Genomic DNA, 72,089 nt, shown 5'->3' on the forward strand with positions numbered 1-72,089 from the left:
AATACAGATGGTAAAGAAGTTTCTCATCTCTTCAAATTCAAGTTCTGCCTTATACCAACTGATTACCTTGGCAATCTCCTATATTTCTCTTTTCCTTAATTGGCCTATATTTAAACAAAAAATGATAATAGTATTTAGATTATAGGGTTATATGAGGTTAAATAGTTATTATGCTTTAAGTAGGTAAGGGCTTAAACAATATTCTAAATTACAATAAGTGCTATAGTATTTTACAATATGTTATAAACCACATTATAAACATTATAGAGGTAGAAATACATAATGTAATTCTTCAAGAAATCAAAACAGGATTAGTAATATCAAAAACAACTTTTATAATGGTGAGAAAAGTGAAAATATTTCAAGGATGTTTTCTTTTTGTTAAGGAGTATATATAAGCACGTCTATAGTTGAATCTTTATATATTGATATTGAAATGTAAATATTTATTACTATAACCAGTAATGGATTAAAAATAAAATAAAATTTCCAGTTCACTAGACCAAGAAAAATGAGAAGTATGATATGAATACAGATATTTACCCTATAAAGATGAGTATTTCTCTCAAATATAAAATATCAAAATTGATAATATAACTTTCCTGCACATATAAACATCTTTAATTCTCTAAGTATAAATCAAATTGATTGGGCTCATCTAACATCAGTGTGATAAAACTTGATATTAGGAAAAAATAACATTCTTCTAAAGAATCAAATGAGCTTTAAAACAAAGAAGACATAGAAGTTTAAATTACTGGTTATTTACAGATGTTTACCAAAAAGTAAGGCATACAGAGTAAGCAGTATTCTGAGAAGCTTTCATAGACTTAAAATATACTAAATACAAATACATTAAATCTTCAAGTATTTTGAAAAAAAAAACAGAAGAAAATCATGATCTTAGCAGGGAAATTAGCTTAGAAAAATACTAATAGATTTATCAGATACTATATTCATATATTTTATCTGAAAATATAAGGGAAAATCTCACAATCCTGTTTTGACAAATGAAAAACTTTAAAAAACAAGCACCAGGATTTCCTGGGAAGATAGCAGAGTATGAGTATCCTAAACTCACCTTGCCCCAGGGATACAACTAGGTAACATTCACAGAAGTGTAAATAGCCCAGAAAATTACCTGAAGCCTGGCAAAACAAATTCCACAAATAAATGTAGAGAAGTGCCACATAGAAGAGAATGGGAAGGACAGAGATGCAGTCAAGGACTAAATGGATCCCTTGGAACTATCAACAGGATGGAGGGAACTGTGGGCATGGAGAAAGAAAGGAAATAGACCCTCACACCATGAAACCTGCATGAAGATGAATCCCATAACATTTGGCTTTGAAAAACAGAAGGGCTGAATTTCCTGAGTTCTTATAACCAGCAGGACTTAAAACCTGGATTTTAAAAATCAGAGGTTTGGCTTTGGGAGAGCCAGGAGGGCAGAGGAAACTGAAATCCCACTTTTTGAGATATAGCACAACAAACAGCCTGCAGAGATATAGCATAGAAGCAGCAGTTTAAAAAATATCTGGAGCACATGGGAGGGAGAGTTGTTTACTAATCTCAGAGTCTGTCCTGAAGGAGCAGAAATCCTTGGGAGACTTCTTCAGGATAAAAGAATATGTAGGTGCCATGTCTCTTCCTCACACCCTAGCATTAACACATGGCCACCTGTGGGAACACGTGCCCTACCTAACTTCCTAACAGGGAGCCCTACTCTACCAGTAATTTTATATATAGACCACATCTTCTTCATATATATATGTATATATATGTATATATATATATACACAATAAGAGATGAACACAATAAATGAAATTAAAAATATACTGGATGGAATAAACAGTAGACTCTCTAGCAGAAAAAAAAAAAAATCAGTGACTTGAATGACAGAGTAATAGAGAGTAATCAAACCGAGCAGCTGAGAAGAAAAAAGATTATGCAAAATGAGAATAGACTTAGGGAACTCACTGAGATCAAGTATAACAGCATTCACATTATAGGGATCCCAGAGAAGAGAGAGAAAAGGGAAAGAAAATTAATTTAAAGAACTAAAGCTGAAACTTCCTAAATCCAAAAAAAGATATAAATCTAGATCCAGGAGGCACAAATATCTCCCAACAAAATTTAAGACACATAGTTATAAAATGGTAAAGAAAATTTTAAAAGCAGCAAGAGAAATGAAAGTAGTTACAGACAAGGGAAAACTCACAAGACTATCAGCTGATTTTTCAGCAGACACTTTGCAGGCCACAAGGAAGTGGCATGTTGTATGCAAAGTGCTGAAAGGAAAAACATGCTGCAGCCAAAAATATTTATCCACCAAAACTATCATTCAGAATAGAGAGATAAGAGTTTCCTGGACAAACAAAAGAAGTCATGAGCAGTAAACCAGCTCTACAAGAGTAAGAAAAGAAGGAAGCACAAAAGCACTAAAAATAAATATATCTGTAAAAATCACAAAGGACTCACAAAATAAAAACATGTAAAATATGACAACATATATTAAAATGTGGGGAGGAGAGAGGCGTAAAGAATGAGTTCAAAATTAAGCAACCATCAACTTAATATAGATTGCTATATGCAGGAGATTTTTTTTTTCTCGTAAAGAAACATTTAGCTTTATTTTCTGGACTTCAGGTAATCACGATGGGCTATTTCCCGAGCCCTTCCGGACAGTATTCTATTTTTTTTTAATTTTTTTTGTATATTTTTTACTGGAGTTTGATTTGCCAACTTATAGCATAACACCCAGAGCTCATCCCGTCCAGTGCCCCCTTCAGTGCCCATCACCCAGTTACCCCATCCCCTGCCCACATCCCCTTCCACTACCCCTTATTCATTTCCCAGAGTTAGGAGTCTCTCATGTTCTGTCACCCTCTCTGATATTTCCCACTCATTTTCTCTCCTTTCCCCTATACTCCCTTTCACTATTTTTTATATTCCCCAAATGAGTGAGACCATATAATGTTTGTCCTTTTCCAATTGACTTACTTCACTCAGCATAATACCCTTCAGTTCCATCCACGTTGATGCAAATGGTAGTATTTCTGGTTTCTAATGGCTGAGTAATATTCCATTGTATATATAGACCACATCTTCTTTATCCATTCATTTTTCAATGGCCACTGAAGCTGCAGGAGATGTTATATACAAACCAAATGGTAACCACAAATCCAACACCAGTAATATGTATGTGAAAATAAAGGAATCCAAGTATATCACTAAAGAAAGCCAAATAATCATAAGAGAAGAGAGCAAAAGAAAGCAACAGAGAAGAAAATAACCATAAAATGAGTAACAAAATAGCAATAAATAACATACTTTTCAATAATTACTTTGAATGTAAATGGACTAAATGTTCCAATCAAAAGACATAGGATAAGGAAATGGAAAAACAAACAAACAAATACATCTATATGCTGCCTAAAAGAGACTAATTTCAGGCCTAAAGCAGATTGAAAGTCAAGGAATGAAAAAGCATTTATCATGCAAATGGATGTGAAAAGAAAGCTGGAGTAGCAATCCTTATATCAGAGAATATAGACTGTGCAGAAATCTGTTGCACTTTCTATACACTAATAATGAAGCAGCAGAGAGAAATTAAGAAAGCAATCCCATTTATAATTGCACCAGAAATAATAAAATGCCTAGGAATAAACTTAACCAAAGAGGGGAAAAACCTCTACTCTGAGAACTATGAAATATTGATTAAAGAAATTGAAGACACAGACACATCTTTCCATTTGACACAAACAAATGGAAAGATATCCTATTCTCATGGTTTGGAAGAAATGTCTATTTTTAAAATGTCTATATTTATCCAAAACATTCTACAGATTTAATGCAATCCCTATCAAAATACCATTAGCATTTTTCACAGAGCTAGAACAATTAATCCTAAAATTTGTGCAGAACCACAATAGACCCTGATCAGCCAAAGCAGTTTTGATTAAAAAAAAAAAAAAAGCTGGAGGTATTATAGTTTTAGATTTCAAGTATACTACAAATCCATAGTAATCAAAACAGTATGGTATTGGCACAAAAATAAACATATAGATTAAGGAAACAGAATAGAAATCCCAGAAACAAATCCACAATATATGGTCAATTAATCTTTGATAAAGTAGGAAAGAATACTTAATGGGAAAAAAAATAGACTTTTCAACAAGTAGTGTGGGGAAAATAGGACAACTACATCCAAAAGAATGAAACTGAGGCACTTCCTTACACCATAAACAAAAATAAACTAAAAAGGTTTAAGGATTTAAATGTGAGACCTGAAACCATAAAAATACTTGAACACAAGTAGTGATTTCTCTGATATTGGCCATAGGAATGTTTTTCTAGGTGTGTTTCTGAGGCAAGGGAAACAAAAGCAAAAATAAAATATTGGGACTGGGATTCCTGGGTGGTTTAGCAGTTGAGCATCTGCCTTTGGCTCAGGACATGATCCCAGGATCAGGGTTTAAGTCCCACTTCAGGCCCCTGCTTCTCCCTCTGCCTAGGTCTCTGTCTCTGTTTCTGTCTGTCTCTCTCTCTTTCTGTGTCTCTCATGAATAAAAAAATAAATAAAATCTTTAAAAAATATATTGGGACATCATAATAAAAAGCTTCTGTATAGCCAAAGTGATAACCAACAAAACAAAAATACAACTGCTTAATGGGAGAAGATAGTTGACATATCCAATAAAGAATATCCAAAATATGTAAGGAACCTGTATAACTCAACAGATCTAAAACAAAATAATTCAATTAAAATGGGTAGAAGATATGAACAGACATTTCTCCAAAGAAGACATACAGATGGCCAACAGACATATGAAAAGATCCTCAGCATCATTCAAAATCAGGGAAATAAATGCAAATCAAAACTACCTGTCAGAATGGCTAAAGTCGAAACCACCAGAAACAATAAGAATTGATGAGGCTATCAAGAAAGGGGAATGGTCTTGCCCTGTTGGTAGAAATGCAACTGGTGCAGCCATGGTGGAAGACAGTATAGAGCATACTCTAAAAAATCACAAATAGAACTACCCCATGATCCAGTAATCACACTACTGTGTATTTTCCCAAAGATTGCAAAAATATTAACTCAAAGGAATATATGCACCTTTATGTTTATTGCAGTATTACACACGACAATTAAATTACTGAAGCAGCCCAAGGGTCCACGGAGAGATGAATGGATAATGAAGATGTGGTATACATAGACAATGAAATATTATTCAGCCACAAAAAAGATTTCACTCATATGTGGAATTTAAGAAACAAAACAAAAAAAGCAAAGGGAAGGAGAGAGAGAGAAACAAATGAAGAAACAGACTCTTAACAAACAGATAATTATCAGAGTAGGGAGGTGGGAGAATGGATGAAATATGTGAAGAGGATTAAGAGTGCACTTATCTTGAACTCTGAGTAATGTTAATCACTTTACTGTACACCTTAAAGTAATATAACATGCATGTTAACTATACTGGAATTAAAATAGAAATAAACAAATAACAATTAACATTAAAATTTTAAACTTTTTTTTTAAAAAAACCACCTATAGGGCTTTGCTAGTAATAATAAAAGTGTAAAAAACAGTTTCAAAAAGAATACAAAATATTATGCAGATTATTATAACTTTGGACAAAGGCTTTGAGGATAGTTATGAGATGGCATTTTTTTACATTAGAAACAACTAGAAATTGCTCAAGTTTTCTCAGCAGGAAGTAGAAATGCAGACTAACCTGAAGGAATTAAAAGTTTTATCTGTGATATATAACAAAACAAAACAAAACAAAACAAATACCTAGTGGTCTAACAGATGAATTCTAGCAAAATGCAAGATGGTGTTTAAGTATTTTATAAGGTATAAAAAATAATTATAAATTCATTTAATCAGGTCAGCAATTAATTGGTTTAGGGATTGGCTTAAACTAGACTTAAATGAATTAAATTGACAAATAATACCTCCTAAGAAGAAAAAAAAAGACCCATACTACAAGTATAAATAACAAAATAACACAAAATATCGTAGTGTGATGAAAATATACCATGGAAAGTTAGATTTTATTTTAGAAATAGAAGAATGATTCAATATTAAGAGTTTTATTTATATAGTTTGATGCATTCATGCATTAGGTTAAAAAGTATAATATCAGTAAATACTAGAATACATTAAATAATGCATAAATTCTACTATAGTTTTTTTCAACTTTGAAAAAAGACAAACTTGTTAAATGATGCCTGGAATGAATTAACTACATCAAAATTAAGATACGATTTCTATATAAACTACAAACCGCCATATTAATCAACTCCACACAATTCTCAGTGAAATTAAAACAAATTTCTCCTACTATGTAAATTGTTTTGAAGACTTTATCCAAGAAAAGGGAAATGCTGAATAGCACTTCTGGAGAAAAAAAGTCATATAGACATTTGGATTAGTGCTAGCAAAATGCACATTATATTCACATCCAGCTTGGTCTTCAATTCATCTTGGATATCTTTCCACATAACCTAATAATCTTTTGTCACATTTGCTCAAGACATGCTGCATACTTTTAGTGTTCTCCTTAACTTCCCCTTCTCATTATTTTCAAGCATAAACTTCACTGCATTCTATCAAAGAAATAAAGGTAATAACATAGTAACTGCCTAACTCACTTCCCTTTCACACAATTTCATTTTATCCAAAGTCATCCCTTTCTTTGACACTTCCCATCACAGCAGAAGAGATCTTATTTTTATATCCAAAGTTAATACATTTCCGGAGTAGGTCTTTGGATCAATCAATGTTCTGAGAATGAAAGAAATTGAAAATGTTTATGTACCGGATGGAGAAAATCTGGGTGATAGAGCAAGATACAAGTAGCGGATAAAATATAATCAAGAGACAGTTCTTCTGTTTTAAAGCTGTTCCCAGAGGCCACCAAAATAGAGTTCTAAACTTTACCACTATTCTCTCTTAGCAACATATGTTTATTTTTTATCACATATTTACTATACTTATGTTAACTATATTTATATTAGTGTTTTATCTTCTATGTTATAATCTGCCTAAGAAGCAATGTTTATAGTAATAAACGTATTTTTAAAATAAATTTCATATATTTACTGAGCACTTATTATGTATTATGAATTCCACTAAATGACGAGGGGAATTAAAAGAAATCACCTTTTCATTCAATAGGACAGAGATGTAGACTAATGTTAGTTAAGTAAATGTAAAATTATGAAAGCTCTAGGTGGTGTAACAAAAATGACCAAAGGCAGATGTTTACAAATTATAATGAAAAAGTCTGATTCAGTCTTGGAAGTCCATTTCTTGGAGAAATATTTCACTAAGTGATATTTGAACTGAGATCTTAAGAATGGTAAGATTTAATTGGACATACTGAATAAGAAGTACTCATGGCTTACAACTGCATAGTTTTTAAGCTTCCACTGAAATTGTAAAATCACATAGAAGTCTGTGTTTCTTTGTTCTTAGTTGCAACACTAAATATATGATATAAGTAATTAGATGATGGAAAAACAATTACTAAGCACCTAATTCTCAGTGTGCCACATAAATTAATGAATACTGAGTTTTCCATTGAGCCCCCATGTAATGGGATTCAAATAGTTACAAAAAAAATTATTGTTTAAATCCACAATAAACAATTTAATCAACACTAAATGAATGTGTGCATAAGACAGTAGTATATTTCTAAAGAAATACAATTTCCTCAACTAAAAGGGAGCAAAATAAAATTGAGGCCTCCTAATTCTGATTCATACTTGCTTCTTCCTGGATCATCTCTGAGCTATAGGCTAGGCCCAGAAAGTGATTCTTCACAATGATAGAGAATCCTTGTCTTTTCTCACTTGTCTCCATGGCTTACACAGTTCTTAGAGTGGGGAGACCACTCTCCTCACTGACTCTGATGGCAGCAAACTTCTCTCCTTGGATTAAAGGCTTCATAAAAAAAAATCAAATCTCAACCAAAGAAACTTTGTAATTTGTTCAAAATATGTATATATTTCATTTCTTAAAAAAACTTAAACATCATATGTAAAATAGAGTTTGCTGTTTGCAATAATATATTAACTTTCTGCTTAAATTCAGTATATACTGTGGTATGATAAGAGATTGTTACAACAGATCCAATTTAGAAGATATAAAATTCTATTAAATAGTCATAGCTGTAGCCCTTCGCACTTTCCCTACAAACAATTATTCAAATATTCTTCAGAGAATAGAAGCATGCTCTAATAAGGTGGAAGTCCATATTGAGCAAATAAACTTATTTAGACTTACTATGCCAGTAGGTCTTTAAACCCAACTTATGAGGTATTTGGTGATTTCCATATACAGTGATTGCTACTGAAAGAAGCAGCAGTAAAGTTGCAACTGTAATCTTGCTAGCAACAGTATTCTCAGAACATAGTCGCTGAAAAAGCATCGTGGTAACTTCACATTCATATTTTGGAGGTTAAAATTCATGCCTCTAATCCCTTCGCTGGATCGCTGCTTTGTTGAAAAGTAGCATCATTTACAATCCTGACAGCAGGGGATTGGGGTGCCAGGAACTGCAAATGTGTTGTCATCTGACTTCGGCAATGGTTTAGAAAGCCAAAGAATAGTGCAACATATTTTCAACAAGGAAAATTCCCTTAAGAAGATAAAAGACAAACAAGCATTTAAATAGGATAGAAGTAAAGTATGTTATAAGGCCTCTGCTAAATAGCTTTTCATGTATTCTTTCATATTCTTTTCTTTCTGATTATTTAGCCAATTAAGATTGTGTTTTCTCTTTCTCCATTCCAGTAGCTATTTTTTTTCCAAATCTGTAGTCATAATAACAGCCTTCAAATAAAAAATTATTCTACATTTTTCTGTGGGTTTAGTTCAAGTGTTTATTACTTTAAATTTTTTTAACAAAAGATGATAACCTAAGAAATCATAGTAGGGGACTCAGAAACTCAAATCTGTTATATTCTGCAAAACTACACACAGATAAAGTCAATGCGTAAATTTATAGATTCTTAAAAAGTATAGGTGGAAACATGAATTCTTGACTTTATTCATTATGTGTATTAATAAGAGAAAAGATATTCAACTCTTCTCCCTTGTCTTCAGGATCACTCTTCTCTGTTTATACCAGTTACACAAAAATAAGCAATAATTAATTGATTGTTCATCTCCCTGGATCTCCTTGGATACCGATAAGCCAATGTTCCCAAGTAAGTCCAATCATTGTAGCCCAGACATTCTCTGTATATTACTGTCCTTGTACATGCTAAGGTGTGCCATGATAAGAATTCAGGATTTGTCTTAGGAGAAATAGGACACAATGTTCCAGCCTACCAAAGATTTCTACATTGGAAGATTTGGCTTTGCTTTCATTTGGCATTATCTTTTAAGTTTATAATTCTGTGGGAAACAGTGGCAATGATATGAAGCAGAATCCAGCTATATCTGTTTCACGGAGGAGGTGTGGGACCCAACTGGCCACTGAGAATAACATTGAGATATTCATATTCTTATTCATCCACCCAGATTACCACTGGGCATGCCTTAAGCAAATGTTCTTTGTCTAATCATCCAGGTATTTCTCTGCTATACATAAAAAGTTATTCCATGACATATTAGGGCTTAAGAATCTCTAAGCCTCTGTAAAGCTCTGTCTGCCTTGAATTGCCTACACGGATGTTTCATTTCTGGGAATTTACTATCTGCCCAGGAAGAAGGCAGAGTCTCTTTCTCAAATTGGGTTCTGATCTCATATTGTTTTATCTCACCACCTGTTCCAAGACTGGGGGATTATTTTTTTTTTAATCTGGAATGAGATAGTCTTCCACAGTTAAGATGCAATTTCTCCATATATTTTGATTATATCTTGAGTTGCCTTTGATTCCCTAAATTCTTGATTTGTAAGCCTCTTATAAACTTTTTCAGGAAACAAGTCATAGGGAAATTATTACTTGAATTAAGAGTGGGATGCTAGAAAGAAAAAAAAGTGGGGGAGGACTAAGAGAGGTAAAATAGTTACTGTTTAAAAAAATGTTTTCTTATGTTCTATATATCCATATTTCTACTATGGACATATATAGACATTTCAAGCTATAGACACAGACCCACTGAATGTTGAAAAAGTTATTAAGGTAGAGGGGATGTCAGTATGATGTCTACTTAATTAGTATAAAACAGAAACTTTTGCTTACTTATTACACTTCCTAACATACTTATTTAATTATGGTGACATGGCAAGTTGTCATTGAACCCAGAATATTATTTCTTTAATATTCTCAGCTAACCAACTTTTTCTCAGGACATTTGACCTGGAATCTATGGACAAAAGTCAGACAGAGCAGGAATTAGGATGCAGAAATATTAGCTACATCTATATTTTAACCAACTTTAACCAGAAAAGTAATATTCTCTCACATTATGAATATGGATAACAGACTGCAGGCATACTTCACTTTACTGCATTTTGCCTTATTACATTTCATAGATGCTGTGCTTTTGTGGCAACCGTGCATCAAGCAAGTCTATCAGCATCAGATTTCCAACAGCATTTGCTCATTTTGTACCCTGTGTCACATTTTAATAATTCTCACAGTGTTTTAAACTTTTATATTATTATATTTGTTATGGGGATCTGTAGTTAGTGATATTTGATGTTACAATTGTATTGTTTTGAGGAACCATGAGCCACACCCATATACAATGATGAACTTAGGAAATGTGTGTTCGGATGCTCCACAGGTCAGCCATTCCCCTATCTCTTTTCTTCTCTTCAGGCCTCCCTATTCCTGGAGCAACAATAATATTAAAATTAGGCCAATTGATAAACATATAATGGCTTCCAAGTGTTCAAGTGAAAGGAAGAATTGCACATTTCTTACTTCAAGCCAAAAACTAGAAATGATTAAGTTTAGTGAGGAAGGCTTGTTGAAGGCTAAAACAGGCCTAAAGCTAATCCTCTCACACGAAACAGGCAAGTTGTGAATGCAGGGGAATTTCTTGAAAATTAAAAATGTGAAAATCCTACTCCAGTGAAGGTGAAAATGATAAGAAAGTGAAACAGCCTTATTGCTAATATGGAAAAAGTTTCAGTAGAATGGAAAGAAGGTCAAACCAGCTATGACACTCTCTTAAGCCAGAGCTTAATCAAGAGCAAGGCCCTCAAGCTCTTCAATTCTATGAAGGCTGAGAGAGGTGAGGAAGCTGCAGAAGTAAAATTAGAAGGTAGCAGAAGTTGGCTTATGCAGTTTAAGGAAAGAAGCCACCTCCATAACATAAAAATGCAAGGTAAAACAGCAAGTGCCAATGTAGAAGCTGCAGCAAGTCATCCAGAAGATCCAACTGAGATAATTAATGAAAGTGGCTAACAACTTTTTAATATAGACAAAAGTCTATATTAAAAGAAGAAAAAGGAGAAGTTATGCCTGGCTTTAAAACTTGCAAAGACAGGCTAATTATTATGTTCGGAGCTAATGCAGCTGGTAACTTTAAGTTAAAAGCCATTCTCATTTACCATTATTGAACCTATACATATATAGAGAGCAATTCTCCTGAAGAAAAAGTGAGTATTTATTGGGCAGTTTCTGTGCGATACAGGATAGAGGGACCACATATAAAATAGCAGGAAATACAAAGACACAGTAATGATGGGAACCCCACCCTTGATGCAGCAACCTGAGTAGGGGGGATAAGACTGAGAAATATGAAAATGTGACCAGCCCAAGGCACAGGAAAAAAAAAAAATCAGTGGCTTGAAAGGAAAATAGAGTATAAGACAGGAAACCTACTAATCCTGAAAAGTCTAGTAAACAGTAGGGAACTTTTGGAACACTCACAGGGATAGAGATACTGGATAGCCCCATTGTTTACATGCCCTTCCACATTGATACCACAAACAGGATCAACATCGAGGCACTTTAGGCAGTCTGCCACCTCAGCTAGCCATAGGCCCCAGCCCATACCAACTTCAGCTGTCCTCAATAATGTGGCTCTGAGCCTGTGCTTGTCCCAGCTCTAGCCATCCTACAAAGGATGCCTTGGCATGATGCACACTGAGACACCCCTGCCTTGTGTAACTATAGTTCCAGCTATCTCATCAAGCAGTCTGGGCATGAAACACCCCAGGACACCTGTGGCTCTGCCTGCTTTAGTTTCAGCCATCCTATCAGAGCAACCCTGGTGCAAAGTGCTCTAGGATAACCCATCTATGTCTGATCCAGCTCCAACCATCCTCCAGGGTGGACCTGGTACAGAATACCCTGGAACCCACAGTATGAAGCCTGCTACAGCTCTAGCCAGCCAGCCTAAGGAACTAGGCACATGCAGTAGACATAGGAAATATTATTACATAAGGCCACTCCTTTAAGAAGTGAAGAGGTAGTTGTTTTGCCTACCTTATGGGAATAAACACAAATTCAAACATAATGAGGAAACAGAGGAATATGCTCCAAATAAAAGAACAAGAGAATACATCAGCCAAAGAATTAAATGAAATGATAAAGTTTAAAGTAATGGTCATGAAGTAGTCACTGGACTTGATAGGTCAGTGGATGAATTCAGAAAAAAAATAATAAAAACATATTAAAGGAACAGAGTTAAATGATACATTAATGAAATGAAAAAATAACTAGAAGGACTCAACAGCAGATTAGAACATATGGAAGAAAATAGTTCAACAATCCTGACACAGAGTAGTGGAAAGAAACTAAAAACTAAAATTAAAAAAAAATTCAATGAGTATAGCTTAAAATATACCTGATTAACATCAGGTATACAAATATATGCAGTATAGAGAACCCAGAAGAAGAAAGACAGAAAAATGCATAAAACTTATTGGAAGAAATAATAAGTGAAACTTCCCTTACCTGGGGAAAGAAACACAAACCCAGGTCCAGGAAAGCACAGAAAGCCCCAAGCAAAATGAACTCAAGGAGGTCCACACCAAGACATATGATAATTAAAATGTCAAAAATTAAAGTTAAAACAGAATTTTAAAAGCACCAAGAACAAAGCAACTAGTTATATACAAAGGAACCCCTAGAAGAATATCAGCTGTTTTTTTTTTTTTTCAACAGAAACTTTGCAGGCCAGAAGAGAGTGGCATAATATATTGAAAGGGAAGGAAGGAAGGAAGGCAGACAGGAGGACAGAAAGACAAGATAGTATTACACCAAGAATAATCTACCTGGCAAGATTAACATTCAGAAGTAAAGGAAAAATAGTTTTCCAGACAAACAAAAATTAAAGGCATTCATCACCACAAAACCAACATTAGAAGAAACGTTAAAGGGACTCTTTTAGTAATTGGGGGCGTGGGGGTGAGGGGTGGAGAAAGGCATAAGTAGAAGAAAATCATGAAAGCAAAAATATCCAAATAAAAGTAAATATAGTAGAGGTAGCAGATCAATTACGTATAAAGCTAGTCTGAAGATTAAAATAAAAGAAATTGTAAATCTATTATACTTTTAAAATTACCTAAGGAAATTAGGTAAAATCATAAAATAAAAAGATCATAAATAAAAATCATAAAATAAAAAGATCTAAAATATTAAATACATAAAGTGTGGAGACAGGAAAGTAAAAGTTTAATGCTTTTAGAATATGTTCCAACTTAAGTAACCATCAATTTAATATAGACTGTTATATACTTAGGGTATTATATATGAACCTCATTGTAACTGCAAACCAAAAACCTATAATAAATAGACATACACACAAAAAAGAGAAAGAAATGCAAGCATAACATTAAAGTCATTAAATCATGAGGGAAAAGAGCAAGAGATAAACAAGGAGCCTGAGAAGTTCTTAAAAAAAAAAAAAAACAAACAAAATGGCAATAAGTATGTCCTATCAATAAATACTTTAAATGTAAATTTTCTAAATTCTTCAATCAAAAAACATAGGATGACTGAATAGATTTAAAAAAAAAAAAGACCCCTCGATATGCTGCTTACAAGAGACTCACCTCAGACCTAAAGACACATACAGCCTGAAGGTGAAGGGATGGAAAATGAGAGTCTAAGCAAATAGAACAAAGAAGAAAGAGAAGCAGCAAAAGCAGCAGGAGCAGCAGCAGGAGCATATTATATAAAATATTCATTTAAAATAACCCTAGGGTTGTTGGAAGGGAGGTGAATGAGAGGATGGAGTAATTTGGTGATGGGCATTAAGGACACGTGAGGTGATGAGTACTGGGTATTACATGCAACTGATGAATTATTGAACACTACATCTGAAACTAAGTATGTACTATAAGTTGGCTAATAAATTTAAATTTAAAAAAAATAGTATGAAACTAGAAATTAATTCCAAAAAGAAAACTGGAAAAGATACAAATGTGGAGACTAAAATACTTGCTATTAAACAATGGGTCAAAAAAAAAGAGAAAATATAAACATACTTGAAGGCAAAAGAAAATGAAAACACAGTTCAAAATCTTTGGGATGCAGCAAAGGCAGTTTTAAGAGGGAAGTTTTTAGTGATACAGCCCTATCTCAAGAAACTAGAAAAATCTAAAATAAACAATCTAACCTTACACCAAAAGGAACTAGAAAAGGAAAGCAAAACCCAAAGTTAGTAGAAAGAAGAAAATTAAAAAAAAAAAAATAGAGTGGAAATACCACAGAAATATACAAGACCAGAAGAAATTAGAAAAATTATATGTCAACAAATTGGACAATCTAGAAGAAATGAATAAATTTCTAGAAACATACAGTCTTCTAATACTGAATCAAGAAATACAGAAAATCTGAATATACCAACTACTGGGAGCAAAATTGAATCAGTAATCAAAAGACTCCCAACAAACTCTAGGACCAGATGGTTTCACAGGTGAATTATACCAATCTATAAGAAGAGTTCATGCCTATCCTTTTGAAACTACTTCAAAATATAAAAGAAGAAGGTATTTTTCCAAATTATTTCTTTAGTTTTTAAGAAAGATTTATTTGAGAGAAAGAGAGTGAGAGACAACAGAGCAGGAGGGAGGGTCAGAGAGAGAAGCAGGCTACCCTCTGAGCAGTGAGCCTGACTCAAGGCTCAATCCCAGGATCCCAGGGTAGTGACCTGAGCCAAAGGCAGATGCTTAACCAACAGAGCCACTCAGGCAGCCCATTTCCAAATTATTTCTATGAGACAAGAAGTACTCTGATACCAATACCAAACAAAGACACTATAGAACAAGAAGACTGCAGGCTAATACCCCTGAAGAACATAGGTGAAAAATCTTAAGTAAAATATTAGCTAATTGAATTCAACAAAAATTAAAACTATCATTCACTGTGAATAAGTGAGATTTATTCCAGCAATTCAAGGATGGTTCCAAATTCACAAATCAATTAATCTGTGTACTACACTAACAAAATGAAGGATAAAAATCATAGGATCATTTTAAAGAGAAAGCATTTGACAAAATCCAACATCCATTTATGATAAAAGCTCTCAACAAAGTGAACTTAGAAGGAACTTACCTCAACACAATAAAAGCCATATATGACAAACCCACACCCAACAGCATACTAAAAGCATACTGAAAGCTTTTCCTCTAAGATCAGGAAAAAGACAAGGATGTCCACAAAACAAAGACATGCACTGTCATCACTGTTATTCAGCATATTATTTGATTTCCTAGACTGCAGCAATCAATGAAGAAAAAGAAATAAAGACATCCAAATTGGTAAGATAGAGATGAAATTGTTACTATTTGCAGATGATATAGTTATAAACATAGAAAATCCTAGGTACTCTACCAAAAAAAACTATTAAAACTTACAAGTTTAGTATAGTTGCAAGATAAAAAATAATACACAGAAATATTTTGTATTTCTATTCACTAATAAGGTATCAGGAGATAAATTAAGAAAACAATCCCATTTATAAATACATCAAAAAGGAATAAATTTAATAAAAGAGGTGAAAGATCTATACTCAGAAAATAAGACTTTGATGAAAGAAATTAAAGATGACATGAATAAATAGAATGATATACCATGATCATGGGTTGGGAGAATTAGTATTATCAAACTGTTTATACTACCCAAAGCAATCTACAGATTCAGTACAATCCCTTTCAAACTACCAAGAGAATTTTTTTAAAGAAATAGAATAAATAACCCTAAAATTTATATGGAAACATAAAGACTCTGAAAGGCTAAAATAATTGTGAGAAAGAACAAAGTTGGAAGTATCAGAATCCTGGATTTAAAATTATACCACAAATCTGTAGTAATCAAAATAGTATGGTACTGACATAGATACATAGATCAATGGAATGGAATAGAGATTCCAGAAATCAACCCACACTTATATGATCAATTAATCTACAACAAAGGTGGCAAGAATATAAAATAGAGGAAAACACAGCGTCTTCAATATGGTGTTGGAAGAACTGGACTGCCACATGCAAAAGAATGAAATGGACCACTTTCTTACACTATACACAAAGTAAACTCAAGATGGATTACAGATCCAGATGTCAGACCTAAAATCTTAAAACTGGTAGAAAACATAGGCAGTCATCTTTTGGATATCAGCTTTAGAAATATTTTTCTGTATCTCTCTCCTTGGGCAAGGCTAGCAAAAACTTAAATAATTGGAACTACACCAAAATAGAAAGCTTTTGCACAGCAAAGGAAACCATCAACAAAATGGAAAAGCAGCCACTGCATGAGAGAATATTTGCAAATAATATATATTCAGCAAAGGGTTAATATCCAAACTATACAAAGAACTCATACAACTCAATATCAAGAAAACAAATAATCTTATTTTTAAAATGGGCAGAGCACCTAAACAGATATTTCTTCAAAGAAGGCAGACAGATGGCCAACAGACCCATGAAAAGATGCTTAACATCACTAACCGTCAGGGAAAGAGAAATCAAAACAACGATGAGGTATCACCTCACTCTTGTCAAAATGGCTAATATCAAAAGACAAGAAATAACAAATGTTGGGAAGAATATGGAGAAAAGGAATCCCTGGTGAACTGCTAATGAAAATCTTTTTTTTTAAAGATTTGTTTTAATTTATTTATTCATGAGAGACAGATAGAGAGGCAGAGACATAGGCAGAGGGATGAGTAGGATCCATGCAGGGAGCTTGATGTGGGACTCAATCCTCCGGGGTCTCCAGGACCATGCCCTGGGCTGAAGGTGGTGCTAAACTGCTGAGCCACCCGGGCTGCCCATGCTAATGAAAATCTAAATTGGCTCATAGCCCAGTGTGTGTAACCATAACAAATAATATAATATTGCCCTTTACAACAACATGGATAGACCCAGAGTATATTTTGCTGAGTGTATACTGAGTGAAATAAATCAGAAAAAGACAAATACCACATTATTTTATGTGGAATTTAAAAAATAAAATGAATGACCAAACAAAGAAACATAGAAATAGACTCATAAATGTGAGAGAAAACTGGTGATAGCCAGAGGAGAGGTGGGTGTGGGCATGGGTGAAATAAGTGAAGAGGATTAAGAGGTACAACTTTCAGTTATAAAATAACCATCACAAGGATGAAAATCACACCATAGGGGATACAGTCAATAATGTAATAATTTTGTGTGAGTATAGATGGTAACTACACTTTTCATGGTGATCATTTTGTAATGTATATAATTGTCAAATCACTATATTGTACACCTGAAACTAATATAACATTATGTTAACTATTCTTCAAAAAAAAGTCTACCTATAATCTATCAATGGAATAACAAAAACTAGATAACAGTACATCTCTTACAACATAGTTTACTGGATATTTTCAATCCACTGTTGATATCTACTGCTTAGGGGAAAAAAAAAAGAAAGAAAAAAAAATTCCTTTTAAAATGTTACTACTCATTGACAAGGCAACTGGTCACCCAAGAACTCTTTTAAAGACATACAATGACTCCTAACTCGGGGAAACGAACTAGGGGTGGTGGAAGGGGAGGAGGGCGGGTGTTGGAGGGGAATGGGTGACGGGCACTGAGGTGGACACTTGACGGGATGAGCACTGGGTGTTTTTCTGTATGTTGGTAAATTAAACACCAATAAAAGTTAATTAAAAAAAAAAATAAAGACATACAATGAGAAAATGTTTTCATGCCTGCTAATACAACATCCCCTCTTTAGTCCATGGACCAAGGAGTCATTTTGACTTTCAAGTCTTATTGTGTAAGAAACACAGTTCATAAGGCTTCATAGATAGGGTCATTTGACAAATTTGGGCAATGTAAATTGAAGACCTCTGGAAAGGATTCACCATTCTACATGTCATTAAGAACATTCATGATTCATTGGAAGAGATCAAAATATCAACATGAACAAGAGTTTGGAAGAAATGTATTCCAAACTTTCTACATGACATTGACGGTTTCAAGACCTGCAGATGTGGTGGAAATAGCAAGAGAACTAGCAATAGAAGTGAAGTCTGAAGATGTGACTGAATTGCTGCCTCTCATGGTAATACTTTAACTGATGAGGAGTTGTTTCTTATGAGTGAGCAAAGAAAGTGGTTTGTTGAAATGGAGTCCACTCCTGGTGAAAATGCTGTGATGATTGTAGAAGTGACAATGAAGGATTTAGAATTTAAACAATGCAGCATGTGAGAGGATTGACTCTAAACGCAGTTCTTCTGCGGTTACACTGTTGCCAAACAGCATCACATGTTACAGACAAATTGTTTGTGAAAGGAAAGTCAATCCATGCAACGAACTTCCTTGTCATCTTAAGAAATTGCCGTATCTACCTCAACCTCAGGAAGCACCACCTTGATCAATCAGGTGCCATTAACAATTGAGGAAAGACCCTGTATGAGCAAAAACATCATGACTCACTGAAAACTCAAATAATGTTTAGCAATTTTAGTGATAAATTATTTTTAAAGTATGCACTTTGCTTGTTGTTAGGCATAATGTTTTGCACACTTAACAGATTATGGTATAGAGTAAACATAACTTTTATACGAACTAGAAATCAAAACTTCAATTTGACTAATTTTATTGCTATATTTATTGTATTGTAACATTTACTTTATTGCAGTGATCGGGAACTGAATCCACATTATTATTTCTGAGGTATGCCTGTTAACTAGTAATATAGATTACAGATGTATTCATATAATATTATAGTTTATGCAAGATTTTAATATATATTTGCATTTATTATAAAATTTCAGTCTCTACTGAAATCACTCTTATATCTTATTGTCTTATACACTAATAAAGAAGCAGATATATTACTCTCTTGATTTTGATTTAAATATTTTGAAAACAAAATTTCAATCTACCAATCTCCTTTATAATTTAAAAAAAATTTTTTGAACGATTTTATTTATTTATTCATGATAGACATAGAGAGAGGGGCGCAGAGACACAGGTAGAGGGAGAAGCAGGCTCCATGTAGGCACCCCAACCCGGGACTTGATTCTGGGACTCCAGGATTAAACCTTGGACCAAAGGCAGGTGCTAAACAGCTGAGCCACCCAGAGATCCCCCTCCTTATAATTTGTTAGATTTTATTGTTTTAATTTGAAAACAATATTTGAAGAAGCGATACATAATCCTCACCAGATAACCAAAGGGATACAAAACACACACACACACACACACACACACACACACACACACAACTTTACAAACCCATGCATCATAGTAGCTTCTGTTGGAGCTAAATAATGTTTCTGTACCACCCATGACACTAGCAGAACACAGATAATCAAGTTTCTGACTCGATGCTTTCTGAACATTGATTTGACATCTCCTTGTATAGGAATATGATTAAAGAAGAAAAATAAATAATGTAATACTACTTATATTGATTTGACCAAAACCCAGAAAGAAATTATGCTTTACTAATAGTCATTGGATGGAGTGCCACTATGGCCCTCCTAGTTCCATGTATCTGACAGTCATTGATCGATCACTTACCATGTGGAAGGATTTCTAAAGACCATGTAATTATAAAGGCTTGATAATGATGGACTCATTATTTTTTCACTAGCAGAGCGTTACAATATATTACAGTTTTTATGCTATACTGTGTCCATAAAATGATTAATTTTTTTTGGAAACTATATCTTAAGTAGTAAATTCTACAATAATTTGTAATGTAATGGGGTTCAGTTTAAAGAGGAGTCACTCATTTTTTTCATTTTTCCACTCACTTTACAAAAAGATAAGTTTAAAATTTGCTGACCTTTTCTATAATAAGCCAGTAGTTTGCTGCCAAGCAGATATATTAAAAAAGAATAATGGCAGTTAATCTGCCTTTTCAATATAAAAGTGGAATTTTAATACTAAGAGAGAAAGTCACTGTTGTTCAAAGAAAAGTTTCTGATGGAAAGAATAGTTTTAAAAGAGATGCTTGCAAACTCTTCCATGTTTATAATTTTGTTTTTAAAAACGGCACATGCCACATATTTCTGAAAGTTTCAAAACACTGAACCTACATTTAGAAAATAAAAAGCTAAACTAAAATTTTTATTGGGTTTAACTTATTTGTAAAAATATAAAAATTAAACATTTTAGTTTAGCATTACTCTCTAGGATGGGGGAAATGGAAATTTCCTATCTATATTCTAAAAAATTTTTATGTAATTGGAAAGTGAGATTGAACATTATCATATGGATTAATTGGTGCAGCCAATGATACTTCTATTACATTCTTATATGTGTACTTTATGAGGTTTTTTCTTTCTTAACCTGTAATTGTCATTAAAAATACTTTTAAAAATAAACCTAATTTTACAAAAGATCCCTAAGTTGGTAAACTCAAATTTTCAGAGATCATGAAGTAATCAGTAATTTACTCTCAACAGAAATATTACCCTTCATTTTAATGTTTTAATTGAAAAAATGTAATTAAATATTTTATATGACATATACCTCACCTTATTAACTTTCTATTTATTTTATGATATAAATATTCTGTTAGTTTTGTGGTATATACATATAATTTATTGAGTTAACATAAATATGTTGGTATACAAATTTTTTAAAAAATTATACTCTTGGGATGCACAATCCAAAATGTTGGCACATCAATGGGATAAGCATGTATCTATGAATGAATAATATTGATCTAATCTTTTGTCAACAGATATTTTTTAAAAGTTAATTTACTGTTATATTGACTGCTTTGCTTTTAATATCGCGAGTGGTCATTTGAAAACCACTTCCTCTTGAAGGTCATGTGAAATAGCTTTTACTAGCAAGGCAATTTGTTTCATCTTTCAATCATTTCCATGAGTTCTTGTAATTATGGACATATTTTGCATGCTTCATGTTCCATAACATGCAAGTTTTGCTTGCTGGGTATGATTTCCTAAGTGACTATTTCAGCTACGGAGTTTTTATTAACTTTTGTTACTCTCTCTCATCCTCTCTACACTATAAATGCCTTAGGTCTGACTATTCACATCTCCTGCCCAGATTACTTTCAGATTCTTCTAAGCAATCTTCCTATCCCCTGTTGGAGCCTTTTCAAGGTTGCTGCCAAAATAATAGTTCCAAAAATTAACCCCATACTTGAAACTCCAGTGGCTTGCCTGCAGCCTCAAAATAAAATTCCAGTTCCTGAAAGTTGTGACAAAGTTCTCCCTTGAAGGAATTCTTATCACCTCAAAATCTTACACCACCAGAAGTGTGCCAACTTGTTACCACACTATTGCACATGCAGTTTCCCCTGCTAAAAAAAACATTTTCTGACATCTTCCTTAATTCTGGTATCTTCTTTTCTTACATATCTGATGTTCATCCCTTCCTCTGTTACATTTCCTTTGATTAAACATCCCTTCTCTGTACTCCCATTGCTCCCACATCAGTGTTTGCCAGTTCATTTATCATATTTTAAAGTAAGTTATATAACCAGCAAAACCCCCTACACAAAGTCTTTGACCAGAAATTCTAAAATATGAAAATTTCCTGGATTTACTCACAAAAATGAATGTAGCAGGCAGCCCTGGTGGTTCAGTGGTTTAGCAACACTTCAGCCCAGGGCATGATCCTGGAGATCCGGGATCGAGTCCCACATCAGGCTCCCTGCATGGAGCCTGCTTCTCCCTCTGCCTGTGTCTCTGCCTCTCTCTCTCTCTCTGTCTCTCATAAATAAATAAATAAATAAAATCTTTAAAAAAATGGAATGTAGCAAGGTTCTGTTGAAATCTTAAGAAATGGCTTTACTTTCATTCTAAATTATACTATCCATTGAAGTGACAGGAAAGAAAAAAGGCACTAAAATCAAGGGGAAAGAATATATCATACATATTGAGACTAAGAATAATGTGCATGTATTTTTAACAACCAAGTCTTTTACCTTTTATGTTTTTGATAGTTGACTGTTCTATCTTTACATGGGACTCAAATATTCTTACTTTTTTTTTTAATATTTTTATTATTATTTATTTATGATAGTCACAGAGAGAGAGACAGGCAGCGACACAGGCAGAGGGAGAAGCATGCTCCATGCACCAGGAGCCCGATGTGGGACTCGATCCCGGGTCTCCAGGATCGCGCCCTGGGCCAAAGGCAGGCGCCAAACCGCTGCGCCACCCAGGGATCCCATATTCTTACTTTTAAATATGAAAAGAAACATTAATCACCCTAATTAAATAGAATACGAACTCCACATATTAAATGATTTCAAAGGTAAAATTAGAAACTAACAAAAAAAAAGGAAAATGTACTTCATTTAGAATACAAATTTATGGGGTGTCTGGGTGGCTCAGTGGTTGAGTAGCTGTCTTTGACTCAGGTCATGATTCTCAGGTCCTGGGACCCAAGTCCCACATCGGGCTCCCTGTGGGGAGCCTGCTTCTTCCTCTCTCTGTGTGTGTCTCTCACAAATAAGTAAATAAAATCTTTAAAAAAATAAAAATTTATATCTTCATTCAGAGTGATTTAACAAATACAAGATATTATGATTTTTTTAATATGAGTTTACTGAGGGAGCAAATTAACAAATTTATTCAGATACTAACTTACAAACTAAAATCAGCCTTAAAATACATTTTGGTTAAAGCTCCCAGGGTAAAGCAAGAAGTGTCTTCAAAAGTTATGTTGATATGGGATCCTGCTAATGTGGCTCTCCTTGTGGCCAATTTCAATTTCTGTGTATTTATTTTCAGAATGGTTTGCAAGTAGAAAGAGGAATTTATGTTTCAAAAAAATTTTTCAAGTATCATCACACAAAAAGAATGATCATTTCATAAATATTCCTGGCCAATCATTCTTTACTATGTGTGATGAGGGTGAGGGTGGCCAACTCTGACCTCTGGGATGCCAGGGATTGGCTGGGGTCACCCCACTCCTTTGCTTACCCCTGATATCTGACTGGGGGAAGTGGTTGAACACCCAACTACAGCAATGTTAATGATAAATGACTATGCCGTTAGAAAATAATATTCATTTACTTAAATAAAAATAAAACATTTTAAGAAATAAGAAGCACTTTTACTGTACATTTTTAACTTTGCTTTTTCTCCTTGGTTGGAACCAGTGTTGTGTCTATTTGTTTTTTCTTAAAACACTCACTGCCCCTTCCTTTGTCCCATTCTGACTGGCTTCTTTCTACTAACTTCCTTTGTGTAGGATTAGTCTTTCTGATGCATCAACATAAGATATTGATTTGCTTTGGCCAATGAAATATGAGTGGGAGGGATATGTGTTAGTTCCTGCAGAAGCCTTAAAGTCATTACATGCTTATACCATAGCTTCCTCCCAACTTCATGGCCGAACATGAAGCCAGTATATCCCAGATAGGGCCTTTAACTGCATATTCATGTTGGAATAAAGAAAGAAGAAAGAAAGAAAGAAAGAAAGAAAGAAAGAAAGAAAGAAAGAAAGAATAAAAATATGACAGAAAATAACCTTGGTTATTGAAGGCTACTGAGATATGGGCACTCTTTGCTTTGGCAACCTAACTTAGTCAACACAAATTCAAGAGGATCCATAAATCACCTACTTTTGGCAGATATACGCAAAGAATAATACCTTATTAGAATTTTCTCTTTTTTGCATATAACTTTATCTTATATACAAGTATATTATTCCACTAATTTATTAATATATCTGGCTCACCTTACTAATCTATAAAGTTCTTAAAAATAAAATCCGTGTGGGATACTGGGTGCTTCAGTAGGCTGACCATCATACTCTTGGTTTCCACTCAGGTCATGATGTCTTAACATCAAGCCCTGCCTTAGGCTCTGCACTCTGCTTGTAGTCTGCTTGTCTCTCTCTCACTGTGCTCCTCCCCCTGCTTTCTCTATCTCTTTCATTCATAAATAAATAAATAAATAAACAAACATTTTAAAAATAAGATCCATATTGAATTAATCTGCTTCCCTCATGCCCTGTTGAATCTTGTTCATACAAATATTTAAGAAATGTGCTTAAGAAGGCTTGTCAAATGAATGAATAGTGAGTCTACTACAAAGTCATAGAAAGAAAAAGGTGGCATGCTTTTTGGAAAAATGAAATAAAAGAAAGCATAGTGAAACTTGACAAAGGAAAAGAACAAGCAGATCTCAAATTAATAAGCAAATAGACTCATATTATAAATATGGGGGGATATTCCATAGCTCTTAATATGAAGGAAAAAGATCCTTTTCTTTTTAAACATATATATCTATATGTTTACCATCAGTCTCATTAAAATATTGATAGTATTCCATTTTGAATAATTTCAGTTCGTTATGATTTTGTCAATTTTCATGAAATATTTATAGTTCTGTTTAACTCAGCTATGTGTTTGCCACAAAAGAAGAGTCACTGCCATTGGATACATGGGGAAAGAACATATTAGGACAATTTGGATTAGTGAATCAGATATTAAAATGGATAATTTCTTTGAGGAATCAGTACCATAATAGAAGGATATAGATTCCCAATTTGGTTATTTCATCACATTTTAATATTGATCCTGATATCTTATTTCACACAGAGGTACAACAAAATCTTTATTAATCAGATTAAAGGGATGAAAATATAATAAAACTTTAACAAGCACAACATATTCCACTGACTGCTATATTCTGTATGTGTGTGTGCATACACATATATGTATGTGAAGAAAACATAAAACCTTATATTTTAGATGATTTCTATATACTAGCTTTAATGCCAAGCACTTAGTGAACATTATCTCATTTAATCCTCACAAAAATCATATGAGTTATATGAGTTAGGTACTTATATGAAGGAACAGAGGTACAAAAGTTTTATCCAGGATCCCTAAGTTGATACACCCAGTAGATAGAGAAGTAGAATTCATTCAAACTCTTAGTTTTCTCTAAGTCATAGTGCCTCTCTAAAGATATATATCTTAATGACATTATTTCTATGGAGTTTGATATGTAAAAGTAGTATTATGAACACTGCGGTAGAGATTAATCGCTGAAAGGTCTGTACTGTGTGAATTTAAGGGAAAATATGGGAAACAGTTAGAAGGAAGAAAGAAATGGAGGGAAGGAAGTAGGGAATGGAGTTACCCTAAGCTTTAGTTTTCTTTTTATCTCTGAGCTTTAGTTGGTACCCCAATCTCCATCCCTCCCACTCTTACTTGCTCATATTCCCCACCATATTACTTCCAACCCTAACAAGATAGGCTTCCCACAACAGGACTGAGCCAGCAGACACCAGGATCCTTAGAATAGGAACAAAGCACATTTCTGTATCTTTTGGCACAAGAGACCTAGGCAGAGGCTGAGGTCCTATGTGGAGAGCCCAGATACAATGCTCTATGATTAGAGAAGCAGAACTCCAAAGTCTGGTTCCAGACAACCTCTAATTGAGACTCCAGAGTTCAAGGTTCAAGATTCAAGGGAAAATAACCTACTTTTTAACTTCACCCTTTGAACTTCAATTTCCTTGGCTTTAAAGACCATAGTAATTGTACCAACGTAGGATTATTACAATACTTAAATGCTTTTGATATGTAGTAAATTCACATTTTGGCTTGGGCCAAAATATAACTAGAGTCTGTAAGAAATACATTTATTAGTTCTCCTCAACTAAGCAATAATATAAAATGCTTCTTCTCTAAACAACCAATGGTTTCCTTTTTAGTATTCTCAGAAAATATTGAAATCATTGTAAGGAAGCACCTTATTTTAATGAACCAAGTAGTAGTAGTTTTGGGTTTTTTTAAGGTTTTATTTATTTATTCATGAGAGACACAGAGAGAGAGGCAGAGACATAGAGGGAGAAACAGGCTCCTCACAGGGACCCTGATGTGGGACTGAATCCTGGGACTCTGGGATCATGCCCTGAGCCAAAGGCAGACACTCAACCTCTGAGCCACCAAGGCATTCCCAAGTAGTGGTAATTTATATAAAAGATCCCTTTTCCTCTATTTTAGAAAACAGTATTCAAATTATTCCACATATTTGGAAAAATATTTTAGAACTTGCTTCACATTTTTAAAAAAATACATGGGAAGAAAGAAAGATTGTGGCAGAGCAAGAGGATGCTAGACTCCTCTCATCCATGAACACAACTAGATAATTATCAAATCATCCTAGCTACCCCAGAAATAAACCTGAAAACTGACAGAGAAACTACACAACTAAAAGGAAAGAAGGGGCTAAGTTAAAGAGGGTAGGAATTTCAGAGATGTGGTTTAGGGGAGAAGTGGATCATGGATGCTATGGAAGAGAGGGAGCCATGGTTGTAGAGGAGGGCAAGAGAGTGAGGAGCACACAGGGGAAAACACAAAGAGAACATTTCCCCAAAGCCATTGGTTTATAAAATAGGGGATGAATTTTGTGAACTCTTGGACCAGTGGGGCTTAAAGCCTGGAGTTTTAAAGGTAAGCAGTCTCGGCAGAGTTAGAGCCTGCAGGGCACTATGCTGCTTCTGGAGAGGAGGCAAGCAAACATCCCAGGGGCAGACAGTAGAAACAGAAATCTGAAGAATACCTGGGGCATATTTGGGGGAGATCAGTCCCTTTTCTCAGAGTGTATCCCTGAGAGGCAACACTCATAGAGACACTTCTCTAAAAACAAAGGAGCTGGCTGGCACCATTTCCCATCAGGATAAAAGAGAACCACCTGCAGGCAGCAGCACATCCCTGACACTGGCTGCCTAACTTGTTTAATAATGCATTCAAGCAGAACTGCCCTTCACAGTCAGGCTTGCCTCAGTCCCAGTGCAGTGGGCTTTTCCCCAGGAAAACCAGCAGAACCCCCTGCCCACACCATCTCTCCTCACCAGAGAATTCTGCAGGACCTCAGTTCTGGTGGTGTTGGTGTCAGGTCTCATTTCACAAGGCCAGAGCATAATTAATACTCACCACATTTAGGTCAGGCACCAAACATTGCCCTCAGAAAGCAGGAGAGCTTCCACAAAACAAATGGCCTGAAGGATACAGCAGCCACAGAACAACAGCAGAGCACATGCAGCACACACCAAAGATAATCCCTGAAGCTCCAGAATCTAGGCACTACAGGGCCTCTTTTTCATAAGGTCATTACATCCAGGAGCAGGAGATATAACTGGCTTTTCCAAATTATGGAAGAAGACTGACACTTAGACAAAATGCCAAGATGGAGGAATTTATCCCAAATGAAAAGAAAGATAAGGCCACAGCCAGAGATCTACACAAAATGGATATAAGTAGCATTCCTATTGGAGAATTTAAAGTTCTAATTTGACCTTATAATCATAAGGTTACTCACTGGGCTTGAGAAAAGAATAGAAGACATCAGTGAGACTCTTTCCACAGAGTTAAAAGAGTGGGGAGAAAAAAAAGTATCAATCAGAGATGAAGAATATAATAAATGAGGTTGGAAACAGGCTTGGTGAAATGAACAGCAGGGTGGAAGACACAGAGGAATAAATGATGTGGAAGAAAGGAAAAATGGAAAATAGTGAAGCTGAACAAAAAAAAAAAGAGAGAGAAAGAATTATGCAGCAGAAGAATAGATTCCAACAAACATAATAACATTTGTATCATAGGAATCCCAGAAAAAGAAGAGAGAGAAAAGGAGGGCAGAAATTTATTTTAAGAAATAATAGCAGAAAACTTCCCTAATCTGGGGAAGGAAACAGACATCCAGGTCCAGATCTAGGCCAACACCAAGACATTTTGTAATAAATTTGCAAAATATAATGATAAAGAAAAATCTTAAAATTAGCAAGACAAAATAGTCCTTAATTTACAAGGGAAACCCCATACAACTACCTGGAGATTTCTCAACAGAAACTTTGCAAGCCAGAATAGAGGGTGCCATGATATATTCAAAGTGCTGAAAGGGAAAGATGTGCAACCAAGAATGCTCTAGCCAGTAAAGCTATCATTCAGAATAGGAGAGAGATAGTTTCCCAGACAAATAAAAACTAAAGGAATTTAAGACCACTAAACCAGCCGTGTAAGAAATATTAAAGGGGATTTCTCAAGAGACCAAAAGTGATAAAGACAAGAAAGGATCAGAGAAAATCTCCAGGAACTTCGCCAAACAAGTAAACAAACAAACAAACAAACAAAAAACAAAAAAAACAAAAAACAGGGCAACCTGGCTGGCTCAGCAGTTTAACACTGCCTTTGGCCCAGGGCGTGATCCTGGAGACCTGAGATTGAGTCCCACATCGGGCTCCCTGCATGGAGCCTGCTTCTCCATCTGCCTGTGTCTCTGCCTCTCTCTCTCTCTCTCTCTCTCTCTCTCGTGAATAAATACATAAAATATTTTTAAAAAGCAGTAAATATGTATCTATCAATGATTACTTTGAATATAAGTAAATAAATGCACCAATCAAATGACATAGGATATCAGAATGGATTAAAAAATCCATCTACATGCTGCCTACAAAAGATTCATTTTAAACCTGAAAACATCTCTAGATTGAAAATGAAGGTGTGGAGAATCATTCATCTTGCAAATGGACATCAAAATCAAAAGAAAGCTGAAAAAGAAATACTTATATCAGACAAACTAGACTTTAAAACAGTCTAAAAGGAGATAAAGAAAGGCATTATGTAATGATAAAGGAAATGATCAAACAAGATAGAACAGTTGTAAATATATATGCCCCCAATATAGGAGTACCCAAATAAATAAAACAATTAATAATAAACATAAAGAAATTAATTGAAAATAAAACAATAATAGTAGAGAATTTTAACATAAGCATGGAGATGTGAGAGGTACTCTAGGCACTAGCCATAATACTTGGCTTTGAAAACTAGTGGGGCTTTGGGTGCTTTTAAAAGTTTTAAAAACTAGTGGGGCTTAAATCTAGGAAAGCCAGCAGGCAATTAGAAACAGAATTTCTGCTCTTAACAACCCAGCATCCTAAATAATTCCATCCAACACCCAACAGAGAATCAGCAGTTTGGAAAGGACCTGGGGTATATGTGAAGGAGGTTCATTTACTAATCTCAGAATGTGTGCTGGAGGGAGAATCTTCAGATTTCTTCAAGAACAAAAAATGCTGGCAAGTACCATTTATCTTTCCTTCCCCATCTTAGATAGCTGGACTTTTGCAGGAGCCATCCCTAACACCTTCCACCTAGTTGCCAACACCACCTGCCTCACTCCCATGTTTCCCTGCAGATTTGCCCCATCCAATCCACCCATCTCATCTGGCATCCCTCCAAAGCAGTTCCTGTCCACCTATTCAAGCAGGTGGGACAGAAACTGCCTGGCTGAGACTTGTGCCACTCCAAAGTTACTCATGCCTTATGGAGAGGAAGGGATAACTTCATATACCAGCATGCCTGCAGTTTCAGCAGTCAAACTTCTAAACTGGCTGTGCAGAGAACAAGCCCTGCCATTTGGTGTGCCAGCAACTGTGACAGACAGGCTAACTACAGTCATCCAGTTTGACCACAGGTCCTACCCACCAACAAAAGCTTCTCAGTTGGCCATGCAGTGAGAAGTGCCATCAGTACACACCTGAAACTGTGGCAGAGGAGTTAACTGCAGACAGCCTGACTGCCAACCCTGCCCACCTACAACCCCTTAGCCTTTCAAACAGGCGTCTCAACAGCATAAGGACCAAACCATGTCCAGTGCATCCATAGCAGGCAAAGCTAATCATTGCAACTGGTTGGGCTGAGAGTAAATGTGGCTCAGGCACAAAAGTAGGGTGCACACAGTCCATGTAGGAGATATACCTGGAGCACCTGATTCTGGTGACCAGGGGGATTGTGCTACAGGTCACCAAAGGACTTCATGAGGCCACCACTTTCAAGACCAGGAAATAGAGCTGAGCCACCTAATACATTAAAACAACAACAACAACAACAACAAAAACAAAAACAAAAAAAAACAACGGTGAATTGGACAAAGTGAGCAGACAGAGGAATATGACATAAATAAAAGAATAAGACATAATAACAGTAAAAGATCTAAATAAAACTAAGATAAGCAATATACCTGGTAAATAATTCAAAGTAATAGTCATAAAGATACTTACTGGACTTGAGGAAAGAGTAGATGAACTCAGTGAGAACTTCAACAAAGAGAAATAAAATATAAAAACCAATCAGAGCAAAAATATAACAATTGCAACTTTAAAAAAATACACTAGAGGGAACCAGTAGCAGATTAGAGGAAATGGAAGAATGGATCAGTGATCTGGAAGACAGGATGATGGAAAGCAACCAAGCTGAGCAGCAAAAAGAAGAATAACAAAAAATGAAAGAACAAGTTAAGGAAACACTACATCATCACCAAGTGTCATGACATTCACATTATAGAAATCCCAGAATGAGAAGACAGACATAACTGGGCAGAAAAAATGTTTGAAGAAATAATACCTGAAAATTTCCCTATTATGGGGAAAGAAACAGACAGCCAGGTCCAGGAAGCATAGGGAGTCCCTAACAAGATGAACCCAAGGAGGCCCATGTCAAGATACATAATAATTATAATGGCAAAAAGTAATAATATAGAGAAAATTTTAGAAGCAGCAAGAAAAACAAAACTAGTAATTCACAAGGGAAACCCCTTGAGGTTATCAACTAATTTTTTTTTTTTTTTTAGCAGAAACTTTTCAGGCCATAAGAGACTGGGATATATTTAAAGTGCTGAAAGGAAAAAAACAAATAAGAATACTCTATCCCACAAGATTATCATTGAGAATATAAGGAGAGATGACAAGTTTCCCAGATAAGATTTAAAGGAATTCATCTCCACTAAATTAGCCTTACAAGGAATGGTAAAGGGAATTCTTTAAGTAGAAAGGGAAGGCCATGACTTGAGTAAGGACATCATGAAAATAAAAAAAAAAAAATTCACAGGTAAAATCAAACATACAGTAAAAGTTGTAGATTAATCACTTAGAAAGCCAGTATATAATTTAAGCAACAAAAATCAATTTATCTGCAAAACTTAGTCAAGAGATAAATGTAGGAGTGCTGCCTATACTGACTCCATCTTGTTCATGTTTGCTCAATGGCCTCTCTTGGGGATACATGTTCTGGCCCTGAGAAGATTAATATATAAACCTTAGAAATGCCCACCAAGGTTAGGATAGACAGACGCTTGCCTTGGCCTCCCATTGTTAGAATTAACATACTATTTTCCTGTCCTGATGCACAGGTGATGCCACAAAATCTAATTATTTAGCCACCAATTAAGTGCATGTAGGCCATCTGAGGTGTGTGTAAACTTTCTGATCTCATTGCAGTGCCCTTCTGCCTGTCCTCCCACTCTATAAAATCTATAGACTAAGGCCTGGATTTTGCAGAAAATTATGATGCTACCACTATGGATCAGATTCCCCTGTCAGTAATTTACCCTGAATAAAACTTTGTATAAACTGTATGGAGTGGTCTGCTTTGTTGTCCAATCTCAAAGTGCCTTCTCAGTTTAGGGGATACTTTACTGTCTTTCCCCCACCTGCTAACAGATATACAAAATAAAAATATGTAAAGTATGATATTTTATACATAAAACATGGGTGGCAGAGTTAAAACATAGTGTTTTTAGAATGTGTTTGAGCTTAAGCATCTATCAACTTAAAATAGACTGCTACATGTATAGCAGTAAGTATAGCATGTGATATATGAACCTAATGGTAACCACAAACTAAAACCCTGTAATAGATACACAAAATGTAGAGAAAGAGATTGAAGCACTAACACTAAAGAAAGCCATCAAACCACAAGGGAAGAGAGCAAAAAAAGACGAAAGGAAACAGAAAAGACCTACTAAATCAACTGGAAAACAATGAACAAAATGGTAGTAGGTACATACCTATCAATAATTACTTTAAATGTAAATGGACTAAATGCTCCAGACAAAAGATGTAGGGTGACTGAATAGATAAACAAAAATGAAAACAGAAGAAGACCACCTATACACTGCTACAAAAGACTTACCTCAGACCTAAAGACACATGCAGATGAAAAGTGAAGGGGTGGAAGACATAGTATGCAAATGTAAACAAAACAAAAGTTGGGGTAGCAATACTTACACAAGACAGAATGGACTTTAAAACAAAGACTGTATCAAGAGACAAAGAAGGGTACTACACAGTGAAAAAGGGATCAATCCAAGAAGAAGACAAACAATTGTAAATATCTATGCTACCAATATAGAAGCACCTACATTTATAAAGCAAATATTAATAGCCATAAAGGGAGAAATTGGTAATAATATAATAATAGCAGGAGACATTGATGCCTTATTTACATTAGTGGATAGATCATCCAGATAGAAAATCAGTGAGGAAATGGTGGTTTTGAATGACACATTAGACCACATGGACTTCACAGACGTCTATAGAACATTCCATCTAAGAAACAACAAAACACGCAATCTTTTCAAGTGCACGTGAAACATTCTCCATGAGAGACCATATTAGGCCACAAAAAAGTCCCAGTAATACACCCCTCCACACACACACACACACACACACACACACACACACACAATGGAATGTTAGTCATAAAAAAGAATGTGATCTTGACGTTTGCCACAATACAGATGGACCTAAGACAAATACTATATGATTTCATTTATATGGGGAAAATGTAAAAAGCAAAATGAACAAAGAAATAAAATAGACTCTTAAATACAGAAGATAAACTGGTGGTTGCCGGAAGGGAGGTATGTGAGAGAAAGATAAAATAGATAAAGGGTATTAAGAGATACAAACTTCCTGTTATAAAATAAGTCATAGAGAGGGAAAGGGGGGGGAAGATACAGAATAGGGAATATAGCCAATAATACTGTAATAACATTGGATTGTGACAGATGGTAATCACAGGTATTGTAGTGAACACTGAGTACTGTATAGTGTTGTTGAATCAATGTTATGCATCTGGAACTAACATAACATTGTTATAATTAACTATACTTCAATTTAAAAACCTAAATAATGGGATGCCTGGGTGGCTCAGTGGTTGAGCACCTGCCTTTGGCCCAGGGCAAGATCCTGGAGTCCCAGGATCGAGTCCCACATCAGGCTCCCTGCATGGGAGCCTTCTTCTCCCTCTGCCTGTGTCTCAGTCTCTCTCTCTCAGTCTGTGTCTCTCATGAATAAATAAATAAAATTAAAAAAAAAAAAACTAAATAAGATCAGCCCCAGTGGTTCAGTGGTTTAGCGCCACCTTCAGTCCAGGGTATGATCCTGGGGACCCAGGATCGAGTCCCACATCAGGCTCCCTGCATGGAGCCTGCTTCTCCCTCTGCCTGTGTCTCTGCCTCTTTCTCTCTCTGTGTGTCTCTCATGAATGAATAAATATTTTAAAAAACTAAATAAAATCAGTTGATAAAAATATATAAAGATCATATAGGCAATATAACCATATGTCAAAGTATAGAAGGTACTATGTGAATAATTATAAATTATAAAATACTACCATATGAAATAGAAGACATGGTTAATGTATTTTCTTGATTTACAAAATCCATCTTACCAGTACCTTGCCTGTTACCTGACTTACCTAATTCACTCTTTTTAGAAAACATTTTACAATTATTTCCCTTAACCTGTATTCTCAATTTTTATCATAACTTCTCTCATCCCTTCTTCCTTTTAACCATGGAAATAAATATATTCCTTTCTGTTCCCTTTTTGTTCAAAAACCACTTTAGCTCACAGAAACCACTCTTTCAAAATATAATGGTATCTTTATTGAGAGTTTTGAATTATTATTATTTACTTTTCTCTACTTTTCATAGATTTTTCTTATATTCCCAAACCAAAAATAGTGGGGTTTTTTTACATAAAGATTTTGTTTCCCTAATGCACAGACTAGAGTCTGTGATCTTAAATTTCTAGTCCTGGCTTAGCTATTAATACATGAATAAATCAATCACCTACTTGGGTTATCACCTTTCCTTTCCTCAAAATGAGAGAACTGGATTTGATTATCTTTAATATTCTCCAATTTCTTTAAAATATTTGTGTTGCTGCTTTTCTACATATTCATTTTCCAGAGACAGACATTTTTAGTTCAAACCTCCTAATTGTTTTCCTTCTGCCATTTTTGGTCCATGCTCTGTTTACCAAGAATTATACAGAAAAATCATTAACAATTATGATATATATCTGAATCTTGAAGCTCATATATTAGAAGCCAAACTTTTTAATAAGTTTTATGAATTGTTTTGTCTTCCCTACCAAACTGGGAGTCCCTTAAAGGGACAATCCTTGACTAATTCATCTTTATATTTTCATAGCACATAGAACAAACTGCCATGCATGTTAGGGACTTGAAGAAATTTATTGAATAAAGGAAACAAAACACTTATTTAGATTTCTAGCACTGTTCACATCAAAAAGGTCATATTTTTTTTGGAATCTCAATTCAAAAACATAGTTGAGTTTCATGGTAGATACTAAAACTAAAACTAGACAAATATTTTTATATCATCAACTTTTCAGCTGATTTTCATTAAACAAATCTGGAGTTTACATTTAGAAAAGGAAAGAACATCATAAAAGAATGGGAAAATGCAGGTACTAGAGGGGAGATGATACAGTAGACATTTAGGAGATATCAAACATTTTACTCAGCCATAAGAATATTTAAAAGATCTAGGGGGATCTCTGGGTGGCTCAGTGGTTTAGCGCCTGCCTTTGGCCCAGGGCGCAATTCTGGAGACCGGGGATCGAATCCCATGTCGGGCTCCCTGCATGGAGCCTGCTTCTCCCTCCTCCTGTGTCTCTGCCTCTCTCTCTCTCTCTCTCTCTCTATGTCTATCATAAATAAATAAATCTTAAAAAAAAAACTCTAAAAGACTTAGTTTGAAATTATCTTAGGAGTTTCTTTTTTCTATTTCTATAGCACATCACTGTTTATGTAGATCTTAATTTTAGATATCCTTATAAAAATCACAATTTAAAAGGGCACTCTTTTGACCCCCCCCTTTCCTTTGCTACTTCTGTCCATTTTGAATGTGACTTATGATGTTGAAAACGTTTATAGTATCATTGCTTCATGTGGTTTGTATTCCCGAAGCAGATGTGATCTCAGATGATGAAGGATCAGTTACTCCTTTGAGGAAATATCTACAATAGGCAATTAAATGTACTGTAGATCCTCTAGTTACTCATTTATATAAGAATTAACTGTAGTGTTCATGGGCATTCTATTGATATCTATGTGTGACTAATTTATCTTTCCTTCCCTATGACTGAAGCTAAAGTTGAGCATATTTTTCTTTTTTTCATTCAGCAAATTACCATGTATTAAACTTGCTTTCCCCTCTTTTAAAAATTTTGTTGGATTTATTTGTAAAGTCCAATATTTATGTCAGGGTCATGATTCTTATCGCATAAAGACATTTACAAAAACACAGAATTGTAAGCCTCATTTAAGAATTAAGTCTCAAAAAAAAAGAATTAAGTCTCATTTACTCATTAATAAGTATGTAAGAGCAAGCCCAAGTACCCTTGAAGTTCTCCCTTTAAGTGTTCATGGTTGCCATTGTAACACAGAGCACAAAGGCTTCAAGAATTGCAGCATCCTCTCTGTTTTATTTTTCTCTCAACACATACAGTGAAATACACGAAGATACTACAGAGGCTTAACATTGTCCGGTACTATGAAAAATACTGCCTTTCTAAAATCTATCACAGTCTAAGATTATTTTGTGACCAAGAAAAGTAGGGCCACCAGAACAGGGATAGAGAAGAGGACTGAAATAATTTGTTATCTTTATTTTCAAACATACACCCTTCAGAAAATGATGGAGGGCCTACATATGAGGGAGTCACAAGTTAGCAGAAATCCTCTTAAGCCTTTTCTTCCAATGGAGGCAGAGATGTTTGGAAAGAAACTGAGAGGAAACACCCAGACAGCAACAAGATCATTGCTACTTAGGAATCATAGTTTCAATTTTAACCAGCTTTTAGAAACAACTTCCAAATTTAATTTTTCTAGTTTTCCTGGGGATTTTTCCCCCTAATCTATCATATCAAGTTTGAAAGAAAATGAATACTAATTTGTACGTATTCATGCTAAAAGCTGGAGAAAATAATCACATCCACTTCCCAGTTAAATAACAACTTGAGATTTTGCAGTTTCATTTCTTATTCCCCTCTTTTCCCTTATCTCAAAGTACACCTCTTTGTATTCCAGAAGAACTCCAAGATTTGCATATAAATCTAATTGTGTGTATTGATGCAAAACTTTTCAATTCATGACAAACTACCCATAGATATTAAAATTAATTTGTGAGGAAAGAGTCATTGTGTTTAGAGATACAAAGTGTCAAGCCTCCTGCTCCTCCACATTTTACTACCACTTAACTGTCCACAGCATGGAATTAGAAGTGTTAAATACTCACCTAAGAAAAGATCTACATGTCTGAGAAAGGTGTATATATAAATTTGGTTTTATATACCTGTGTACTTTTGCATATATACTTGTTGCTTTCATTATTTTTGGAAAGAAATGTAAGGCTTTCATATTGAGAGGAGATTGATCCAAATAAGAAATCACTTCAACCTTGTGACAATTGGGAGTTACTTTTATCACTTGCATCATATAGTAATCCATGAAGTTATTTAGCAACAGACTACCTACTTCTGTGTTTACTCTGTGTAAATCAATTTTTCTTGCTAAAATCAAGACCGTTACATTCTCAGACTTTAAATTAATTTTTAAACTAATTTGATTCACTAGATGTGGCATTTATTTATTCAGTTATGTCTTATCCCAGGTGTAGTGCTTTCTTTCCTGCTGATGTTAAGTCATAGGGCTCTCTGAATTGTTTATGTTAAGGGGAACAGAATGGGTATTTCCAGCAAATATAATGGATCTTAGTATTTTATTTTGACAATGACTTCCCTATGTCCTACTAGCTCTCCCCAACTGTGAAATTCCAACGTTAAGTATTAATTACTTGGAAGTCTGTCCTACCATTTGTGCAGCAGAACTTACCAAGAGGAATATCTGCTGGTGCAGATGGAACAATACTATCAAAATTGAAACAAGAATTTTGCTATTAAACACATAAGAGCAAAAACTTCAAGGTTACCAGTTCTTACATTTATAGCTTTCTCACAGCTACTGTTTTAACCCAGAACATCTACTGTGTAGGCCCAGGGGGAAGGAGAGAGAAGTCTAAGATTACAATTCTGCCTACAGTTTGAGAGTAGAAGTGATATCCTGGATAGCACTTAATTTATCTTATTTTCTATCTTCTTGTTAGAGATTTTACAGAGAGTTGGCTTATGTTATCCATCATGCCATACTAGTCCATACATGATTTTATCCAGCAGTATGCAGTTGAAATGAACATAGGGAAACAGAGGAGGACATGTTTGGCCTAAAAGTTCAAGTGAAAATTTTAAAAAGATCAGGTGACTCTGGAGAGAGACCAATTATCTGAAATACTCGATATTATCAATTTCATTTAAGAACATTTTAAATTTAGAAACTATTATAAACAAAGTGTCAGAAATTCTGTATCTTAACATTTTTCTTTCAAATGAGTCATCTAGCTAAATTACCATAAAACTGAGTCTAAAATAATTATGTGTTACCAAATAAAATTTGGATCATGTTTGAAAAAGCCCCAAAGGAGATATAACATTTGATGCTTACATAATGAAAATTGCTTTTCAGACTTAAGTAGGAACATAGAGGTCTTTGTTATTAACAAAAATGACATTGAGGTATACATAAATTAAGAAAGCATACAGAAAATGAAATAAATTTTTAAATATACACATAGGTAATTAAGTTTTCTGTGCTTATTTCATTTAAACATCCTATTTTCCAGTGGTAATAACAGAAATATCAAACTCTTTAAAAAACCAGTCAGCTAATGGCCTAAAATCAATAGAGTTTTCATGTGTCCATTCAAGGACAGAAATTTAGATTTTGAAATATAGGATGATAGCTACTTCTTGAATTCTACTTGTACAGAAAAACTCTTCCTGTAACAGTTGCATTACAACTAAATTTTCTGCCCTTGAAGTCAATGAAAATTCTGTTCCCTGAAATGTGGCCACAAATTGACTCAATACTATAGATTTTATTATTTAGTTATGAGACCTCATTCATGGACATTAATATATGACTTAAGAGTTTGTGGATGGGAGAATACTTATCTACTAAATGTAATACTCTAGTTTCAAAAGGTTTAAATTCTAATTTTTTTTTTAAGATTTTATTTATTTATTCATGAGAGACAGGAAGAGAGAGGCAGAGACACAGGCAGAGGGAGAAGCAGGCTACATGCAGGGAACCTGACACGGGACTCGATCCCAGGTCCCCAGGATCACGCACTGCGCTGAAGGTGGTGCTAAACCACTAAACTGCTGAGTCACCTGGGCTGCCCTTAAATTCTAATTGATAATCTCATGATAAATATGTTATCAAGACACCATGTTATCTTTCTGATAGTCTTTTTTTTTTTAAGATTTTATTTATTAAAAAAAACAGATTTTATTTATTTATTCATGAGAGATGCAGAGAGAGCAAAGACACAGGCATAGAGAGAACCAGGCTCCATGCAGGGAGCCCAATGTGGGACTCCATCCCGGGACTCCAGGATCACGTCCTGAGTCGAAGGCAGATATTCAATCACTGAGCCACTCAGGTATCCCATCTTTCTGACATTCTTAATCTGAAAACCATTAAGACTGCACTCAATCTAAATCCAAATTGTTTAACAGTGACCTCATGATGTCTGATAGAAACTTTATGTCCACTACTAATTTTATTTATTTTATTTTTTTATATATATATAAAATTTACCACTTTTATTTCAAAGAGAAAAGCATAAGATTTTTAATATCTAGGTATGTCCAAGTAAATGTAGCTCTATACATGTACCTTTTTTTATGCCTTTTTAAAATAATAAACTAAAAAAGGTCACAGGAGTATTATAACATGATACTCATCCAATAAATAAACTCTAAGTAGTCATCAGAATGACAAGTCTCTAGAATATATTCCTCTTGGAAGTTCACATGATAACCAGAAAAATTACTTGACTAATAGAATTTTAAAAGATATTAACATTCTTTAAATCCAATTGAATTTTTCTGGAAATTATTTTGTTTTGGAAACCAGACAAATGTTTAATGAATCAGGATTTTTTTTTAATTTCATACATATTTTTCAAGGGAATTCAATTAGATGCATTATGACACAATCAAGCCACCATCAAATTATAAAAAAAAAAAAAAGTTTTTTTTTTCAGACTGAAACACATAGGGAAAAACACATGCAAAATCACATATGCAGAAAGTGAAAAACAAAAATATACATTGAATATGCCACTGCAAAGAATTACACCCTCAAAACTAGCAAAATAATTCTACTTTACTTCAATATAGTTCGAAAATAACACCAGGGCTTATACAATTTCATGAAAGAAAGAAAATTAGCCTATTGCAATGTATAAAAATGACAACTACAATAAAACTTGTTTGACTATAGTAAATATTGTAATGACTAATTTTTAAGTTGTGCCCTTGAGGATTTTATAGTTTAGAAAGTAAGAAAGACATACATAACAAAGTGAAGGATATACAGGAATGAGAGAGATTATCTAGCACTAAGGGGAAAAAGAAGAAGAGGTAATTATTATAAGAAATATTTCTGTGAAACTTAGAGTCACCTATCCCTAAAAATTGGAATGGCAATAAAAACCCAGAAACTACAACTAAATAGACATTTCCAAAAGAAATCACTTAAAGTTTTAAGAGTTACAATTACTATTTTGCCACATGAAAAGTGTGGATGAATCTGTAAGCATGGTCCATGATATATATCAGAGTGATTATAGAACATTGAAAGTAAATTTCAGGAAAGTGTTGACATAGGCTTTTGGCCTTTGAGGTGGGAGAGTTAAATTCCAGACTTTTAATTTATCAGCTTCTACAACTATTTAAAAGGAATGAGACTTCACCTAAGGAAAAGTGTGGTTGAATAAACTAGGCATGTAAAAGGAATTAGAAAAATTGTTAAAAGGAATAATGACTGAATCTCCTATTATTTTTGTCAAAATATTTATATACTCAAATGTAATAACATACATTATCTCATTCGAAAGGGTTTTTTTTTTTAATCCCAAATTATTTGTGGTAGAGGATGAGGCATATTAGAATACACATACTTAATGAACTTAATTGTTAAACTATGACATATAAGTAGCAAAAGAAATCATTATTTTAGTAAAAAAGGATAAAATGCTATCCTACCATTTCTAACTGAATTAACACTTTTTTTTGCCCTATTGATTTAATCATGAAATAAATAAATCAGCAGTTTATATCATAAAAAGATTTAACTATTGTTGGACCTATTACCTTTAATACCAATACATACTAAAGAACCAGCCACAAAGCTTTTCCTCTTCTAAGGAGCAAAAACAAACTAAAGGAAACAAAGCACCTCACATGTAAAGAATTTTTCAGTGAATATTTACTGCTAACATGCTGTTCTTACAGTTTCTGGACTTATTGCCTGTTTTGAATGAAAAATAACAGAACATTTCCGGAGAGAGTTGGCAAAGTCATCCAAAAAACTCTCTGCCAGATATAGTTGTATTGTTTTTGTTTGTTTAATCTGCTGCCTGAACTTCAAGATGCCGAGGACACAAATTAATATATTTTAGGACAAATATGAGCAATCATGATATGGGTAAAGTGTTTTTGTGTATTTGTTGGTAGGAAATTTAAATGTCAGAGTGATCATACAAAACGGATTACTGAGATTTTGCTACACTTTTGAGACTATTTTCCTGTATTGTATTTAAATATGATTAAAAAAAAAAAAAAAACTAACTAAAAAGGACCGGACCGGACTCAAAGAAGTAGAAATCAGCATAACCACACCTTTTTCTTATCCTCCAATCCTCTAACTCAAATAAATCCCAAGAAAACAACTCTATTTGTTAGAGTGGCTGACATGAATGACTTATTTGTATTGCTCTATCCATTCTGCACACAATCATAATAAAATTTTTCTTCATAAAACTTGAATATCATTAGGCATCTATAATTTTCCAAAGTAGGATTTTTGTCTTTGAGATTGTCCTTATTTTGTTGTTGTTGTTGTTGTTGTTTTTAAGATTTTACTTATTTATTCATGAGAGACAGAGAGAGAGAGAGAGAGAGGCAGAGACCAGGCAGAGAGAGAAGCAGGCCCCATGCAGGGAGCCAGATGCGGGACTCAATCCCGGATCCCAGGATCATGCCCTGAGCCGAAGGCAGACACTCAACCGGTGAGCCACCCAGGCATCCCAGAATGTCCTTATTTTGAGTTGTTACTCTACCAGTAATCATCAAAATTTAAGTCCAGGGCAATTAATTTATGTGTACTGTAATTTCCAGATGTATGTTTATATATAGTTTATATTTACAAATTTTGTTTCCACCAGAAAGTGCAATGTCGTTCTTAACACATATATTCTTTTGGTAAAGCACATTTTTTAAAAGAGCTACCTATAAACACATGAACCTCTAATCCATATCTTTGCTGTGCCTAAAACTAAAAAAAAAACAAAACGGTATTAGGTTTTTCTCAAAATTACTCATTTAACAAGGACATATTGCCTGAATATTTTAGATCTTATAAAAATTTTGTTCACATCTGACATACGAGGTAGCCGGCTCTGTGTTTGTTATAGAATTCTTATGTTTTCATTGGAATGTTTTGTCATATTTTAAATATGCCAAGTTTAATTTCTTTTTTATTTTTTTTCCTTTTTTTGGTATACTTGAATGCAGTTTGAGAAATTATACACAAGTGGTCACTGAATATTTTTTTCCTACTTAAAAGGAAAATGTAAAAGAAAATATAGAAAGCTCTAACTTTTTAATAATGAATTATATTTGATTAATCCATTTATACCTTTGGAACAGAGTTGATATGATAAGGAAATTCAGGGGAGATCATATCTATATTATCATTGTTCTCTACCATTGTCCATTCTATGGTATGTAAGTTTCTTTCATCATGTATGCAATTAAGTATAAAAAGGATTCATAGTCTAAAAAGAAATGTTTCTATTATATTACTGTAAATGTATCCAATATTTTTTTATGATTCTCTTGAACTTAAAAGATCCTTTTTAGGTTATATTTAATTTTCAGAATTTATTTTATGTTACTCAAGTCTTTGAATTTGAGACAGAAGATGCATAGAAAAGACAAAATCTTGTTTCCTTTAACATTGATTTTGAGTTTCTTCTGTCTGTACATATTAAGATATATTTATTTATTATATATTATTTCTCAAGAAATATGAGTGATTCTCTACTTTCTTGTCCATTCTGTTAGGTAGTATCATAAAATCAGTATGAATTTCTTAACATTTTATAGCTACTGAACTTAGATTTTGAAAGCCACAATTATTATTTTTGACAGAAATTTGATAGAGATAAATGGCAAAAGAAGGCCATTTTCCATTTCCTGCATGGAAGACATTTTCCTTATGACAAATACTATTTAAAGACTTATAGTTGAAATTTATTTTATAATGCAGCTTCTAGAAGCACTTCTGCTTCCTTGAATAACTGGCAAAATATCTCTCTTTCATTAATTCATGAATTCATTCATTTAATATAGTTTATATTTACAAATTTTGTTTCCACCAGAAAGTGCAATGTCGTTCTTAACACATATATTCTTTTGGTAAAGCACATTTTTTAAAAGAGCTACCTATAAACACATGAACCTCTAATCCATATCTTTGCTGTGCCTAAAACTAAAAAAAAAAAAAGTGTCAAATTGACATTTCAAAAGCTCAAGGTACATTTTGTCAAGTCAAAATCAAAGTCAATGCAAGGAAACTACTGGTGACCAGTTTTATTTCGTTGTCCTTCATTCTTCATGTATAATCTGCAATCAAATCTTTTTTAATCTTTATTTTGATTAACAGGTTTCCTCACTCCCATAAGTATTATATAATTGCAAGACATTTCTCTGTAAATATTTGACTGAAAGAGCTCAATTTTCTTGAATATGTTTAAACTCTCCTAGAATAAATAATGGTAATCCCTTTAATGAGTTTGAGATGACTGAAAATTTGCTAGATTTCCTAAAGAACAGCATTTACCTATTCTATGAAAATAGTTCTTATTAAAAATGAGGATAGGATTTAAAAGAAGTAAATAATATTGAAGTCTGTTTGCCTTTTTTTTTTAATTGGTCTTCTGATTTTTTTATTTCTACTATTAACCAAGACCGAATAGAATTTTGCTGCTGAATAGAATTCAGTGAGAAATAAGGCTTATGAAGTGGAAGCAAAGTAAGGATTTAGAAGGGGGAAAGGGGAGCTCTGATTTGAAAGCTAATTATTAAAAATGGCAGTTTAACATTCTTTGATGCTTACTTAGTACCTGGAACTATACTACATACATTTTCATACATTGAGTCATTTAAACTTCTAGATAATGTACCTTCTAATGAAAGGACACATTTTTTATCTGTTGTAATTTAGGTAACTGATGAACAAAATGGTTAAATAAACTGCTTATGGTAACACAGTTAGAAAGTGGTAGAGCTATGATAGGAATATTGCCAATACCATTTCACTGTCCACACTCTTAAACTGAACCATACTATGCACAATTAATAAACTTATTTTATGACACTAGTAAAAATAATGTCTTAAAACAGGAAAAGCCAAGTATTTGCTTACATTGTGAACAAAGAAAATGAAGAGTGAAAAAAAAAAGTATATAGTTTCTGAAACAAGATTGTGGATTGAGTGCACAGATTTACCTCCACCGCCTTCCCATTTAAATGTCAACATATGCACTAAATAAAGTAAAGCCAAAACAAAACAAGGAGTATACCCATTAGGATCTTTGACAAAAATTTGCAATACAGAGAGCATATGGAGTATAAGTGATTAATGCAGTAGAGTAGAGAAAGGCATGAGCAAAAGAGGTACAAGGCAAGGATATAGTGAAATTTAGAGTTTTCTACCAGATGGGACTCTGCAGGGATTCCAAACTGAGTCACAGTCTATAAAAAGCAAGAGTGGAATGTAAAAGGAAAAAAAAAAAAAAAACTCTAGGATTTTAATTAATGATCATCAATGTTTACTCATTCCCACCAATACTACTCATATAGAGAACACTTGTTAGTGGAAATGTTTACCATCATTTCTAAATGAGAGTAAATCCATTGAATCCATAAGGAATTTACCAGTGAGTAACTAAAATTTGAGCGTCTGGGTTGGTGCACCAGATCTAAAACTCTTCAATTTCTGTCATATGTAATAAGTAGTTCAATTTCCCAACATTTTGACCACTAATTCCAAAATAAAGTGTCAGAGAAACTGCTAATATATTTAAAGTTCATTATTAGCAAAAAAATAAAACATATAAAAAGTAAATCCCTATAGTAATCAAACTATTCACAAATATTAATAAAAATCGAAAACTAGTGGTCAACATATATTTAAGAAAAATCATTTGCACAGGAGGGAAGAATTATACTAAAAGTAGAAAATTATGCCAGAAGAAAGAGGTAATTCTTTGAATTCATTGAATTCAAAGACACTTAAAAATAAGCAACTTTGGAGAATATCAAAAACATTTCTTCAATAAATCAACTTAGGATGCTGCAGAAAAATTGAATTGAAAGAACTAGAAAGACATTTTTAAAACTATAAATGCATGGAAACTGAAAAATTTATTAGAAGACTTTGAAGATAAATAAAATGTATAGAACATCGAGTAAAATGTCAAAACAAGAAACAAAACTTAAGATAGAAATTCCATTGTAAAGATATTTAAATTGCAAAAAGGAAAAAGGTTAAGAAATGAATAAATGTTAGAAAAAAAGTCACAGAGTTGAAGGGCAAGGATATAAAAATAAAGGGAGTTCACATTAACTGCTAATTTTTTAGCTTTCTCTATTTTTGAAATATCAACCAAATTTATTAACTTATAATAAAAAATATATTGAAACATCTGGATAAAGTCTTATAAAGTGTGACTAGGACAATGGACCAGAACACTTTAAATGTCAATAATCAAAACAGCCCTTAAGTTAGATTTCTCTTCAAATTAAAATGGTACTAATTAAAATATATTAAGTATATACAAATAAATGTTCAAGTTTGCATTTATATCTGTGTGGTGTTATTTAACACGTCTTCTAAATCATATATTTACTATATTGAAGTTTCACTCCTTAAGCTTGAAGTTAGAATATACTTTTAAAGAAAATGTAAGTTTTGAATTTTTTTACATTCTTTTTTCATTTCTATTACTAAAATAATTGACCTAGTCAACAAAGATGTTGGTAAGTTTGATAGGACAAACAGATACAGAAAGGTTCCCGTGTTTAAGAGCAAAACACTGTCAAGTTTCTGCTCTCAGCAAACGACATCAACATATTTTTATTTCCAACCCGCAATACATTCCCTGACCTCCACCTGGTGCCTTGATTTGTTATAAACATTTTTATGTCCTCATGATGCCTATTAATGTCATAGGCCTTCTAACAGCACTAAAGGCGTATATTTTAGTATTAACTTATGTTAATTTCACTCATGATAAAACATGATGAGACAGTTTGGTGAACATGAATTCTATAACAAAAATCAAGTTGAGAGAAGGGCAGTTCTGCACTACCATCACACTATTACATATATCTCTCTATTCTATCTACACATACATACACACACACATATTTGTACATGATAGATAGATGATAGATGATAGATAAATAGATCATATTGCTACTCTTAGTTATGTGTTACTTTAAAATGTCTAAATACAAACAATGTTCCAAGGGCATATATTGAAGTCCAAAAAACAAACCTTGATAGTAAGAAATTTTAAAAGCACTTGATGTATTTTATAAATGAGTTCTTATAGAACATAAGATTTCATTAGTTAGGAAGAAAAATTGGCAAAATGGCACTACTCTAATACCATTTTGGCAATAGTTGTATCAGTAATGCATTATTTGTTTTACAGAAAGTGCTATAAAAATATAGAAGTAAAAGGCATAGTCATTTATTATCTTTCCCTTTAGCAAGACAGACTAAGTATCTTTCAACATATTTCAATCCTTTGGCATTTTAAACTAATTTATTTACCTAGCACATTTCAGCTCAAAAGCAACATCTGCTTTCTTTCTTGCTTTGCTATAATGTTGAGAGATGAAGCAAAATAATTATTGTAATGCTATCTGTGCACATTTTTGTATAGTATATGAGGTATAAAATTTACCTAAGATTTTGATTACATAGAGAAAATTAAGAGAAAAGTCCAAAAGTGTATACATGCATATTCAATATATATATATTCATATTGTAAAGTAAGATTAATGAGTAGCTAATCCAGGATCTCAGATTTTTGCAGTTTTAAATTGGGTGGAGAAAGAAACAAAAGATAGAAAATTTATTTAGCATGCTGAACTCTATGACACTGAATCACTGTAAGAAAACTAAACATATCTAGTTTATGCATACAAAAGAGATACTTCTGAAGACGGACATTCACTTATTATTTTCTTTTTTGTTGTTTATTTTTTATTGGAGTTCAATTTGCCAACATATAGCATAACACCCAGTGCTCATCCCATTAAGTGCCCCCCTCAGTGCCCGTCACCCAGTCACCCTCACCCCCCCCACCTCCCTTTCCACCACCCCTTGTGTGTTTCCCTAAGTTAGGAGTCTCTCATGTTCTGTCACCCTCACTGATATTTCTCACTCATTTTCCCTCCTTTCTCCTATAATCCCTTTCACTATTTCTTATATTCCCCCTATGAGTGAAACCATATAATGATTCCCTTCTCCAATTGACTTACTTCACTCAGCAAAATACCCTCCAGTTCTATCCACGTTGAAGCAAATGGTGAGTATTCGTCCTTTCTATTGCTGAGTAATATCCCATTGTATATATAGACCACATCTTCTTTATTTCATTTATTCTTTTCAACAAATATGTAAAGAATATATGCTGTATGCCAGCCAATGTTCTGGCCAAAACAGACAAAAATCTATTACAGGACTTATATTCTAATTGAGAGTAACAGACTATGTAGTTCATTAGAAGGTGATGAGTGTTTGCAAGAAAGGAAAAAGAGTGGAATAGGGAGCACAAGTTGAAGCTAAACTGTGTGGGAAGACTGCAATATTGTGGATGATATCTGAGAAAGACTTTAAAATGATTTTTAAAAATTCTACAAAAGGGGAAAATCAAAAATATCTGAAATGAATACTCTTGTTCCAACTGTCTTCAAATTTACTTTCTTCATCCCCTTTCAATATTTTCCCGAATGTCACTTTCTTGATATTCTTTTTGATTTATGTCCTTTTTCTAATCTTTGCTCAAATTTCACCCTCTTCAGTGTGGTTTTCTTTGATTCTCTTATTTAAAATTATAATTCTCCACTCCTACTCTTAACTTCATCTTCCCCATAATTTTTCTTGAGTTTATTTTTCTCCATTTTTTCACTATTCCACAACTATACATTTTACTTATTAATGAGTTTATTGTCTGTCTCCCACAACTGGGATGTACATTACATGAAGGTAGCATTGCTTTTGTTTTGTTTTGACCACCATAGCTATAGCCTTTCAATAGCTATTGGATTTAATGGGCACTCAAAAAATATTTATTGAATATATATTTAATCAGTCAAGCTATCATCCATGACCCATGCATTCCTTTCACTTTTTTTTTTGAAGATTTGTTACTTCTTTTTTTTATTTTTTATTTTTTTATTATTTATTTATGATAGTCATACAGAGAGAGAGAGAGAGAGGCAGAGACACAGGCAGAGGGAGAAGCAGGCTCCATGCACTGGGAGCCTGATGTGGGACTCGATCCCGGGTCTCCAGGATCGCGCCCTGGGCCAAAGGCAGGCGCCAAACCGCTGCGCCACCCAGGGATCCCTCCTTTCACTTTTTATGTTCTATAATTATCTTGTTTATTTATCCTCCAGAACATCTCTTTAATATGCATATATCTCTCTATTTCTCCTGGCAATAAGACACTCTCTCAATAGCTACATCTCCTACTCTTTGAAGTTTCTACCTTTGGTCTTTGCAATTTTGTTCTCTTCACTTTAGCTAGAAGGAACATACTAAAATGAATATTTGACAAACTTATTCCAATTTTAGGAATTCCTCAGTAGGGTTATTTGTTTCTTAAAAGAAATTTCCAAATTCAGCATAATGTGGTTGTGCCAACATCTCCAGCCCAAAGTTTTGCCATTTTTGCATTCTTTCCTGATATCAGGTAGTGTTGCCTTTTTCTAATGGATTAAACTCACAATAATTTTTCCTTTCTCTAGAGTTGTGCACATAATAAACCCATTCTTAAAATACATGCACGTGTCCACTCCCCCTAATCTGTTCTCTGGTTTTGGGTTAATTCATTTTCTCAGGAAAGAAGTGATACATAGCAAATTTTTTGACACCTTAGAACTTTGAGATAAACATTTTATAGATCTCTAAACTTTTCTTTCATAGCCCATACCTCAGTTTTACATATATATATATATGTAAAATATATATATATATGTACATATATATGTAATATATATACATGTATATGCTGTATGCCAGCCAATGTTATATATGTATACATATGTAATATATATATACATGTATATATATAAATATATATATATTTGAGGAATTGTTTTATTAATTTCTCTCTCCTTCACTAAGCTGTATATTGTGTGAAAATGGACATTTCTGCTAAGTTCACCATCGTGTTCTTAAACCTCACACATAGTAAATGCTCAAAAGTAAGACCAGAAAACCACAACAAAAATGAATACATAAAGATGAGTTATCTGGGGTTCCTCCCAAATTTAGTGACCAATAATAAACACAAAATATGACCTAATTGACAGTGGCATACTTGAGAATGAATATGCAGTTGAGTCAGTAGCTTTTGATGCTGGTTCAGTGTATTAATGCAGATAGACTAGCTGAATAATGCTAAAATACTAAGGTATCTGAAGCAAACCAATAATAAAGTGTGTAAAACTTATGTAAGTCTGAACGTAAGGGATATATAAATCCAATTGAAGAACTATGTATTTCTGTTATTTTTTCCTTTTTTCATTATGTTTGACATTTTTGAAACTGAGTTTTGTTACAGTTCATTAACCTATTGCTACGTGCTAGTACGATGAGATTGCACTGAGATGCATAACATAACATTTTAGCATGAACAATTGAAATTACAAGGTTTTACAGACAATGTGTTGTGGAGATTGTTTCAGCTTGGCCTGGATGCTGAGTTTGTGAGCAGGTAGCTTGTTGTAATGGAGTGAGATGAAATTGGTGCCCAATCATTGGAGAAAGCTGTAATGATGTATGAAATGAAAAATCCCTACCCACCCAGGGCAAAAAGAATGCAAACACTTCTTTGCAATCACTGCTATACTATTTTCTCTAAAATATTATGCAACTCCAGAGAACAGAAAGTCAGTGGCGGAGTCAAAACTTGCAGTTTATCAGAGAAAGTGAGAATCTCAAAAAAATTTGTTTGTAGATCTGGTAAAATGAAAAATTACATAGCCTCCTATAATAATATTTTTTATCCTATATATACCTCCAGTTATACAATTTAATTCCGATATCCTTAACTCAACAAAACATGTGTGCACACCCCATAGAAAACAAGCTATCCAGGAAAAATATTTTGAAAACATGCAAGTCAAAAACCTCAATTCCACTAATTGTTTTTAAGCTACTTTTATGTTTTCTCCTTTCTAATATTCTAGAAGAGGCTATGATCAGACCAATTAATTAATTCATCTAGTAAGTATTTATTAAAAATTCACTTTATCATACACAGTACCAGTACTGGGGATACAGAGTGAGCAAAGCACAAACACTTCTGCCTTACTGAAATTTACATTCTGATTCAAACAATAAGGAAAATAAATAAGAAAAACATGCAATATGTTTGCAGTAAATGCTATGGAGAAGAATAAAGTGGAAAGGGGTATCAAAAAAGTAGAGTGAAAGATGGGATGATAGCTTGTGCTAAGAATGTAACAGAAACTGAGAGAATGGAAAACTTAAAATGGAAGACAGAGAAAAACCTGAAACTACTTCAAGTGCATAATATAACCACACAGAATGAGAACAAAGAAAAGGAGGAGGAGGTGGGAAAGGGGAGGAGCCCTTAAAAAAGGACTAATCCAGGGGTATCTGGGTGGCAGTCAGTTAAGCAACTGACTCTTGGTTTCAACTCAGGTTGCAATCTTATAGTCCTACATCAAGGTCATGAGATCAGAGCCCCACATGGGGCTTTGAGTCCAGTGCAAAATCTGCTTGAGATTCTCTCTCCCTCTGACCCTCCCGCTTGTGCATCTCTCTTTCTCTAAAATAAATAAATCTTTTTTTTTTAAAGACTAATCTAGGTAAATTTTAAATATGAGATTTTTATAAGATACTCTCAAACCAATGATAAAAACAACTTACAATTATAAAACTAGTTACTGGGTTTAGCAGGCTATGATCTGAAATGAGTTGAATTAGGGATTCTGAATTTACATTCTATGTATCCCAAAAATGATGTAATAAATAAATATATTGAACATAATATAATAGGAGCTGGGTCTCTCATTTTGGAGAAGAGTGTTACAAATAAAATGAAGGGTGTCTAGAATAAACCTTATTATATTAAATTGAGATTGGATGCATCAGTAACAACTCAAAAATAGACACAGAAGTGGGTATATATAAATACACACTACAGATTTTCCTAGTTGTTTTTTTTTCCCCTAAGATATAGTAACAATGACATCTGTAGCAACGAGCATCTCTTGTGCCTAGTTGTTGGTATTTAAATATTAGTTTCCGCTAAATAGAACCAGGGCTCTGTGGAGAAATGATTCCAGGGCTGGGCAACAAAAATTAAGTGTTGAAGGACTTAAGGAGACTCTTAGTGACCAAATCAATTTTAACATCAGAGTAAATAATAAAAGTAATGCATTATAACTTATAGAATAAGAATGATATCCTTGCCATTTGTGACATAGGTGAACCAGAGTGTACTATGCTAAGCAAAATAAGTCAGCCAGAGAAAGACAAATACCATATGATTTCACTGATACGTGGAATTTAAGAAACAAAACTGATGAACGTAAGGGAAGGAAAAAAAAGATAAAAACAGAGAGACAAACTATAAAAGACTCAACTATAGCGAACAAACTGAGGGTAGTTGGAGGTGGGTGGGGAATAAGGTGGGTGGGGAATAGGGTAATTGAGTTATGGGCATTAAGGAGGGCACATGATGTAATGAGCACTGTGTTCTATGCAACTGATGAATCACTAAATTCTACCTGTAAAACTAATAATACACTATATTTTTAGCTAACTTAATTTTATTTAACTTTAATTTTATTTAAATTTAATTTTTTTAAAAATGGGAAAGAAAGAAAAGCAAGAAAATAAACAGAATAAATCAAATGGGGCAAAATTTTTTAAAAAGTTGAATCTGTGAAAAGGGGCTTATAAAAGTTTTATGTAGTTTTCTTTCAAATTTTCTAAAGTTTCAAATTAAATCAAAATTAAAAAGCTATGAAAATTTTATTGAAAGTTTGTATATGTTTAAGAAGAAATAATATAATTGTAATATTGAATCTTCTAATATATTCAGTCTACTTACTGCTTTTTCCTTTTAAAGAAAAAGTTTCTTTGTTACAGTAAAGTTTTATAGTCTTTCAGAAAGAGATCTTGTTCATACCTTACAAAGTTACTAGATGATTTAGTTGTTGACGACTTTGCAAATAAATTTCAATTTATCAAAAGCTGTTTTGATATTTATATATTCCCTTGTATGTAGCTATTCAACCAAAATATGTAAGTCTTAACGATTTGCCATTTTATAAATTTATCTTTTTTAGTTTTGGGGTATATAATCATATTATCTGAATACAAAAATGTTATTATATTTTACTTCTTTTCCTAATATATTAGCAAAAAGCATCCATAATAATGTATCACAGGGAGACTAAGAAAAACTCTTTCTATTGGTGATTCTAATTGGTGATCTCAATACTCATTATGGTCACATATTCATAAATAGCTAGGTTTTTAAGAAATGGAAGATGAAGGTAATCACAAATTGGATTGTCATGAATGTTTACAAAATTATGGTTATGTTTTTTTCTCCTTAGAAGAAAAAATTGATATTTAGTTTTGATATTTAGTATAGTTTCTATAGAATATTCATAAATTTGAGTTAACATTTTTTACTTCTCAGCACTACTTGGTCATGCGAATGTTTTAATTCATGATTATAAATCTTTGTTATTTTACACAACATAAAGCAAACTAGCAACAACAAAGTCCTCTGCACCTTTGAACGGGATTAGGACTAAATAAACCAGTTATTATGTAACCCATGTCTTTGTTTGTTCCCTTAAGCCGCCATAAAAGAGACATAAAAGAGACAGATCAGGGGGTAACAATTCTTGTTCTATCAGAAAGAAACAGGTAGAAGAATCACAATAAAAGGGCTGAGGCTTAATCCAGGTATGAGAATGCTGGAGATGGCACACCTCTCTGGAAAGATAATCCTGAAGTCCAAATTGTCCCTGTGATCCACATGCTTTGGTGTTTTTTGGCAAGATTTTCCTGATAAAAACAAGTGAAAAGAGGACTCCACTTTATGAGGCTATCTTGTTAAAAGCTGCTGCAGCCACCTTAGCTTCCTGAGGGAGAAACAAGAAAGATTAGTATAGTACCCTGATGCTTTTGCTAATACAACCACCACCAGATTCTGATACAACTAGGCCATCATTAGCCAGATATTCTCCTACTAGAAGCAGAACACAGCCTACCTGATACATACTTTTAAGAGTAAAGGTGTCAGGGACCCAGAGCAGTGAAATCAAAGTAAGAGAGAGTCACTTACATAGCATCTACCTTCAGCCATGTCCATCCTGAGAGGGAGAAGGTTAAGATTATAAGAACACTCTTTGCTAACCCTGGGGCAAAATATGGGAAATAGGATATTAGGAATTAACGTATCTTATTTTATTAAAACTTTTGTGCATTCAAAGAATATTTATATTTAGTGTTTAAGTGCTTAGAGTGGAGGGTTCCATTCAATACTGATACAAGTAGATTAAATATCATGTTGTCTTTAATTAGTTGCTTCAGCATATTATGATTCATCTGCCACAGGATTTCAACCACTCAGAGTTATTAGAAGTAGATGATATTGTTACCAGGAAGAGGAAGGGAAAATCTAAGCAGAAACAAAACCAAAGATATTTTGTTGACTGTGCTACTAGTGCAGCAATTAAAAATTTAAGAGTACACATCACGATGAGCACTGAGTAATGTATATAATTGTTGAATCACTATATTGTACACCTGAAGCTAATATAACACTGTAGATTATACTGAAATTGAAATTAAAAAATAATAAAATTTTAAAGAAAAGAGAAAGTTACTATGCTATACTTTTAAGTAATTATTATCTAATTACTAATACTTAAGCTACTTCTAATATAGACGTTACTATGATCTTCTTACAGATGGAAGAAATCAAGAATTAGAAAAGCCATACACTGTTCTAAGTCACACAACTGATAGATACTGGAATTGGGGCCAGGAACATGATCTCAACAACATGACAGTCTTTAATCTATTAATTGCCATGCCATAATTTACATTATTTCTTATTTTCACCATCCAAGGAGTCCATATAAAATGTCTTCCTTGATTCTACTTTATATTGTGGAATTATCAAATTGAAGATCATCTTTCACAGTATCTTTGAGCTGGTTCATTAAATAAGCCTCTTTAAACTTTTTGTACTCCTTAATTCTCAGTTACTTTCAGACTTAATGCCTGTAATTCAATAATAACACCAGTTTATTAGGGCTACAACTTGTTATTCTTTGAAAAAAAAAAAAAACAAACAGGTAATACTCATTCTTTTAAATGATTTTTGTCTTCAGGCCTAAAATAATTATATACATATGTAGAGAAACGAACAAGGAGACTAGCTCAGAAGACGGAAGTTGTCTTTAGATAAAAACAAAGAAACAAACAATTCCAAAAGGCGGCAAAGATAGAGTTTCAGAGAATATAAATCAATAGATTATATGTTGATAAATAGTGTTATTATTTTTTTACCAAGAGTTATTGATGGTATTGAATTCATTTAAGAAAAGAAAAAGTTGATGTTTTAGGCTGGCCTGTGTTCTATATGAGTAGATATGCCAGAGCTATACTGTTAGAAGAATGTGCATATGTAATACTTCATGGTTTTATAAGAGCATTTTATAAAATTATCATACTTCACAAAGGACAGGAAACTAGATTGAATTGTATAAATATAAAAAAGGATCCATGAACTATTTACAAATCTGCTCCATCATCAGACTTTGGATGTAATAGATTTCAAAATATGAATCAATCACAGAATTCTAAGAGCCTAATTTATTGAATGACTTGGGCCAAGCAGTTAAAAGGGTTTAATAAAAGTTTGTGTGGGCTGGAAAGAAATAGCTAGTGTGGAATTGTGTATGATAATAATAATAATAACAAAAACAGCAATAATAAGAATAATTTAGATACAATTTGCATCATGTAAAACAGGATTGTGACACTGATTAATCCAATTTATGTGAAAGAGATAAAGGGATTTCATTTTTTTTAAAGATTTTATTTATTTAGTCATGAGAGACACACAGAGAAAGAGAGAGAGGCAGAGACACAGGCAGAGGGAGAAGCAGGGAGCCTGATGTGGGATTCGATCCCAGTTTTCCATGATCATGCCCTGGGCTGAAGGCGGCACTAAACCGCTGAGCCACCAGGGCTGCCCGATAAAGGGATTTCAAATAAATGTAATATCTAAGTATATCAAGTTTTCTCTGCTCTCTCTTCAAGTGACATTGCTCTGACAGGCCGGTTATACCCAGTTAATTCTCAAACTAGTGGGTTCTTCCCTTCCCTGTGTAGTCCCAGGAAAGTGTGGCCAGATAAGACATTTTACGTGAGACGTTTAAGAGAGGTAAGAGGAATATTCTTTATATATGCCCTGAAGGTCAGTGCAGACCACCAGACACTGATGCAGGTCATGCACACTGCTGCTTATCTGTGGAGCAGCAGTCAGGCTGCAGCTTCTCCAACCTGTGGCAGATCTCCTCTGCCAATTCTCCACCTTCTGGGCCAGGTTCGTGTTTAGGTCTGTGATGAAAGGGTACCCTCGTCTCCTTCAAATCACTTACAGTATAGAAATTGGAAACTGAAAGGCAGTAAGTGACAAACGTGGGTCCTAATCCAACCTTATAGGTTCCAGCTTGTTCTTTCAGGTTCCAATTAATACCCCTTTTCTCCCAATTAGCATGTTTCTTTCTTTTTTTTTTTTTTTTAACAACTGCCTGTTCCACTTATTGTAAGCAACACCATCATCGGTAGAAAAAAGCAGATTTATACAGAGAGTTTCACTGGATTAACCAGCTTCCAAATATGTAAAGGCAAATATAAATATATTTATTAATTCATTCCATTTATTATAAATATTATATATAATTATATTTGAATAAAGTTGATCTAGCTCTTCTAGACCTGATTCTGTCATATGTCCTATTAATTTCCTTGTATTATATTGAGGAAGTAATAATTAAAATTCTGGTTTTAAAAATTCACTTGGGCTTTTTCCATTCTGCTATTAAGAATATTTGTTTATTGTGTATACTATTTATTCCTTTTCTAAGAACTCAAATTGGTTTTCTTTTTAAATACAAGTCTCTTTTTGGATCATAGACACTGCATTCTTTGTTTTCCTTATGAGTCTATTAATTACACCTGTATATTTTCTCTTTCTTCTAGTATTGTGGTTTCTTTGTTCCTACCATATTGCATTCCCCATGAAGAATTTGGTGCTGCTTGTCCATTTTGTTTGCTTTCCCCAAATATTTGGTGACCTGTGAATTTATGTTAGAAATTGTATATACATTTCCCATATGCCTAATTGAGAGTGTACTTTCCATCCTGGACGGTAAGAGAGAGGGAGGGACAGCACTGGGCAGGGTATGTGGCTGTCTTTTTTCCCGTGGTTTAGACAGTGTTCACCTTTCATCTTAGCCATGCTTTTTCAGTTACTGCTCTAGCCTTTGGGCAAATGTTTCTGCTACCTAATATTCCCCAAGGTACGGCAATATTGTAGGGGCCAGTCCACTCAGTTGCCCAAAATTACTTCCTTATTGTACCCCCTTTATATTGGCCACAGGACCTTTCCCTGATTCTCTTGCTACCACCTCATGCATCGAACACAGAGCTGTTCCACATAGGTTTTGAGCTATAGGTTCCTTCTCAATTGTGTATCAATTACTTTCTCTTTCAGAGTTTCCCATAATTTCTGGGTCTTTAATAACATTTTTCTTGCCTTTGGAATTTTTGCTTATTCCTTTAAAAGAACTTACTATCTTTTCTCATCTGTTTTAAGGTGATAAATGTCTGCTCCATTTATTACTTTTATACATTTTTTGTTATTAATTTTTACAAATAACTCTCCCACCCAGATTGTTAAATAGACCTTTTGCTCATTTATTTGTGTCTTTCAGTGCTTCTCCAGTGCTTGATGCAGAAAAGACAGATAGTAAATGTTCATGAAATTGAATTGAAAGAATCCAGGTATACCTTGGCTGAGCATAAAACAGAAACATTACTGAAAGAGTTTCTAATTTGGGGGAGGATCTAAGTGCCTGAATCCACTGTGTTCTTTCAATGTTTAAAGCCTATAATTTGAATCACTCTGCATTTATCTGTATCCCCTGCAACTGTCAAGGTAACACCCCCCCTTCTTGCTTTGTCTCTTTAAACCTCCTTGATAATTAAATAAAAAGAAGAACATAAATAAAGGAATTTGCCCCCAGAACTTTTCATTATTAATGTTCTATGACTAAATTGGAAATCTGCTACTGTACCCCAAGGGGGTGATTAATTTAGCAGACTAGGAGTTTTGATTAAAAAGGAATGAAATGTCTGACACATAGTCTATTTATCAGTTATTATGATATTAAAACACTCTAATCATTGTGGTGCCTAAATTAAGACTTCACAGCCTAAATGTCACTTCATTTTGCTTCTTTTGATTTGGTGATGTTTTATGGGCTTATTATCTGTGAATGTGTATGCATGTGTGTGTGTGAGGGGCACACATTCTTACTGATCTTTGAAGAAAAATAATGCAGCAGGAAAGCTTTTTGCAACAATCTGTGTTCTCTATTCCTTCATGTTTCAGGAAACATGGGGGATTCATAAAGAAAGTAATAATTTCTGAATTAGCTGGTCATTCTCTAAATTCAGATGTCATTATAAAATGTATTTATATTGGTACAAAGTGCCCAAAAGTTTCAGTTATCAGAACTTAGATAATTTAAGATTATTTTTAATAAGAAACTGACTTCAGTGAACCCAAATATTATAATAAAAAACTTACATTTTGCCTTAAATATTACTGCCACCTTAGAAATAAACATAGTATAAAGAAAAAGAGATACAGATTTTTTCAGTGAGAAAAGCTTCAATTATTTTAATCCTATACTATATGCTAAAGATTTAAAGTGCAAGTGAATGCAAAAAATAAATTGTATAATATAATCTTAAATGTCAATTTTTTTAGCTATGAAAATACTTATCATATTTTAATCCTTCTCTTCCTTAATAATTTCACTACCTATTCCATTTGGGCAATTAAATAATTAAGTAAAAAAATATTTCCTTCACATAGTTTCCCCTCTCTCTCTCTCTCTCTCCCTTTCTCCTTTCCCCTCTTAACATGGAAACCACAATGAGTCTTTTTTATTGATTCCTAATCAACTTTTAAAATGTGAACTAAATAAGAGTTTCTGACCAGGTTGGTCTTTCTCCGTCTTATTTATAGAATATTCTTTAAAGTTTCAAAAGGCAAAAAATAAAATAAAAAATAAAATTTCAAAAGGCAAAAAAATAAAATAAAAAATAAAGTTTCAAAAGGCTTGGACCTGTGATAATAGTGGTTACATTTGAAGTGACAGTGATCTAGATTTCTCCTTTCTTTCCACTTCAACCTATAGTTAAAAAAGTATTTTATATCTTGGACCAAAGGAAGCAAGAAAGCAGTGAGGCCTCAGAACCAAAATAACATTAGAGAGAAAAACCTCTTATTCAGTGGAAACCCTATTCAATTCTTTTTTTTACGCCAATTTCCAAGTTTGACTAACTCAAAATTCCCAAATGAAAGACAAGACTAGGATACTCAAGCAGATGTTGGTGATATAAAAGTGAAAATGCCCTCAGCCTTTAAGTTGCCAAAGGAGAACTATACAGAATCAACACAAGATCTAACAATCCAGAGCAGAGATGGAAACTCCTTCCAATTCCCTTCCCACCTGACACAATAAGAGTCATTTGGATTTCCTTCTTTTTTAAAGGGCTGAATAATATTCCATTTTATGTATAAACCACAGTTTAAAAAATCCATTCATCTGTAAATGGCATTTAGGTTGTTTCTATACCTTGGCTATAATGAATAATGCTATAATTATCTTAAGTGTGTAGATATCTCTGAGAGATCCTGATTTCAATTCTGTTGGATATATATATATCCAGAAGTGAGATTGCTGGATCGTATGGTATATTTAATTTTGAGGAACATAACTTCTTGCTTTCCATGGTGGCTGTACAATTTCACATTCAACAGTGTATAGGATTCCAATTTCTCCACATACTTGCAACACTTGTTATCTTTCGATTTTGATGATAGCCATTCTAACAAATATAAGGTGATATTTCATTGTGGTTTTAATTAACATTTCCCTGATGATTAGTGATGCTGAATACCTTTTCATGTATCTGTTTCTCATGCACCTTTTCATTGTATATCTTCTTTGGAGAAATATCTATTCAAATCCTTTACCTTGATGAATGCAATCGCATAAATATGCCTGGAGGACATTATGGTAAGAAAATAAGCCAGTGACAGAAGGACAAATGCTGCATGATTGTACTTAACATGAGCTATCTGAAGTAGTCAAACTCATAGAAATAATGGTTGCCAGAGGCTAGGGGAGATGGACAAATCAGTAGTTGTTCAACTAGTACAAAGTTTTACTTATGGAAGATGAGTGTTCTCTAGAGATTTGTTTTACAACATCATGCTTATAGTTAACAATTCAGTATTATACAGCATTTAAGAATTTGTTAAGAAGGTTGATCTCACATTAAGTGTCCTTAACGCACACACACAAAGTAGGGGGCAGAGAGAACCTTTCAGAGGTGATGGATATGTTTATTACCTCGGTTGTAGTGATGTTTTCAGAGATGTATGCATATCTCCAAACTCATTAAATTATATACGTTAAACATTTTGGTATACAAAAATACCTGGGTAAAGCATTTTAAAAGAAAAATCATTTGAGGCATAAGGAAAGTTACAGTGACATAACAACTAGCATTCATTAACATTTTACTATATCATATCAAGCACAATGATAAGTACTTTATATATATTTTACTATCAGATTTTACAAACATCCCATAGAGTAGGTAATATCATCGTCTTCATTTTATATCTTTTTCTTGCTCTTAAAAAATTAAGTAAGTTATCCTGGGCCAGATAACTTGTAAGTGGAAGAGACAGGGGTCCTATCATGAAACCAAAGCTTTTAATTGCTACCACAAAAAAAAAAAAAAAAAAAAAAAGAATTGCTGAGTACTAGCAGCTAATAATTGACTCTACCCACAGACTTCACTCAAATATTTGTTCAAGTTGAACTGCTAATCTGGAATTGATCCATAATACAAAAATCAGACTACGTATCAGGTACTGGGATTCCTTCCTTGTAACAGATGTCTCACATCTGCCCTGCTTGCTTTCCCCATCCATTCGGTTGTCAGAGATGGACTCTAGATGAATGTGGCATGAGAGAGGGAAGAGAACAAGCTCATAGGAATTTCTCATATTGTTGTAAAAACCCATTGAAATTATTACAGTTGTAAAAACATGAGGCCAAATTACTTCAAGGCCACAAACCAGCTACCTGAGTCTTCTGAGAACCACTTCTCTTCCCTTGGGTTTAGTGGCCTCCTGTATAAAAGGAGGACACTAGATAATTGCCAACGAAGCTGATCTGTGAACATATAATAGTGAATGTAAGATGTATTGTGCTATGATTAACACAGATAATGAAATAAAAAATGGTAGATACAATTATAAGGTATCCAGTTTCTAATTGTTTGATAAGAATATCAGCCACTTAACTCTCTGCCTCTTTAACGCTGACTAGAATCCTGATCTAGTTACATTTACATTTATATTTTCTCTTTTAGTCTTCACAGGAGAATAAGCAGCAACATTGTGTAAGGAGGAAGTTGAGGCTCAGAGAATTTACATGATTAAATTGAAAATTAAAAGTCCCCTAACTTGTTTCTTGTCTGCCCAGGTAGCACTTCACAGTGCCTTCTAGTACTCATCGACCTTTTGCCACTCCCCTCCAAAAATATTCATCAGCATCCCAAGTCAGCCCTAGCTCAATAGCTCCCTGGATAATTCCTGAGTTGCTGATGACAGAGAGAAATTTAAAAACTGCAGACCTGGACATTGAGTATCCTAAAAGCTGTCCCAGTTCTTGGCTCCAATTTTAGACTCACTCCTCTTCTTGACAGAAAGATGGAAAAGTCTCCAGTGGCCCAAGATAGGCCATTCACCCTTAATTTGGAATGTATTAGATTTACATGTAGTGTTTGTCTCTGGATAACTTCAGTGTGGTTATATAGCTGTGCCTGCCTGCCACCTCAAGTGGAATTCGCTTGGAATTAGATGTTACTATTTTTTTAATCTTTTTCTTTCCTATATTTTAAAGCTATGTCAATTCCTAAGCAAAGTAAATAAAAAGTAATTTAAACACATGCACACAGAGACCCCAGAGGCGGTACTCAGAGACATTGTGTTATAAACAAATCTAAACCAAATAAAAAAAGAAGCAATTTTGTGATGGTCAAGGGAAAAAGCAGCTACGGAGTAAATTATTACCAGATTCTGGGCTTGCAAAATAAGCCAAAATGGCTCAATCTTGGGAGATATTTATAGTTTTTTTAGGCAAAGCTATTGGGAGCTGGTTAAAAGTAAACCAGACCCCCTAATATCTCTTGACCTTGGGAGGAAGTAGGGAGGAAGTGAGTAAAGCATAAAAGGTGAGGAGAGGTAATCTTTAGAGTAATTATTTCTGTAAGAAGAGGGCAACTCTGACTTGAGAATTCCCCTGTGCCATGGACAGGCAGAGGCTGCCTATACTCATAAAGTGGGGTTTCTTTTTTAACACTACAATAAACATTTTAAGGAAACTGAAAAATATAGCTTTTCCTCTTTTCACTTGAAAGGTTCCCTAAGTTCATTTCCATCGTTAATTCAAAACATAGAGTTAAGCTAATGATTCCATCTGTATTGTATTTTCTGAAGAGTCAATCAACAGGTTAGTTACCCATCTTGCCCTTCATTTTTTTTACCCTTATTTGGGTCCTGAGCAGGGATTGCTAGTGGTCTGCTTGCATTTCTTCCTTGCTTTATCAAAACCTGGGATCAAGCCAAAAGTAACAACTTTGCATTGAAACTAAACAGGAATTTATTTTTTTATTTTTTTAATTTTTAATTTATTTATGATAGTCACAGAGAGAGAGAGAGAGGCAGAGACACAGGTAGAGGGAGAAGCAGGCTCCATGCACCGGGAGCCCGATGTGGGATTCGATCCCGTGTCTCCAGGATCGCGCCCTGGGCCAAAGGCAGGCGCCAAACCACTGCGCCACCCAGGGATCCCTAAACAGGAATTTAAATTCTACAAGCATGTTGCCATTTCATGTTTATTTAATGCATAGAAAGCTTGGCATTCAAAAGTAGTATGGGAATAGTGTGATAAGGATCATGCTCACAAACACCAGTTCTTTCAGATACTTATATTCAAATGACACACAAAACCATTTGTGGATTTTATGCTCAGGCTATTTTGTTTTGTTAAGTTTCTTCTTCTTTCTTTCCTTTGCTAAGAGAAATATTTCAGGGAACAGGGCATGGACATCCTCAAAACAAATTAATGGACATTTGATTGGAGATATAGTTGGAATAAATGAAAATAAAGTGACTTATTATGTGTGATTGGAACCAAAGAGGCAAGTGTGACACACAAAAGTAAGTACGATAGCACTAATGGGAAATGGGGAAAGGTTGTCAGGAATAATCAGAAAAACAAAGTTGTTTCTGGCTGAAAATTGAATTATGATTATTTGAGTATGCAAACATAGAAATCATGTTGAATTGGACAGCATAATATTATGTTTCCTATTGTAAATCCATGGATAACAGCTTATACTGTTTGGTAAACATGATTTTTAGTTCCCTATGGAATAGACATGAGGAGATGATAGTGCTATTGTGTCATTTTTATTTTTACCATGATCATATTGCTTTTTATGAAGTATTCTCTCCTCTGGGATACTCTGGAAGAAAGTAGTGAGAAATTACAGTAATCTTTGTTCACTGGGGCAGCAGAAGCCCCCTGCAACTGTTTGTCTTTCTCATGTATATTTAAATGTGATGTTACTAGATGGGTAGTCTATAGAATCAACAGATTTCCTTACATAATGACCACTTGATTCTTATAAGTTATGCTAAATATCATGTTCAACAATTTCTAGACTTTGTGCATTTTTCATAGATTCTAACTTAGTGTAAGGCACAGGACCAAAACCATGTGTATTTGTGCCCTCACTCAGAAGATGACCAGATCTTTCATTTAACTACCATTTGACCTCAGCATTCTAATGTTATACATATCTGCATATTTTTGCACCAACTTCAAAAAAAGCTTTCCACTGACTTAGGAAATAAAATAGAAAAGATTAAGGCAGCAGGTTATGTATCAAGGATAAATTAAATACAAATTCTGTTGCAAACTTTTCTTTGGCCTCTTTAAAACTGGCAACCTACTTGGTTGTATTTCCATTGAATATCACATGTATTATAAGTTTCTTAGTAAACGTAGGTTAGTTTATTTCAAGGGTTCGTTACATAGCCCCCCCCACGAATCATTTTATTTGTACTTTGCTTAAATGTAATAAACAATAAATACTGTGGCAGCGTGTAGGGGAAAATGAGTTTTTATGTTGAAAACAATATTACAGTAAGCAATAATGAGCTCTGTCTCTGGCATGTGAGTTAGAAACAGACTCACAAAGCTCAAGGAGAAGTGCATCTCTGGGAAGTTTTATAAGAGATACGTGTTTCTCTTTATCATGATTCACAATGATGCTGCTAAACAGAAATATGCATTTTGCTTAACTGCCAATACAGCTGCAACACTTTATGTGGTTCTCTGACTTCAAGTGAAGATGTAAGGGGTATAACACACAGACTCCAAATGTTTAACTACAGCCCCCATTTGATTATTCCAAAAGCTTATTAAGTGACCCTGAAAGCAATTTGAAATCTATGTGACTCTATACTTACTGTCCAGTGGATACACGTGGGTATATTTCCATTTGAAATATGCTCTCAAATTTAAAAGGGAGTTTTATTTATCTTATTATTTTTTAATTGTATTTATTTGACACAGAGAGAAAGAAAGAGAGAGAGAGAGAGAGCATAAGCAGGGGACAGTAGGCAGAAGAAGAGGGAGAACAGGCTCCCCCTGGAGCAGAGAGCCTGATGTGGGGCTCCATCCCAGGACCCTGGGATCATGACCTGAGCTAAAGGCAGACTCCCAACCAACTGAGCCATACAGGCACCCTTAAAAGGGAGTTTCAGAAACACATAAAGAGAATATCCGGGTTTTATTTATATCCAAAAAAGGGAAATAATTATTTAAAGTACTTATAGCGTGATGTATTTTATATATACTTCACAACTTAGAGGCATTCTTCTGAAGACCACAAAAGCTTTTCGTAATTTTCATATCCAAAATACAACCTATATATAATATGTGTCCAAAAATAAGTGCTGAATGTCAATATCTTTTGAGAAAAGATACATGCTGGCATCAGAATCTGATAGAGGTATTTTTTTTCTGAGTTTTTGGCATGCACATAGGAGCTTTCTCACTACATACTTATTGTTACTAGTATCCAGGAAAATGAGACAAATAGATACATAGATGGATACATACAAACATAGATACTTAGACATATAGATGATAAATACATAGATATATAGATGCATGACGCAGAGATGCATGCATACCTACGTAGACAGATACACAGGCAGTTCCTTCCAGATCTTTTTGGTCAATAACCAAACTAGAGTAATTACCAGTCCCCAAAGAGACCGCATCATTTCCTTTCTAGCCAATGAAGAGGTGTCTAAGATTTCCTCATCATATACTTATATCTAGTCCTTTCATTCTTCACCTGGAGAATCATTGCATTTGCCCTTGAATGATGTGGTGGCTTTCTCACCTGGCCAGCCAATACATTCAGTTTCTAATAAACTACTTCAATGGTGTTAGATTACTCTTTAATAGTTTTCTTTTTCTCATTTGAAATACGATACTGCATCCTCTTCGTCTAGTGTACCCTTCTCTTTCTACTTTCTGCTAGTCAAAGATAGTCTCCGTTTCCTCATTTTATACACACATCAAGTCAGAGGCCACATTTTAAGAGGAGGCCATTTAAACCAGGACTGCTCTGTGATACTCCCTGTACCTTCCACTTGTCTTTTACCACCAGCTGTTTTATAGTCTTGTTTTTTTGTTCATAGGGAATGGACTTTGATCAAATGCCATAAATTTCTGTCCAGGTATACCCTAGGACAAACAAGTATGGGACATACAAATCATTTGCTATGGTCTGTGCAAACTGGTCTTTAATATAAATTTTATTTAGGTAATTGAATGACTGACTTCCCTAAATCTTTAATTAAGAAACCCTCATTAAAGCTGCCCTCATGTCTTTTATGGTCTTGTGTATATATGTTTGTTTGTTTATCTAAAAAAAGCACCTATTATTTTTTTTATGAGAACTCATCCAGGGGATCCCTGGGTGGCGCAGCAGTTTGGCACCTGCCTTTGGCCCAGGGTGTGATCCTGGAGACCCGGGATCGAATCCCACGTCGGGCTCCCGGTGCATGGAGCCTGCTTCTCCCTCTGCCTATGTCTCTGCCTCTCTCTCTGTCTCTCTCTGTGACTATCATAAATAAATAAAATTTAAAAAAATAATTAAAAACCCTTTAAAAAAAACCTCATCCACATATACTGAGAAAAATATGCTGCATGAATTTCTTCATGATTGTAACTGAGTCCTTAATTCACTCTAAGGACTGCCTAAGTTCCTGGAGGTAGAGTCACTTCATTTACAGCAAAAACTAACTTCTAGCTCATTGTAGAGCTACATTTAAGAACATCTGAAAGTCAAAGAAGATAGAAAAAATACAGCAAGAGTTTAGAATTATATTAGATACCAATGTCTTCGGTTTACCAAACTTCTGGTAATTGATCTACTTGCTAGATTAGCCAGATGGAGACAAACAGATAAAGGATGTCACATTAGAATCGTGAATAGACTAGGATCCCTAATGCATAAAAATGTTTTATGATAACCAAAGGCAGAAGAGAACACTATTCAGGGCCATCATTCCTTAATATGGAACAAAAATTCAAAATTGTAATCCATGATAAGAAATTATGAATGAAATCATGAGGTAATTTCTAAACCAGACTACATTAAAGCTTTAACTAATACTTGAATGTCAACCTGGCTACAGCAGTGAGGGATCCTTAACTCTATTTGTCATTGGTTAAACAGGAAAATGATGGTTTGACTTGGCTGACCTCTATAGCCAAACAGATACAGTTCATAGATAAACCAAAATCCAAAAAAATTTCCTCACCTTAAAAATCAAATAACTGGTCCATGTTCAAAGAGCCAGATTACAAAGTCCTACCCTTCTTTTGACCTAAAACCAGTAGATCAACCAATATGTCTATATCTATATAAAGCAAAAAAGAAAGGATATTGAAAAACAAAAACAATGTCTGGCCCTCGCAAAAGTATTTCAAGGTAGTAATGGTGTAGATAAACTACAATGATAGTACTTTGAGGAATTATAGGGATCCATACAGTTCCCCACTTTACCTTTGTGGGTTTTTTTAAAAGATTTTATTTATTTATTCATGAGAGACACACAGAGAGAATCAGAGACATAGGCAGAGGGAGAAGCAGGCTCCCTGGGAGGAGCCTGAATTGGGACTCAGTCCCAGGACCCCAGGATCATGACCTGAGCCAAAGGCAGATGCTCAATCACTGTGCCACCCAGGCATCCCCCACTTTACCTTTGGACCAGCACAAGAGAGTTATCAATTAGACATAGAAGGATGTAAATATAAGGATGTAAATATAAATACACTTTGACATACGTCCTAATGCCTAAACCTTAAGTTCTGCAACTTTATGTTTATAAATAGAAGTTTGTAAAGTCACAGAGTTGTAAGTATAATAGCAATACCAATCATTCTCCCTGTCTCAACCAGTATATTTCCTTCAGACTCTATTAGTGAAAAAACACAATGATTTAATGTGATACAACCTGCAAATTTAATTGTAGAAATTTATTACCTAAAGCCATTGCTAAACTAGATGCTCAGGAACACCAGTTTTAGAAATGTTTACTGGATTTCTATTCATAATTGAATTAGAACTGAGCTTGGCAAAGAAGTCCAACTTGTGATGTCCCTGAAGAAAATAGTGCCTGATGACTTAGAAATCTCAAATATTCTCTGAACCAAAAATTCAATGTACTGTAGAATAACTAAAGGAGGCAGATTGAATTGAAATCCAAAGTGAAAGCTTTCTTTCTTTGATAGCCTAAAATACATACTAAAACTAGAAGTCAAGACTGGCCATAAACCAATAATTGAAACATTATTTCATAATCCCCAAAAGCTTAGCAACATCCTATAAGATCCATATTCTTCTTGTTAAAATTAAAAAGTCCAAAGTAGAAAATATAGATTTGAATAGGACTTAAGGACATTTTAAATATTAGCATTCATAAAATATTATATAGTACCTATTACAATACTATCATCAACACCATATTCCTTTACAGTAAATTTTATGCTATCATACAATTCTGTTGTTTTTTTGTTTTGTTTTTAGTTGATGTATGTTTATGTTTACTTGGGAAAGTTAATAGTATACTTAGTAAATGATTATTTAACCATGAATAACACAATTCTCAGGGAATTCCCAGTTGATAACACTTTGCTATGGTATGCATATTCATTTTTATTTTCTCCTGAATAAAAGAATTTGCAAATATATTTGCCCTGTTTATTATCATTCTTAGCTAAATACATTCCTATGAATTTTACTTAGCATGCAAGATTTTGTTGTCAAATCAGACTTGCATGAATAAAGTATCCCACCCAGTATCAAATTGTAAAAAATTATTTCAAAAATATAGTCAACCATAACATATAAATGAAGTAGAGAGCGGCCCATGGCATTGAGGGAGCTCTGTATTCCACATTGGACGTGAACCTCTTAGCCCAGAATAGATGCGGTCTTTAAGTTATATTTGTGCATTTTTTCACAGGATATGAGCATTTATAGTATGAATTGTCCTCAATATACCAATGAACTGTATAGCTTATGTGACATTCTTCAAGCATCCAAGTCTTATAGGATTCAGTTTACCATAACTAATCCTTAGCCAGGAACATTCTGGAGATAGGAACCTGTTACTACAGCACACTCCCCTCTTTGAAAGATGTTACTAAAAAAACAGCAGCATATTGAATGTAATTTTAGGTAGACTCTTCCATTTGAAAGTCTCTCATATATTACAATCTCTAATAGTAATGTATGTATCATTTCTATACTCATCTAATCAACCATGACGTATTGCATCTCATGTATAATTACCATTCCTGACATACCATTCACCACACCAGCCTATTACTTTGACTGGAAGAAAGAAAGCCTCAACTTCCCAATTATCTATCCCACTAATGCAGTGTTTTAGTTTCAGCACTTGACAATCCACATTTAATTGTTTGTTGATGGGTCATTTTAAAAAACTGAGCTAGGACTCTTGAATGCTGCATATGTTTTCTTACCAAGGGTCTTGACAGAATCCCTACTCCTATGTAAAATTATTCCAGGTAGCCAAGGATATGTCAGAAAGTTCAAAATAATGGAGCCAATAATCATACAACTAGCAGATATGCCTGCTATGTATTATAAAGAGGTAGGAGTTGGTGGGAAAACAATTAGCATGCGGGCAAATTTCCCTATGAAAATGTCAACCAGTTTTCCACTTGCCCTCCTACTTCATCTCTAGTTAGTCCTATCCTATCTGAAAGAAATACACTGTAATCCCAAGTAGGAGTCTCATATATAATTTTTAACTTTAATAGCCACATTTTAAAAAGTAAAAAGAAACATAAAATATAACCTTTTTTTAATTTAAACCAATGTATCCAACATGTAATCAGTATGAAATTATTGAGATATTTTACATTATTTTGTCCTTACTAAGCTTTCAAAACCTAGTGTATATTCTACACTTAACATCTCAATTAGGACGAGACACATTTTAAGTGCTCAATAGTCACGTGTAGCTACTGCCTACTATATTCTATATTGTATAATTGCTTAATTTTTCCAGATCATTTTCTTAGGCCATCAACTAAGAATGAAAATAACTGCTAGACTAATCAATAAGAACAAACATCCCACAGTAATATTTTGAAACTTTACTATTAAAAAACTGTCAGAAATAAAAATATTCTCTGAAACCATGTAGTGTGATAAAATCTCCTGATAGCATTATAAATAATGGGAAAATTCAATGTATTTTAATTCAGCAAGTATTTGTTGGGTTCCTAGAAGTGTGAACTGTAAATTAATTAAAGAAATATTTATTGAAGCCCTATTGTGGAAGTTGAAGTGGACAATTCAGTTGTCAGAATGTAAGCAAAGAATAAGAAGGACAAAATTCACCCCTATAACCAGTTTGGGCAACATGGAGATAGCTATGTAATGGAAATTACAAAAAAAAGGAGGGGGAGAGAATGACATTGCCCAAGCATATAAGGAGTTCACTCTATTCAAAGAAAAGTAAAACATGTGAAAATGTCATAGGAAGAGCACAAGTGAATAAACAGATTAAAAATAAAATGACAGATAATAGAGAGTACAATAACAAATTTTTTTAAGTGGATGATTTGTTAGCTAATGATGTAGTGAGGGGATAGGATTTCTATATAATACGGAGTGATCAAGAGGTAAATTTGTTAGAACTACATAAATGAAGAATGAGTCATATCAATACTCAAGGGGAGACTTTCCAAGTCCAGGGAAATGCAAATGTAAATTAACTCCTTAAGCAGAAAAAAATGACACAAAACTCTTTACATTTTATATTTATTTTTTGAGATAGAAAAGATGGTGGAGATAATTGTGAGTTTGAAAATATAGCTAGGGTATACCATGATAAAAACTTTGGATTCTTTTTTTTTTTCTTTCCTGAATGTGATGAAAGCTACTGCAGGATATTTTTAAAAGATTGATTGATTGATTGATTGATTGATTGATTTACTGATGATTTAAAGATGTGTGGTGGGGAAGGGCAGAGGAACAGGGCAAAAAAGAATCTTAAGCAGACTCTCCAGGGAGCCCAATGCAGGGTTCAATCTCATGACCCTGAGATCACAACCTAAGCCAAAACCAAGAGTCAGAAGCTTAACTAACCATGCCACTCAGGCACCCCTGGAGCATTTTGATAAGGAAACCAAATGAATCTATATTCATTTCTGAAAAATAGAAAATAGTAGAGAATATTGAATACAGGGTCAGTTGTTTACAATCCTCAGTGGTTCTGCGCAAAATTATGTTTTTCTAGGGTGATGGCAGCTATATAATGATACAGAACTGGAATACATTTAGAAGTTAAAGAACTTCTTAATGGCTGGATATGGATTGTTCAATAAATCTGAAAGTAAAAATTTGAAAACAGTAGATAAAAATAAAACATTAAGGTACCAAATTCCAAACAGAGAAGCACTTCAAAAGTGAGTATGGAGCCAAAGTTGTATCTAAACCTAGAGGCAACTACCTCATCTGGTTGAAATGGCAGAAGAATTATACTGACAAAAACTTCACAGGATTAGGAAGAAATTGAAAATTTATTTAATGACAGTGTATATGTAAGTGAAAGAACAGATTAGAATTGGGAATAATCTGAAATGCAAAATTACTTAGTTCTATAAAACACCATTTCCCCACACCAGAATTTTACTCGGTAAGCTGCAATGAGTTATTAAAAAGTAAAGATTCGTGAAATTTTGGACAGTTTTACAGTGATTGGATTCTGATTCTACAAGAATAGAAAGCAACATCTAAAACTAAATTCCTTCATTGTCCAACTAGTAACTTGCTCAGAACCCCAGTTCTTTGTCATGCTAGCATGAGAATTGTGAGCCGAATTTTTCAAAAGTGAAACTTTATTAAATCTATAAGTTCCTCATCCCATACTTATGCACAAAAGAAAGGATGTGTACTTTCTGGAACAACAAAATTAAACAAAGTAAAATGTAGTTTATTCTCCGTTGGGATTTGATATATCATAATTTGTATATTTACAACACACACATATATATATATATGAAATAATCAAACAAATAACCAGAAAAAGTAATAAATAATCAAAAGACAGATCAATTTATGGATGCATACTCATTAATAACTCAGATATAGTTAACAAACAAGAGCCATAAAAAAACAAATAATAAAAGCTTTCATTATAAATAGAGGTTTAGGGGATGGAAATATAGAAATCATAGGATGCAGAAGAATAAATAGGAAACAGCGCAAATAACTTTAAGCCAATCAGTAAATTCAACAACTTGAATGAGTATAGAAATTCTTTGATGTCAGGATAATTCTTAGTTAATAAGTACAAATGTGTCATTATTCAAAATCATTTTGATTATAGATTATTTGAAATTCTACAAAAACAAAGAATTAGCTTGAAATATTTACTAAATGCCTACCATAATTTGAATGGCAATTCCAGTGAATTTACAGATCAATGTTTAGATGATTTATATTTTAGTAATATTAAGCTAATTCATATACATGTTCTACATCTCTCCATTTGAGTGTTATTTAATTTTTTTGCAACATTTTGTAGTTTCTGACATGTAGGCATTGTACTTTTTTGGCAAAACATATTAACAATTATTTTATGTTATTTTATGGTACTGTACATTGTATTTATTACTTTCATTTTCTAAGTATTAGAAAACATATTATTTTATTATTTCTCATTCTCATTTTTAATTATTCTTCATTATTATTTTCAAACATAGATATAAAATTAAATACATATGTATAAAAGCTGTACTTTCTCTATTCACTTATTAATTTTAATATTTTTAAAAGATTCATTATAATTTTCTACATGCCAATCAAGTAACATGCAAATAATGAAATTTTTAATTTTTATTTTCTAAACTTTATGGCTTTATTTCCTTTCTGTCCATTACAGTGACCGGGACCTTCACTGAAGTGAATAGAAGAGATAAAAGGGGACGTTACCTCATTAATGACATCCTGGTCCTAGGATGATAATATTCTACAATTCAGTAAATAGGAGTTTAACTCTAGATTTTCATAGATAATTTTCATATTGAGAAAAGTCTCTCCTATTCCTAGGAGAAATTTTTAATATTTTAATTTT

At 33.8% G+C, this 72,089-nt stretch overlaps 1 pseudogene; it reads left to right on the plus strand.

Annotated features, from left to right (window-relative positions):
- Positions 1-10,850: 10,850 nt before the first annotated feature.
- On the plus strand, positions 10,851-18,775 carry LOC121474071 (annotated as a pseudogene).
- The last annotated feature ends 53,314 nt before the right edge of the window (positions 18,776-72,089 follow it).

Source organism: Vulpes lagopus, chromosome 12 (assembly GCF_018345385.1).
Source record: "Vulpes lagopus strain Blue_001 chromosome 12, ASM1834538v1, whole genome shotgun sequence".
Lineage (NCBI taxonomy): Eukaryota > Metazoa > Chordata > Mammalia > Carnivora > Canidae > Vulpes > Vulpes lagopus.